The sequence below is a fragment of the Heteronotia binoei genome, chromosome 7, assembly GCF_032191835.1.
Source record: "Heteronotia binoei isolate CCM8104 ecotype False Entrance Well chromosome 7, APGP_CSIRO_Hbin_v1, whole genome shotgun sequence".
NCBI lineage: Eukaryota > Metazoa > Chordata > Lepidosauria > Squamata > Gekkonidae > Heteronotia > Heteronotia binoei.
In genome coordinates this window covers 12,897,619-12,957,390 of record NC_083229.1, presented here as the reverse complement: position 1 = coordinate 12,957,390, position 59,772 = coordinate 12,897,619, and the positions used below count along the sequence as shown (strand labels likewise).

The 59,772-nt window shown below is 45.0% G+C and overlaps 4 protein-coding genes across 4 annotated transcripts; all 4 read left to right on the top strand.

Moving 5' to 3' along the window:
• Positions 1 to 13,835: 13,835 nt before the first annotated feature.
• Positions 13,836 to 14,867, top strand: LOC132574854 (mas-related G-protein coupled receptor member H-like). The gene is made up of 2 exons (XM_060243086.1): positions 13,836 to 14,567; positions 14,643 to 14,867. The coding sequence occupies exons 1-2, from the start codon at positions 13,836 to 13,838 to the stop codon at positions 14,865 to 14,867; spliced, it is 957 nt and encodes a 318-aa protein (XP_060099069.1).
• Positions 14,868 to 17,910: 3,043 nt separating this feature from the next.
• LOC132574853 (mas-related G-protein coupled receptor member H-like) lies at positions 17,911 to 29,581 on the top strand. The gene is made up of 3 exons (XM_060243085.1): positions 17,911 to 18,171; positions 28,586 to 29,345; positions 29,382 to 29,581. Exons 1-3 carry the CDS (start codon positions 17,911 to 17,913, stop codon positions 29,579 to 29,581), a joined length of 1,221 nt encoding a protein of 406 aa, XP_060099068.1.
• Positions 29,582 to 46,459: 16,878 nt separating this feature from the next.
• LOC132574852 (proto-oncogene Mas-like) lies at positions 46,460 to 47,491 on the top strand. Its single transcript, XM_060243084.1, has 2 exons — positions 46,460 to 47,221; positions 47,288 to 47,491. Exons 1-2 carry the CDS (start codon positions 46,460 to 46,462, stop codon positions 47,489 to 47,491), a joined length of 966 nt encoding a protein of 321 aa, XP_060099067.1.
• A 7,355-nt stretch (positions 47,492 to 54,846) lies between these two features.
• LOC132574851 (mas-related G-protein coupled receptor member H-like) lies at positions 54,847 to 55,860 on the top strand. The gene has a single exon (XM_060243082.1). The coding sequence runs from the start codon at positions 54,847 to 54,849 to the stop codon at positions 55,858 to 55,860; it is 1,014 nt and encodes a 337-aa protein (XP_060099065.1).
• Positions 55,861 to 59,772: the final 3,912 nt, after the last annotated feature.

Sequence of the window (59,772 nt, the reverse complement as noted above, 5' to 3'; positions counted from 1 at the left end):
TGTAGCCGCCACCACCTCCTGTGGCAGTGAATTCCACGTTAATCACCCTTTGGGTGAAGAAGTACTTCCTTTTATCCGTTTTAACCTGACTGCTCAGCAATTTCATCAAATGCCCATGAGTTCGTGTATTGTGAGAAAGGGAGAAAAGTACTTCTTTCTCTACTTTCTCCATTCCATGCATAGTCTTGTAAACCTCTATCATGTCACCCAGCAGTCGATGTTTCTCCAAGCTAAAGAGCCCCAAACGTTTTAACCTTTCTTCATAGGGAAAGTGTTCCAAATCTTTAATCATTCTAGTTGCCCTTTTCTGTTGGTCCTGTAAGAGGAGCCCTGTCAGCTCTTGGAGGATTGGCTACATCAGGGGTGTGGCATAATATGCGAAGGAGTTCCTGCTACAAAAAAAAGCCCTGATTGGCATCAGTGAATGACTGGAGCTTTCCCAAGCCAATTTTTGGCAAGGGCAGCATTAGCCACACCGTGGCGCAGAGTGTTAAAGCTGCAGTACTGCACTCCTAAGCTCTGCTCACGATCCCCGGTGGGAGCTGGGTTTTCAGGTAGCTGGCTCGAGGTTGACTCAGCCTTCCATCCTTCTGAGGTTGGTGAAATGAGTACCCAGCTTGTTGGGGGTGGGGGGAAGCGTAGATGACTGGGGAAGGCAACAGCAAACCACCCTGTAAAAAGTCTGCCGTGAAAACGTTGCGAAAGCAACATCACCCCAGAGTCGGAAACGACTGGTGCTTGCACAGGGGACCTTTCCTTTCCTTTTCCTAATTGCTTGACTAACATGTTGGTATAAGAATGAGGCTTTGACATCTCTCAGGAGAGTTTTCGGTGCAGGTGCTGCTAAATCAAGCTAGTGGCAGCAGCGGTTAAGTTTGGAACAAGAGTTGCCCAAATGCCGGTACCCAGCACAGGCTGCCTGTGCTTAACTTACTGTAAGTGGAAGGAAGCTGTACATAGCAATGCAGGTCAGCCATAAATAAAACCGAGTTTAACTTACATTTTTGTATCTTGTGCCTTCATTCTGGGATGCAAGGGCAAATGTAGCACTATGGCATATTCCTAAAACTCATATCGTTCTAATGTTACATTGATTATGTCAGGAGGACTCTTGCCATTAACAGGGAGTGCTTTCATTTTTCAGTGCCTCTGCTTTGCACCGCCGCTATCTCTGGGTAACAAGTGAAACATTCCTTTCCTTTCTGCCTGGTGGTAGGAACGACCAAGGCTGCCTTGCTGATTAAGCTCGCACCTGCAAGGGGCTTGGAAAGAACTCTGCTTGGGAAGAACTCTTGGGGGAGGGACTGCTCACTTTCCTTTAAATGGGTAATGATCCAAGCCTGATCTATAAGAAGGGGCAGAACGCCCTCCAAAATTAGTTTTTTCGCAAAGGCCGTCTTGCCCTGACCTGTCATGTAACAATAAACAGTTATTCTTGCAACGGACTGTCTCTGGTCATTGAACTGCTGGGGAGCTGACGGATATTTAATTGGTGATTTATTGCAACTAGTGGTACATGGAAGAACCCCATGGCGCACAGTGGTAAAGCTGCAGTACTGCAGTCGGAGCCCTCTGCTCACAACCTGTTCGATCCTAGCAGAAGCTGGTTTAGGTAGCCGGCTCCAGGTTGACTCAGCCTTCCATCCTTCTGAGGTCGGTAAAATGAGTACTCAGTTTGCTGGGGGGGGGAAGTGTAGATGACTAGGGAAGGCAATGGCAAACCACCCCATAAAAAGTCTGCCGTGAAAATGTTATGAAAGCAACATCACCCCAGAGTCGAAAACGACTGGTGCTTGCACAGGGGACTACCTTTACCTTTACCTTTAGTGGCACATGGGTATGGAACAGTAGCTTTTGGAGGATGAGAACGGAGAATGGGGTTGGGCTAGATGACCCTGGAGGTCCCTTCCAACTCTATGATACTATGAACTAGGGGAAAATGCGGAAGACTCATTGCTGCTGTGCATTTCTGCCAGCCAAAGCACTAAGGGAGAAACTGAACGCAGCTGTTAAGGGCTGGATTGCAAAATTCCCAAGCCAAAACTATCCACGAAAAATAACTGGTTTTGGATTGATTTTCCACAACAGTGACACAAATCCGGAATTCATAGGCATTACATAAACCCCTCCCCTCACAATCTGAAGCGTTTTTTTTTTTTTTTTTTTAATGTTCTGATGCTTACCATTGCAGCAGTTTTTTTTTTTTTTTCCTGGTTTCCTGAGCAACAGCACTTCTCCCTTCCAATGGGATCCTTGCAAGGAATTATCAGGGCATTTCCAGTCAATCACCACTGGAGATAAACCCCAGAGATTTTTTTTTTTTAAGTGTGTCTACATTTGCAAAGATTGGAGGGGCAGGGCATGCAGGGCCAGGGTCAATTCTCTACAAATGAAAACTTCCAAAGCCATACCATTTTTTATATGGGATTTATAACCCACCCACCACTTCGAATCTCAGATTCTCAGAATGGCTCACAATCTCCTTTATCTTGTTCCCCCACAACAGACACCCTGTGAGGTGGGTGGGGCTGAGAGGGCTCTCACAGCAGCTGCCCTTTCAAGGACAACCCCTGAGAGAGCTCTGGCTGACCCATGGCCATTCCAGCAGGTGCAAGTGGAGGAGTGAAGAATCAAACCAGGTTCTGCCAGATAAGAGTCCGCACACTTAACCACTACAGGGGAAGAAGGTCTATGAGAGCTATGGCTGACCCAAGGCCATTCCAGCAGGTGCAAGTGGAGGAGTGAAGAATCAAACCAGGTTCTGCCAGATAAGAGTCCGCACACTTAACCACTACAGGGGAAGAAGGTCTATGAGAGCTATGGCTGACCCAAGGCCATTCCAGCAGCTGCAAGTGGAGGAGTGGGGAATCAAACCAGGTTCTGCCAGATAAGAGTCCGCACACTTAACCACTACAGGGGAAGAAGGTCTATGAGAGCTATGGCTGACCCAAGGCCATGCCAGCAGGTGCAAGTGGAGGAGTGAAGAATCAAACCAGGTTCTGCCAGATAAGAGTCCGCACACTTAACCACTACAGGGGAAGAAGGTCTATGAGAGCTATGGCTGACCTAAGGCCATTCCAGCAGCTGCAAGTGGAGGAGTGGGGAATCAAACCCGGTTGTCCCAGATAAGAGACTTTGCACTTAACCACTACAGGGGAAGAAGGTCTATGAGAGCTATGGCTGACCCAAGGCCATGCCAGCAGGTGCAAGTGAAGGAGTGGAGAATCAAACCCGGTTCTCCCAGATAAGAGTCTGTGCACTTACCCACTACAGGGGAAGAAGGTCTATGAGAGCTATGGCTGACCCAAGGCCATTCCAGCAGCTGCAAGGGGAGGAGTGGGGAATCAAACCCGGTTCTCCCAGATAAGAGTCTTTGCACTTAACCACTACAGGGGAAGAAGGTCTATGAGAGCTATGGCTGACCCAAGGCCACTCCAGCAGCTGCAAGTGGAGGAGTGGGAAATCAAACCAGGTTCTGCCAGATAAGAGTCCGCACACTTAACCACTACAGGGGAAGAAGGTCTATCAGAGCTATGGCTGACCCAAGGCCATTCCAGCAGCTGCAAGTGGAGGAGGGGGGAATCAAACCCGGTTCTCCCAGATAAGAGTCCGCACACTTAACCACTACAGGGGAAGAAGTTCTATCAGAGCTATGGCTGACCCAAGGCTATTCCAGCAGCTGCAAGTGGAGGAGTGGGGAATCAAACCCGGTTTTCCCAGATAAGAGTCCGCACACTTAACCACTACAGGGGAAGAAGGTCTATGGGAGCTATGGCTGACTCAAGGCCATTCCATCAGCTGCAAGTGGAGGAGAGGGGAATCAAACCCGGTTCTCCTAGATAAGAGTCTGCACACTTCACCACTACACCAAACTTGAAAAAAGCTACAACAGACCACAACGAGGAAAGATGGCAAATGCAGAGTTTTCAGTAGGAAGTTGGTTTTTTAAAAATAGTCAACAAGTCACTGAAAAATTAATTTTTAAAAGCCTCCGCTGGCATGGCAGTGCTCTCTTTCCAGACCTCTGATGCCATTTTTCCCAATGAGCATCAGAAAAGAAGAAGACTGACTGCAGATTTATACCCCACCCTTCTCTCTGAATCATCTCCTTTATCTTCTTGCCAAACAACAGACATCCTATAAGGTAGGTGGGGCTGGAGAGGGCTCTCACAGCAGCTGCCCTTTCAAGGACAACTCCTGCGAGAGCTACGGCTGACCCAAGGCCATTCCAGCAGCTGCAAGTGGAGGAGTGGGGAATCAAACCACCAATCAGGCAGAGGACTTGGATGAGATACTTCTACAGCAGATTGCAAAGTTTTCCAAGAGAAGGGATACAGTGATCATGGGAGATTTCAATTACCCAGACATCTGTTGGAAGTCCAACTTTGCTAAAACTGAAAAGTCAAATAGATTCCTGACTTGTCTTGCTGACAACTTCTTTTTCCAGAAAGTGAAGAAAGAAACAAGGGGATCTGCTATCTTGGATTTGATTCTCACCAACAAGGAAGAATTGATTGAAGTGGAAATAGTGGGTACCCTGGACAGTAGTGATCATGTGATTTTAGAATTTACAGTCTTAAGGAAGGGAAAAGCTATACATAGTCAGACTTATAGGTTGGACTTCAGAAAGGGAAACTTTGATAAGCTTAGAACTATGCTGGGTAAAATCCTATGGTCAGAGATACTTAGGAGGAAGGGGGTTCAGGAGGGGTGGGAGTTTCTTAAAAGCGAAATACTGAAAGCGCAATCACAGACGATTCCTATGAGAAGAAAAAATGGAAAAAGCCTAAAGAAGTCAAAGTAGCTCTATAAACAGCTCTCTAAAGACTTGAGAAATAAAAAAGACTCCTTTAGGAATTGGAAGGAGGGCCTTATAAACAAATCATCAGTGCTTGTAGAGAAAAAGTTAGGAAAGCTAAAGCTCAGTATGAGCTTAGGCTGGCCAAAGATGCTAAAAACAACAAAAAAGGATTCTTTTCTTATGTTCAGAGTAAGAAAAAGAGCAAGGACATGATAGGCTCATTGCGAGGGCAAGAAAGTGAAATTGTAACGGGTAATGAAGAGAGGGCGGAACTGCTCAATTCTTACTTTCCCTCAGTCTTCTCTTCTGAGGGAAACGGTGCTCAACATGGCAAAAACAGAACATATAAGGAGGATACGACGTTCCAACCTAGGATCAGCATCGGGGTGGTACATAAACACCTAGTTTCTTTAAATGAAACTAAGTCCTCAGGGCCGGATGAATTGCATCCAAGGGTTCTAAAAGAGCTTGTGCATGTAATTTCTGAGCCTCTGGCTATTATTTTTGAGAATTCCTGGAGAACAGGAGAGGTGCCAGAAGATTGGAGGCAGGCCAATGTTGTCCCCATCTTCAAGAAGGGGAAAAAAGATCCAGGTAACTACCGACCTGTCAGTTTGATGTCTATACCTGGGAAAGATTTAGAACAGGCTTCCTCAGGAGGTAGTGGGTTCTCCTTCCTTGAAGGTTTTTAAACAGAGGCTAGATGGTCATCTGACAACAATGAAGATCCTGTGAATTTATGGGGAGGTGTTTGTGAGTTTAGAGCGGTTCCTCAGTGGAACAGGCTTCCTCAGGAGGTGGCGGGCTCTCCTTCCTTGAAGGTTTTTAAACAGAGGCTAGATGGTCATCTGACAACAATGAAGATCCTGTGAATTTATGGGGAGGTGTTTGTGAGTTTCCTGCATTGTGCAGGTGGTTGAACTATAGGACCCTAGAGGTCCCTTCCAATTCTATGATTCTATGAAACCAGGTTCTCCCAGATAAGAGTCCGCAAACGTAACCACTACACCAAACTTAGAGAACTGTGACTGATCAGAGAGGCACCTACGTGGAGGGGATTGTAAAATTCAACCCCTTTGTCCATTCTGGCAGAAACATAGGGAGTCGCTAGACAGTTTGGGAGGGGACTACATGTTGTGCATATTTAAAAACAGCTTTCCCAGAGTATTGAATTGGTTCCTCATTGAAAGTGCTGAATGTCCTGATTCTTCCTCAGCTGGGCTCGGTCACATAGCTATTCCACATAGACATCTTTCTCAGGTGATGAATCTTCTTAACATTATAGAGAATGTGTTCATCAAGAGAGCTCCAATTGAGGGGGGACCCAAATTCTACATTGAATTCTAGCAGGACATGCATAGACTGATTTGGTAGAATTACTAGTTTAGTTAGTTGTAACAAATAAATGTATAACAAGTCTGTCTTATGTAATTTATTTCTGAACTGTCTTTTCGGATGTCACTGGGGACATCTATGTTTGAAACAGAGTGCCTTTTTAGTATACAGACTCTTTACGCAGCTGGAGCCTTTGCCTTCAGCTGATAAGAGAACCATTCCATATTTTGTCATATGATGTTGGCAAGCAGATCAGGAAAAATCAAAGACGGGTTGCATCTTCTATCTATCTTGGCCTCAGTTCATAGAATCATAGAGTTGGAAGGGTCCTCAGTTCCTCAGTGGAACAGGCTTCCTCAGGAGGTGGTGGGTTCTCCTTCCTTGGGGGTTTTTAAACAGAGGCTAGATGGTCATCTGACAACAATGAAGATCCTGTGAATTTATGGGGAGGCTACCCCATGCACAATGCAGCAAACTCACAAATACTGCCCCCTAAATTCACAGGATCTTCATTGCTGTCAGATGGCCATCTAGCCTCTGTTTAAAAACCTCCAAGGAAGGAGAGCCCACCACCTCCCGAGGAAGCCTGTTCCACTGAGGAACCACTCTAACGGTCAGAAAGTTCTTCCTAATGTTGAGCCAGACTCTCTGTTGATTTAATTTCAACCCATTGGTTCTGGTCCTACCTTCTGGGGCCACAAAAAACAATTCCACACCATCCTCTATATGACAGCCCTTCAAGTACTTGAAGATGGCGATCTTATCACCTCTCAGCCGCCTCCTCTCCAGGCTAAACATGCCCAGCTCCTTCAACCTTTCCTCATAGGACTTGGTCTCCAGACCCCTCACCATCTTCGTCGCCCTCCTCTGGACCCATTCCAGCTTGTCTATATCCTTCTTAAAATGTGGTGCCCAAAACTGAACACAGTACTCCAGGTGAGGCCTTAGCAGATGAGGTCAATGAGACACACTTTGTCACTGCCAACTTGTGATACTTCCTGGAAGCAGTCACCTTCTATTCCATTACCCAAGGCTGGCCCTAGACTGTCTGACACCCTAGGCAAGACTAACGTCTGCCCCCCCTGCACTGATAACATCACCGAGTTGCATGGGGGGAGGCCAATTTGGCAACCCCAGAAAGCTGGCGCCCTAGGCGATCACCTAGCTTGCCTAGTGGCCAGCCCTGTATCGCCTTTGTTATCAGCACAACATACGAGGCCAGGCTGGAACGCCATTGGCCATATCTGAAGACTTGTGATCTACGCTTGCACATAGGTATGCAACACTCTCAACTGGAATTCTTTGATGTTTTTAATGGTGAAAGGATCAATGATAGAGCAGTTGGTTACCGAAAATCTCTTGATCTGTCCCTAGCCTATCCTTCGGACTTTTCCCTGACACATCCACGACCTAACAGATCTGGGATGTCAGGGCTAAGGAAGACACTCTGTCAGACTCTGGGAAACCAGTGACAGCAAGGGGAGTGCCTTCACAATCTCCTTCTAACTCCATAATCTTTTAGCACAATAATGTTCAGCTTTCATGTATTTAAAGACAATCAGCTATATTGTCTTTCATGTATTTAAAGACAATCAGCTATATTGGAGAGCCAGTTTGGTGTAGTGGTTAAGTGTGCGGACTCTTATCTGGGAGAACCGGGTTTGATTCCCCACTCCTCCACTTGCACCTGCTAGCATGGCCTTGGGTCAGCCATAGCTCTGGCAGAAGTTGTCCTTGAAAGGGCAGCTGCTGTTGAGAGCCCTCTCCAGCCCCACCCACCTCACAGGGTGTCTGTTGTGGGGGAGGAAGGGAAAGGAGATGTGAGCCGCTCTGAGACTCTTCGGAGTGGACGGCGGGATATAAATCCAATATCTTCATCTTCCTCACAGGGTGTTTGTTGTGGGGGAGGATGGTAAAGGAGATTGTGAGCCGCTCTGAGACTCTTTGGAGTGGAGGGCGGATATAAATCCAATATCTTCTTCTTCTTCTATATTCCAAGGCAGAAAAATTATTATCCCCAATGGTTGGATCCTTTGATTTTGTTTGCTTGTTTTGCTTAATGGGACCAAATATTAGCTGGGCTGTAAACTAGGGCTGGGTGCGGAAGGCAGCTCGATGCACTGAGGAGGCAGTTCGAATTGTGCTGCCCCAAAATGGAGTGGACAAATCCTGATCACACACTCCTACGTGAAGGACCCATATATTGCATGGGGGGCACTTTGATGTGTTTACACAGTTGTTGCACGCCATCCCTTAGAACAGGGGTGGCCAACGGTAGCTCTCCAGATGTCTTTTGTCTACAACTTCCCATCAGCCCCAACCATTGGCCATGCTGACTGGGGCTGATGGGAGTTGTAGGCAAAAACATCTGGAGAGCTACCTTTGGCCACCCTTGCCTTAGAAGAAGAAAGAAAAGAAGAAGAATTGCAGATTTATATCCCGCTCTTCTCTCTGAATCAGAGACTCAGAGTGGCTTACAATCTCCTATATCTTCTTTCCCCACAACAGACACCCTGTGAGGTGGGTGGGGCTGAGCCTCTGCCAGAGCTATAACAATCAGCACAACTGGAGCTGGTGTATTGAGTAAACAATACAAGAAAACCACCAGAAACAATGTAACCTCCATGCAAACCGTGTGTGAATATATTTCGTGCAAAACTGAAAAGAACAAGAAGTACAGAACACTGAGTGTACAATATATGAAATGACCCCGCAAAGTCTTTCCACAGCCTGATCAATGGCTTCTTCGAGTAAACACAGAGGTGGGTGAAAACTTTTCAACTCAGTGTTCAACTCCAAACAGTGCAGAGAAAGGAAGGAACCGCTTATTGCAGGAGTCCTCGCGATTTCGATAGTGAAGACTTCATCAGCCTCCTTCTCCCGACTTTGTATGGAGCCTTAGCTTGATTTCTTTAACATGGATTAACGCATGCTCTCTTCAGCAGCTGCCGGCTCTCTGCCAGAGCTATGGCTGACCCAAGGCCATCCCAGCAGCTGCAAGTGGAGGAGTCGGAAATCCAATCTGGTTCTCCCAGATGAGAGTCCGCACACTTAACCTCTACACCAAAGTGGCTCTCTAGAGCAGTTTGGGTTTCTTTTTTCCCTTTACATTTTTTAGTGGCCAAGTGCTCATGCACTCATGTGCTTCATGGCTGTGATGTTTAAAAAAGAATACCGATGAGCACCTAGAATAGATTGTCGGATTCACATCGCCAATCCGCCTTGCTCATGCATTCCCGCGGTCAGACGTCAGGAAACACGGGAGGAGTGTGGCAGAAGGCTTTGCTACCACTTCCCAACTGGTAGCTATTAGATCCACCTCAGATACATCAGAGGATGAGGTGAGTGCGAGAGCGGAGCAGGCAGCAGCTGTGCCTGTCTGACCTTGACTTTTTACTTTGTCAGGGGGAATTGGAAAGGAAAGGTCCCCTGTGCAAGCACCAAGTCGTTTTCACTGCAGACTTTTTACGGGGTGGTGTGCCATTGCCGTCCCCAGTCATCTACACTTTCCCCCCAGCAAGCTGAGTCAACCTCAAGCCGGCTACCTGAAAACCCAGCTTCCGCCAGGGATCGAACTCAGATCGTGAGCAGAGCTTAGGACTGCAGTACTGCAGCTTTAACACTGCACCACGGGACTCCTTCTGGGGGAATTAGGAGTGTGCAAAAGAAAAAAAATGGGGGGGGGAATCAGATTCAGGAGCATTCGGGGCTAAAAAATTTGGAAGGCCATATATCACTGAATAGCAGATTCGGTAGTCAAATCTGATTCAGGAGATATTCAGCTGTTCCCAAATATACAGCCCCATTATACCCTGTGGGCCATTGAAGTCAAAGGCAAAATAGGGTAAAATGAATTGCAGCTGTGGGGGACTGGGTTTGAGGTAGAGACTCCAAATTTGCAGGGCACCTGCAGGAGCCTTCCCCCCACAGAACCCCCAGGGTTCAAAAAGATGGGACCAGGGGGTCCAATTCTAGGGGCACACAAAGAAGGTGCCCCCATTCCTTATGCTTTCCTATGGTGGGGGGAAAGGTGTCAATTTCCCCATGGTGGGAGAATTGACACTGGGGAGGAGGGGGTTTGAGGGAGAGGCACCAAATTTGAGGTGTAGCTGCAGGAGCATCTCTCTCAAGGAACCCCCAAGTTCCAAAAAGATTGGACCAGGGGTTCCCATTCTACGAGACCCCCAAAGTGGTCTTAAAGGTGCCATTGGACAAACTTTATCTATCCCTCCCTTCTGTTATTGCTTCACAACAGCCATATGAATTATCCAACACAGTAGAGGATTCAGTTGCTAAATGATATTATAGTTGATAGGATCTGAGTTGATGTTTCTTCCATCTACTCTTTTCAGATGGGCATTTTTCACTGCTCTGTTAAATTACAATAGTTACACGCATAACTGCTGCCAGGACAACCAATTTATGGTGACTCCAGCAAGGGGCTTTCAAGGCGAGTGAGAAGCAGAGTCTTCCTTGGTGGTCCTCCGTCCAAGTATTGGCACCACTTTGCTTCTGAGATCTAACGAAGTGGGGCTATCCCATGCCACCTTCCCTCCAAACCACTATTATTACCTCTCCAGAAAGCAAACCAAGAAATGGAAAGACAGGCAATTAGCAAAAGCAATAGTCGGTCAGCTTCCACTCCTTATCTCTTAAACATTTGTTCTTCTCGTGAGTACCATTTTAGCATATATAATCTTTTCATGGCAGGAACTTCCTCCATCTGACAGTTAACGATGACGATAAAATAACTTTCCCATCTTTTGTCCCCTCGTGCTGGCAAACTGAAGAAGCAAAAGCAACAGGCAGTTAGCCTGGTCTTCTTCTCGATCTTGCAGTGACTTTGATGAGATACCGACATTTTTCTCTGGGCCTTCAACTCCCACATTACTTGCCAGTCCGGTCCAAAACGTGGGATAGATTCATCATCCACTCACATTATCTGAAGCCCGTTGTCCACAATTACTCACTGGTAAGTGAAACTCTCGTTATGAAGTGGTTTGTTTTGAAGCAGGAAGGGAGTTAGGAGGTGGCCCAGCATAGGTGATGTCTATTTGCAAAGGAGAAGCTTAAGTCACCCAACAACAATGTGGGCATGGGATAACAGAGAGTAGGATAAAAAGGGAGGCCAGAGGGCCAGGCCAGGAAGGAATGGACAGAGGGCCTCTAGGTTGTATAGGAGGTGCCTGTGAAGAGGAGAAAGATACATGTGGTGGCAACTCCTTCTCTCCTGATTCTAATGTCTTGGGGAGGGCTGTGCGGGGCAGTAGAAGATTCTCCCCAGATCCTTTCCCCCCATAAACCTCCCCCCAGGGGAACAAGGGGCAGGAGACTTGGACATTTTCCTTTAGAGAACACCCACATTTACTCAGAATTAAACTTTATGCAAAATCTTATAATGGTCTTACACTGAGCAAAACAACTTAGAGAACTGAAATGCCTCCCTCCCTCCCTCCCTCCCTCCCTCCCTCCCTTCCTTCCTTCCTTCCTTCCTTCCTTCCTTCCTTCCTTCCTTCCTTCCTGCCTGCCTGCCTTCCTTCCTTCCTTCCTTCCTTCCTTCCTTCCTTCCTTCCTTCCTTCCTTCCTGCCTTTCCTTTCCTTTCCTTTCCTTTCCTTTCCTTTCCTTTCCTTTCCTTTCCTTTCCTTTCCTTTCCTTTCCTTTCCTTTCTTCCCTTCCTTTCCTTTCTCCACATTTATGCAATGGAAATATGAGGAAAAATAAACCTCCCCTCCACAACTAAAGTATTCAGAACAATTTGGCAAATGTATAACCTTTGACAGAAATGATTAATTGATCAAAATGAATGAGGTGATTATTGTTCTCGAAAGAAAAGAAAGAAAAAGAAGAAGAAAGGCATGGGATTCAAAGCAATCATTATGGGTGAGGAAGGGAGACTGAATGATAAACTGTCTCAGAGGGTGAACGTGTAGGTCTGCAGGGGAACAGCTAAAGTCTCGTAGCATCTTAGAGACCAACAAGATTTCTGGGTATGAGCTCTCAAGAGCCACAGCTCCCAGGGAGTTGTGGCTCTCAAAAGATCATGTCCAAAAATCTCGCTAGGTCTGAGTTGTTACTTTATCTGAAGAATTTAGATGAAGAAAAAAACCACTATCCTGCATTTCTGCTCAGTTTACGTTATCACATTTAGCTACACAACCTTTCCTTTGGATGCTCATTCGATACATTCTTTATTATGTTTTGTGCAGTATTTAAATGACAACATAGCAAACTACATATTGCTTTAGCACTTTACAACTTGGCTGGTTTTGTTGCGTGTCTTGTTCAGACTGGTTTACCTTTTCTTATCCTTTCAGGGTAGCAAAAGTGAAAGTTCCCTCCCCCTTATGGGAAATTTCAAAACCAAAATAGCTGTAGTCGCTTTATTTATTTATTTGATTTATATCTCGCCCTCCCAGCCGAGGCGGGCTCAGGGCTGCTCACGACATAAAATACCGGAACAATAAAATTAGTAAATATTAAAACACATTCAATAATTTACAATAATTAAAACTGTAAAACCAGAAAAAACAGTCTTAACAGTTTGGTGCTATTCTGACGGCCTTCCTCCACAGTTCTTAAATACCGGTCAGTTGTATGCCAGCCGGAAGAGGACAGTCTTACAGGCCTTGCGGAACTGCCCAATGATGTACATAACAGACTTTCAAATGGGTTAAGAGCAGGGGCGGCCAAACTGCAACTTGGGAGCCTTTCACATGTATTCTTTGGCTCCCAAAAACCCCAGTGCCCCATCGGCTGACTTAGAGAAGGCAGTTGTCTTCTTAAATCATTTGTTTTAGAGAGCCAGTTTGGGGTAGTGATAGTATGCAGACTATGCGGTGGTAGTATGCAGACTCTTATTTGGGAGAACTGGGTTTGATTCCCCACTCCCCCACTTGCAGCTGCTGGAATAGCCCTGAATCAGCAAGAGCTCTTGCAGGAGTTGTCTTTGAAAGGGCAGCTGCTGTAAGAACTCTCTCAGCCCCACCTACCTCATAGGGTGTCTGTTGCAGGGTGGGGGGGGGGAAGGTAAAGGAGATTGTGATGGCTCTGAGATTCAGAGTATAGGGCAGGATATAAATCCAATATATTCTTCTGGTTGTCCACACCAAGCCAGCTGACAGCTTGGAGAATGCATTTAAATTTAAAGTTGCTTTATTTCCACTTCTCCTTCCCATCTCCTTCCTACATCTATTTGCCTCCCTCCCTCCCTTCCTTCCTTCCTTCCTTCCTTCCTTCCTTCCTTCCTTCCTTCCTTCCTTCCTTCCTTCCTTCCTTCCTTCCTTCCTCCCTCCCTCCCTCCCTTCCTTTCTTCCTCCCTCCCTCCCTCCCTCCCTCCCTCCCTTCCTTCCTTCCTTCCTTCCTTCCTTCCTTCCTTCCTTCCTTCCTTCCTTCCTTCCTCCCTCCCTCCCTTCCTCCCTCCCTCCCTCCCTTCATTCCTTCTTCCCTCCCTCCCTCCCTTCCTTCCTCCCTCCCTCCCTCCCTTCTCTCAAACATCTGGCATTCATGTCTTGTTGTGCTCACATTAAGCAAGTTTGGCCACCCTGATTTAGAGCATCTCTTCAGTGAAACAAGGTTAAGAATGTCACACGCTCAGCCCTGTAGCAGAAAGTGAATTGACATTGGCCTGTTTTATCCCAGCAGCAGCGGCAGCAGAACTACAAGAGAAGGCGAGAATCCCAAAGGCAAAGCTAGAGCACCATGAACAATTCGAGCCTAATATTCTATTCCGATGAGGATGTCGACTACCTACTGAATAACTCAATGGTTTTCCCCGATCTGTTCGTCAACCTTTATTTCAATATAATTGTGATCTTTATTCTTTACAACCTCATATTTCTCATCTGCATTGTCGGGATTGTGGGGAACGGGATGGTCATCTGGCTTCTCGGCTTCTGTATGAAGAGGAATCCCTTCACGACCTACGTGCTGAACTTGGCCGCTGCCGATATCGGGGTCCTGATCGTCAGCTCTTTGGGATATATCGTTGTGATCAGATTTCTTTTGGGCGGAGGCTCTTCTGCATTGGGATTTTACACCTATGCTTGTGCATGGGCACTAATGTACCTCGCGGATCAGCTTCTCTTGACTGTCATCAGTGTTGACAGGTGTGTGGCTGTCCTCTTCCCACTTTGGCATCGATGCCACCGACCACCACGCCTGTCTGGAATGGTTTGTGCCTCCGTATGGGTCCTCTCCATAATGATTATTGGACTGGACTTCTTTCTTGCCTTTGAAAATGAATCTAATCTGCTTCAACCTACTGTGAATGTTGCCGTATGTACCCCAATCATGGCTATCTCCACAATCATCTTGTTTGTGAAAATCTGCACGAAAACTCAGCAGCGGAAGCGAGGAAAGCTTTTACCCGTCATCTCCCTGGCTCTTTTTTTGTTTCTTCTCTTTGGTTTCCCCGTGAATTACTGTTATATCGCCTTTTACGTTTTAGATGTCCTTGATGTAAGGTCTAGTAGTGCCCTTGAAAATTCACAATTAAGTTCCGAAGAGTTGCTTACTTTTTTTTCCAAACTGAACCTGATTATGCTTCTAATAATGGTTGCTTTCGTGTGTACCGTTCTAAACTGCAGCATCAACCCCTTGATCTATTTCTTAGTGGGGAGAACAAAAAGGGGCCAATCCTGGCAGTCCATGAAAGCTGCCCTCCAGAGGATCTTTAAAGAAGAGGAAAACTGCAGGGAGCAAGAGGGATCCCAATCTGAAACCCAGTTCTGATGAGTTCCTAACACAAAGTAGGAGTCAAATTGCACCTTTAAGACCAACAAAGTTGTATTCAGAACGTAAGCTTTCGTGTGCTCCAAGCACGCTTCATCAGACGAGGAATCAGGTGCAGTGAGCACAGCTACATATAGCTGGTAGGCAGTGGTTTTGAATGCGAAATATTACAAATTTAAAATCCAACGACACAATAGTAAAATTAACAAACTGAGCAAATTGAGTGTGAGAAACCAATACAACAGTAATATGTCAAAATGTGAGAAAGTTAATTATTCCATTGTTAGAAGCCTGGGCCAAAATGAGGGCATTTCCTAACACCTTCAAGTTTCAGGGTTTTTGGTTCGAGGTGTAAAGACACATGCCCTTCCTTAGCTCACTGAGTTACAGGGGTCAGAACAAAACACAACGATTGAACTTCTGCAGGGGCTTCCTGACCTTTGATTCAACAGCCAGGAATAGAGGACTGTAAATTAACTAAAGAAAACTCACAGTAGGCTTCGCCGTAAGGGAGGGAATTCTGGCACTGGATGGGAATACATGTATCACTGGATGGGAATACATGTATCATGTATCACGTTGACGCCCACTCGCCCAGCCTCAGCAGATCCCTTTGGAGTTCCTCACAATCCTCCCTGGTTCTCACCACCCTGAACAATTTCGTGTCATCTGCAAACTTGGCCACTTCGCTGCTTACTCCCAACTCCTGCTATTTATATTTATATAGCAAGTCGGGCTCAGGGATCCTTTTCTCCTATTTGGAAGCTTGTCTCTTGTTCAAGAGAAGTCCCGTTGGCTAGCGGAAGAAAGGAGGGAAGCATGGGGCTATATTCATAGAACATTTTGTTTGGACCGAAAAGGTTTTTCACTATACATGGACTGTAATTTTATCAATATTGTCTTACTGTTCGACATTGTAATATAGTGATATATATGTTTGTTGTGAATTGTATGGTCTTTTCATTGGGCTTTGTCTAGCTTTGAGGTCATGCTGCCTTGTGTTTTGTTAGTCCTTTCATGGATAGCAGAAGAGCACGTCCTATTTATGAATAGCATCAGTCAATTCTATCATCTGTAACATGTTCTTTCTCCATCAACCCCCTTGGGTGCTGTGTCTGTCCCTATTGATCCATACAGTCATATGAATGTTCTCTTTCCTTTTCTGTGAAATCAGTATCTTTCTTCATTGCACGACTAAATGCAGGTATTATTACTCCTAGCTTTACTAAATTCTGAATGCTTCATCTCCACAAAGCTCATGAATGTCTGCATTTCTGTCCTTCGTCATGAAAGTCTGCTCTAAATCAATATGGTGGAAACCTTGGTATTTGACAGCTATCTTGTTTGCACTCCTCTTCTCCAGGATATTTGCTTTGCGGTGTGGCGGTATTGCTGTTGCTAGACCTATTGGCTGCGTTCGATATGGTCAACAACCCGCTGCTGACCCACCGCCTCACCGACGCAGGGATTCAGGGGCTAGCCTTGCAGTGGCTTTCCTCTTTTCTGGAGGGTCGGGGACAAAGGGTGGCAATTGGGGGAGAGCTGTCCCAGAGACACCTACTTAATTGTGGGGTGCCTCAGGGGGCAGTTCTCTCCCCGATGTTATTTAACATCTACATGCGCCCCCTTGCCCAGATTGCCCGGAGATATGGGCTGGGTTGTCACCAGTATGCGGATGACACCCAGCTCTATCTATTGATGGGCGGCTGAGCTGCCGACGTCCCTATAAATCTGGAACAGGCGTTGCAAGTCGTGGCTGATTGGATTAAGTTGAGCGGGCTGAAATTGAATCCAGCAAAGACAGAAGTCCTTTGCCTAGGTCGCAGCAGTCCGGAAGGAGGGATCTCCCTTCCAGCTTTTGACGGGGCGCCATTGGTACCGGTGCGCGAGGTCAAGAGCTTGGGAGTGCTACTGGAGTCTTCCCTGACAACGGAGGCCCAGATAGCAGCCACTGCCAAATCTGTCTTCTTTCATCTTAGGCGGGTGAGGCAGTTGGCTCCCTTCCTGGAACGCAATGACCTGGCAACAGTGATCCATCCAACGGTCACCTCGAGGCTAGATTACTGTAATGCCCTCCACATGGGGCTGCCCCTGTGCCGAACTCGGAAACTGCAGCTAGTGCAGAATGCAGCAGCCAGACTGCTATTGGGCCTACCTCGGTGGGAACATGTGCGGCCTAGGCTGAGGGATCTGCATTGGCTGCCAATTGTATACCGAGTTCGTTACAAGGTGCTGGTTATTACCTTTAAAGCCCTATATGGCTGAGGACCTGCCTACCTTAGGGACCGCCTCTCTCCATATGTTCCACAGAGAGCACTACGATCCAGTTCACAAAACCTTCTGGAAGTACCTGGGGCAAAGGAGGCCAAATTAAAAACAACTAGAGAACAGGCCTTCTCTATAAAGGCACCACAATGGTGGAACCAGCTGCCGGAAGAGGTGCGGGCCCTAGGGGATATTAACCAATTCCGTAGGGCGTGCAAAACTGCCCTCTTCCAGCTAGCCTTCTAAAATGGAACTTGGAATAAACATCACGCCATCATTAATATAACTGAGATAGTAGCACTATTAAATTATATTCTTTTAGACTGTTTTTAGATTATTTAAATGCTTAATTGTTAATTGTACTTATCTGTATTATCTTGTTTTATTGTTTTAACATGGCTTTTGCCATGTCCTGTAAGCCGCCCTGAGCCTGCCTCGGCGGGGAAGGCGGGGTATAAATAAAAAATTTATTTATATTATATTTATTTTGAACTGGACTGAGATATACGAGGCTGAAAACCTCAGCGACCCCAGCCTGAAACTTTCAGGCATGCATTTCCCAAACAAGAGTTGAATAATTCATTGTTTACTTATTCCTATGAAAAGGAAAGGTTCCCTGTGCAAGCACCAGTCGTTCCGACGTTTTCACGGCAGACTTTTTACGGGGTAGTTTGCCATTGCCTTCCCCAGTCATCTACAATGTAAAAACAAGGCAAGATAGGTTTGAAAGAAGAAATTCAGCATCATAACAAGGGTCAATCTGACAAGCCTTTCTATTATGGATGCTGCCCTGTATTATTATGACAACCCTGATTATTCTTACTCTTCTTTCCCAAATGACAGTTTAAATTATGAGAATATTTCAGAAGATATTTCATCTCATAATGCCACAGATAATGGAAGAGAAGCGAGTATTAATGACGATGTAGTTACCTCCATATTGGTCATCAGCATTTTCGGAGTCCTGGGGAATGGAATTGTCATCCGGCTTCTTGGCTTCCATACTAAAAGGAATCCCTTCAGCACCTACATCCTGAACGTGACCATCGCTGATTAGGGGGTCCTTCTATCACTTACCTTCCATCACTTCTGTCACTTACATTTACTGTTGTTGTTTGGTGGACTGAATTTATTTATGATTTTCCAATTATGTCCCGTTTGGTGCAGTGGGTAAGTGGTTAAGTGTGTGGGGAATCAAACCGGGTTTGATTCCCCGCTCCTCCACTTGCACTTGCTGGAATGGTCTTGGGTCAGCCATAGCTCTCACAGAGTTGTCCTTGAAAGGGCAGCTTCTGGGAGAGCTCTCTCAGCTTCACTCACCTCATAGGATGTCTGTTGCGGGGCAGGGGGGAGGTAAAGGAGATTGTGACCGCTCTGAGATTCAGAGTATAGGGTGGGATATAAATCCAATATCTTCTTCTTCCTCCGTGTTCCTTTTCCTGTTCCTATCAATGTACAGCGCTAGTCAATTTCCACTAACAGCTATCAGCATTGACAGTTGTGTGACTGTCTTCTTCCCACTTTGGCCTCGATGCCACCGGCCACCACTGGCGCTTCCTCTCCTTCCTGCTTACTACAATCACTCACACACTCTTATTTCTTGATTTGAATGAAATGACTGAAGGATTCTGTTTTACCTAGTTCGCAGAATGACAGACATCTGGGAGCCTTCCTGGCCACCCCAGGCAGACCCTTCCACAATCTTGGGCCATGACACAGAATGAACATGCTCAGAGAACTCATTTGTGTACTAGGCTACACCCCTAACATCACCATTGTTTTGTACAGGGCTTTTGTTGGTAGAAAAAGCCCAGGAGGATGTCATTTACATATTGAACATATGAAGCTGCCTTCCACTGAATCAGACCCTCGGTCCATCAAAGTCAGTATTGTCTACTCAGACTGGCAGCGGCTCTCCAGAGTCACAAGCTGAGGTTTTTCACGCCTACTTGCCTGGACCTTTTTGAGTTGGAGATGCCGGGGATTGAACCTGGGACCTTCTGCTTACCAAGCGGATGCTCTACCACTGAGCCACCATCCCTCCCCTATTAGGACACACCGCCTGACACCAAGCCAGCCAGGACTGCATTCCTGTGTGTTCCTTCTAAAAAAAAAAAAAAAAAGCCCTGGATATGCTATGATCTGCTGCTGATCTTTTACACTTTTACACTGAGTGGCACACTCAGATGACCTAAGCTATTTTGGCAAAGAGAGGCCCATGGTGCATAGTGGTAAGCTGCATTACTGCAGTCCAAGCTCTCTGCTCATGACCTGAGTTTGATCCCGGAAGAAGCTGGGTTCAGGTAGCTGGCTCAAGGTTGACTCAGCCTTCCATCCTTCCGAGGCCGGTCAAATGAGCTCCCAGCTTGCTGGGGGGAAAATGTAGATGACTGGGAAAGGCAATGGCAAACCACCCCATAAAAAGTCTGCCATGAAAACGTCGTGATGTGACATCACCCCAGAGTCAGAAATGACTGGTGCTTGCACAGGAGTCTACTTCTACCTTTTTTTTACCTTTATTATGGTACAGCACAGGAGGAGAAGCAGTCCTGCAGCTATGAAGGTCCAAGACCAAGGAAGTCTTTGCATGTGATAGGAAATGCCTTGTCCTCAAGGTTTCTGAATCCTGAATCAGGATGGGCATGAACCGAACCGCGAAGCAAAATTCGTCAGGAATTTTGCCTTATTTGTGGTCTGCGAACCAAAATCTGTGACAGGTCTACCATTGCAAACGTTCATGAGCTTTTACGTCAGTTTGTGGTGGTTCACGAACAGAGAAGAAATCAGGGGTTCAAAGCAATGTTCCCTCTAAGCCGAGTTAGCATGAGCAAGCTCACAGTTTTTAAGCCTCTGACTCACATATTTTTGTCATAGCTCAGAAAGGATAGCCCTGGAGCAAACTAATGTATGCAGTAGCCAAATAGCTTACTCAACTTTAAAGCTAGTAGCTCACGAAGTAGAATTTTTGCTCACAAGACTGCACAGCTTAAAGGGGGTATTGATTCAAAGGACTCTGAGACCCTTTGATCCTCTTCTTTTTCTGTTCCCCCTGAAAGCAGAACAAACAGCTAAATCTTTGGAATCAGCTCCCAGAGGAAGTGCGGGCCCTGCGGAACTTAGACCAGTTCCGCAGGGCCTGCAAGACCACCCTCTTTAAACAGGCGTTTATCAACGACTGAATTATAGGTGCATAACAAAGGAAACGCCAAAATGGCCATTCATCATCTGACAGACATAGCGTCAAACAATAATGTTTACTGCCAGACTTAATAGTGTTAGATTTAGAAATGTTTTAATTAATTATTGATTGGTTCTAATGTGATTTCAATGCCTTATTATTGTATTGTTCACTTTTAAATGTTGTTAGCCGCCCTGAGCCTGCTTCGGCGGGGGAGGGCGGGATACAAATAAAATTTTACTTTACTTTACTTTACTTACTTACTAAATGGCTCCCCATCACTCAGCTGTTTGGGGCTTATCAAAGATTTCAGGTTTTCACGGCTGGTAACATCATTAGGGTTTGTAGAATCTTTCGGGATCAAGTGCCGTGTTCTACTGGAGAAAGTTTTCCTTCTAGACGTTTCGTTCTCAGCTGCGGAGAACATCCTCAGTGGCGTTGCAGCCGGAGCAGGCGCTCAGACCTTCTTGGCTGCTGTGCATACATTAGTTTGCTCCAGGGCTATCCTTTCTGAGCTATGACAAAAATATCAGCTATGGCTGATATCCAGCAGCCCTGGCCCCCCTCAATGCACAGCAGCCAAGAAGGTCAGAGCGCCTGCTCCGGCTGCAACGCCACTGAGGATGTTCTCCGCAGCTGAGAACGAAACGTCTGGAAGGAAAACTTTCTCCAGTAGAACACGACACTTGATCCCGAAAGATTCTACAAACCCTAATGTTTGGGGCTTGTTTGTGTTCCCAAACTCCTGGTTCAGTTTGTGGTTTGGCCACAAACTGACACCAACCACATTTTTTTTTTCTGGTTCATGCTCATCTCTTACGCAGGACTATGTATCCCCCTGTCTAAACAGAATGGCTTCATGTTGGGTCAACAATGCCTAAAAGAATCATGGAGTTTTCATCTTGGATCAGGCAAATCTAATCCATCATCACTGAATGGTAACCAGCACTTTAAAAGGTAAAGGAGGTTCCGCAGTGCCTTCATGAGGATCTCAGAAAGGGCCCATGTCCAGGGGTATTCTCTGCCCTTAAAGTTAAAACTTAAAAAAATTAAAAATATTAAATTGATATACAGCAAGTAATGCTCCCTCTAAGTTAAGCCTGCCAGGCCCAACTCAAGAAATATCTGGGGGGGTTGGGGGTGGAGCCAGGAGCAAGGGGGAGACAAGATTGACTGAGCTCCAAAAGGAGTCCTGGCAATGACATTTAAAGGGACTGTGCTCCTTTTAAGTATCTTACTTCCTTAGGAAATAATGGAGGATAGGGGCACCTTCTTTGGGGCTCATAGAATTGGACCCCCTTGTCCAATCTTTTTGAAACTTGGAGGGTGTTTTGAGGAGAGGCACCAGATGCTATTTTTGCAATTACGGTGCCTCTACCTCAAAACACAGCCCTTCTGGAGTCTCAGATACCCACAGATCAATCCTCCATTATACCCTATGGGAATTGAATATATCTCATAGTATGGCATTGTATGCCCTAGCAGCGAAGAAATTACGGGCCAAAGCTGTTTGTACTGGTGCTAATTAGCTACCGTTTTTGTGGTTATTCTGTGATTGCAATATTTGTTCTTATTTTATGGTGTATTTTGCCCTGGTTTGTTTCACATGCGGTTTTTTTAATATCTGCTTATGTTTTTTTGATGTCTTTTTCACAATTTGTCTCATTTTTTTGTCCCACCTGAACATTTCATCTGTGTGATTTTCTTTTTGTTTGTAATGGCCTATGGCTTAACACAAATAAATTATAAGACCTATGGGAATTGATCTCCATAGGGTATAATGGAGTGCCCAGCAGCAATAGCCGCCCTGAGACCGCTTGCGGAGAGGGCGGGATAGAAATTTAAAGTAATAAATAAAAAAATAATTCCCCCCCCCCCCCCGATGACCCTGAAATGGGGGGGAGGGCCTCCAAACTGAGGGATCCCTTGCCCAAACTGGGGATTGGCAATCCTACTCTAAAACTGCAGAGTCTTGCGAGCAAAACGTCTACTCTGTGAGCTACTGGCATTCAAGTGTGAGCGACTGCATCGATTAGTCTGCATCAATTAGTCTGGGGCCATTTCTCCTGAGCTGAGACAAAAATGTGTGAGCTGGAGGCTAAAAATCTGTGAGCTAGCTCACACTAACTCTGCTTAGAGGGAACACTGGGAGCAAGGCATCCATTTGAGAGCATGAAAAGAAAAATCGAGCCCCCAAGAACTCAGTCCGCAAGCTACATAAAACGGCAGGTCACCGACTTGAAGGGGGGGGGACCTTTTGAGTTTGTTTACCAATATAAAATGCTATTTTCTCTTGTAATCTAAGTTTATTAGAAGCAATTTCTGCCCCACTTAAGGGCTTTCCAGACAAAGCATCTTGGGAGAGTTGCAGAATTTCTGATTTCTAATGGATGTCAGTTTATGGGTGTGTGCTTAGTGCCTCTCGATGTAGAATTGGTGCCCCACCCTGACGAATCAAGAAAAGAATGTCTTGTTTATTGTTTGGCTGGAGTTAGATGTTCGGTACTGTGCAGACACGGTCTCTTTAATCCCAACGAGTGATCAAGACCACTGCTAAAATTCGTGAGCCAGGATTTCAATTGGAAGGAGGTAGGACATGGCAGTTTTTCTTGGTGCTGAATTCTTCTTCTCTCTCTCTCTCTCTTTCTCTTTCCCCTGTAAGTTTGTATTTACTATAAACTTAGCTTCCTGCTTTGGTTCTCATTCTGACTGAAATGAAAAGAAGCCCTTTCCAAATGCAATTACACCCATGCTTCCCTCGCTTCTTTCTGTTGTTTGGACCATTGCATTTTTTTAAAAAATGTCCCTCCACTTCTAAAATTTCAGTTGGAATTTTTGTATGCAGGCCCCTTAGTGGGAGACCAATTTCATTAAACTTAGATGCTTAACATACTGAATGTTCCTATTGGGTGCATTCACACTACACTAAATAATGTGTTTTGCAGGTGGATTTTTGCTATTCTTGTACAGTAAAAATCCAGTTGCAAAATGCATTATTTAGCGTACTGTGAATGCACCCACGGTTTATCTCTGTTGTTTTGATATACCCTCCATACCATTGAGGTAACTCAAGGGAGGGAGTGGAAAAGATATCAGAAAGGTGAAACTGACCACCAGACCACCAGAGCCAGTTTGGTGTAGTGGTTAAGTGTGCGGACTCTTATCTGGGAGAACCGGGTTTGATTCCCCATTCCTCCACTTGCACCTGCTGGAATGGCCTTGGGTCAGCCATAGCTCTCGTAGGAGTTGTCCTTGAAAGGACAGCTTCTGTGAAAGCCCTCTCAGCTCCACCCACCTCATAGGGTGTCTGTTATGGAGAAGGAAGATAAAGGAGATTGTGAGCCACTCTGAGATTTGGCGTGGAGGGGCGGAATAAAAATCCAATATCTTCTTCTGCTTTCAATCTACACCCACTGTTACAAGTGAAAGCCCTTGGATTTGAAAGCACATCAAATAACTTTAATAGCCTTAAAATGCATAACGATGTTGGTGGAAAACTGCTGTCGATTCACAGCTGATTTATGGAGGCCCCGTGGGGTTGTCAAGGGAGGAGAGAAACAGAGGTGGTTTGCCGTTGCCTGCCTCCACATCAGGACCCTGGTATGCCTTGGAGGTCTCCCATCCAAATACTAACCAGGGCAGACCCTGCTTAGCTTCTGAGATCTGATGAGATCAGGCTAGCCTGGGCTATATAGGTGAGGGCAGAACAATGGACAGATTAAACAAACCATCTGTAGACCCTAGGGATCTGAACAATTACCAGCCCTGTTTCTAGGAACAAAAAAGAGCTCCGCGGTGCAGAGTGTTAAAGCTGCAATACTGCAGTCCTAAGCTCACCTGAATTTGATCTCCAGTGGAAACTGGGTTTTCAGGTAGCCGGCTCGAAGTTGACTCAGCCTTCCATCCTTCCGAGGTTGGTAAAATGACTACCCAGCTTGTTGGGGGGGGGGGGGGAAGCGTAGATGACTGGGGAAGGCAATGGCAAATCTTCCCGTAAAAATTCTGCCGTGAAAACGTTGTGAAAGCAACGTCATCCCAGAGTCAGAAACGACTGGTGTTTGCACAGGAGACCTTTCCTTCCTTTTTCTTTCTAAGCTACCATTTTTGATGAAATGTTGAAAAGAGTGAAGGCAAAACATATCTAACCATTTTGTTTGGGTCTGGGATGTGTGTGTGTGTGTGTGTGAGAGAGAGAGAGAGAGAGAAAGAGAGAGCCACTCACCACCCAAAATCACATAAGAAGTGGAGAAAGGGTGGCGCAGGCTTCTCCAGGGGTTAATGAGGGCTGCTGGGGGTGTGGCAAAGCCCCTGGTGGCTGGCTGGCTGCCCGCTCTCCTAATCCAGGGATTGTTATGCAACTGCACCTACTATTCAGTGGACAAGGTAGGTGGGGAGGAGGAGGGGGAACCCTCAGAAAGGTTCAGGGGCTGGGCTCCTGTGAACTCCTGCTGAATTCAAGGCCTGGTTAGACTGAATGTGGCACTTCCAAGAAGGAGGAAATTTCCCTAACAGAGAGACAGACAAGGAATGACTCTTAACACGAGAGAAGATGTTGACCTCACTACCTTTTTTTTTTTTTGCTGCCCATGGCAGGGTATTCCTGTGAGAGGGTCTGGAAACAGTTACTACAATAGAGGTGGTTGGGAACTCCCATCCAGACATTGGTTTCTAGAAACTACTTTGACTGCCCTGTCGTTCTAATGATGATAGTGTATGTATCCTCTTGTTGGTTCTCCTGGACCTCAGAAGCATCTGCTCCTAGGAACCAAGGCACATCTCCTGACTGTCTGGCAGTTAGGAGCTTAACTATCACTAACGTATATGAAGAAGTGAAAGGCAGGGCTTTTTTGAGCAGGAACGCACAGGAACACAGTTCTATAGGATTGCCAAGCCCCCGGGCCAGTCAGAGGCTCTCCCGCCCTGGAGGTTCCCAGCCCAATGCCAACTCTAGGTGTTTCCGGGAAAACTCCATGGTTTTCCTGGACACTCTAGCAATTTGGAAGGGAAAAACTCTATGGTACAAAAACTCTATGGTATGGAGGCCATGAGGGACTTGGCAACCCTACAGTTCTGGCTGGCTAGGTGTCAAGGGGTGTGGCCTAGTATGCAAATGAGTTCCTGCTGTGCTTTTAAAAAAACAATGTGGAATAATGGTGATGTCAGGGGGTGTGGCCGAAGATGCTAATGAGTTCCTGCTGGGCTTTTCTACAAAAAAAGGACCTGGTAAAAGGGCTCATCTTGATACAAGATTCTCCCAGTTCCACTGAGGATAAAACTGAGTCCCTGTTAAATAACATCTCCTCCATACAATCCATAAATCAGTACTCCTTACTAATAACCTTCTCTCACCTTGTTACCTGTTGAGTGCAGCACTGCTGCCTCCATGCTCCTACTCTGTCACAAAGTTTCTTAATCATTAAGGTACTACTGGATCTCTTGCTCTTTTCTGCTGCTAAAGACAGACTAGTATGTGTACTGATCTTCACTTATATTGTGTGGCTCTTTATGAGCTGCCTTGGTGGCCCTTGTTGGGTCAAATAGACTGGTTCCACACCGTCGGCTCAGGGCAGCAATCAATGTTCCCTCTAAGCTGTTGAGTCTTGTGAGCAAAAATTCTACTTTGTGAGCTACCGGCATTAAAGTAGCGAGCTACAGCATGAATTAGTTTGCTCTGGGGCCATTTTTCCTGAGCTGAGACAAAAATGTGTGAGCTGGAGGCTAAAAAATTGTGAGCTACCTCACACTAACTCAGCTTAGAGGGAACACTGATGGCAATGTACAGACCCAGAAGTGAGCCGGCAGAAACTGGAGCACCCCGGAGCATACAGATGGTCCGCTGAACAGAGACAGAGCGCCAGTGCCCCAGGAGAGCATCAAGAGCACTCATGCACCCCATAAACGACTCCCCAGGTGCTTTCTGGGTTCTTCACGGCCATCCTGGATTGCATGGAAAGGAAGTTGGAAGGAGGCAGCAATGGCTGCTTGCTTGTCCAGTGGCCCACTCATCCTTCCTGCCACCACCACCACCCCTGCGCTGATCACGAGTGCGCCCGAGGGCCAGCATAGGAGCTACCAGACTCTGACATGAATTTTCCCACCTATCAACTGATTACTGTGGGGGTGTCCTTTAAAGAGCCTGGGCAGTACAGTCCAGATCGTCACAGTCTATAACAGTTTAGTGTGGTTGGAGAGGGGGTCCACAATTAACAATGGTGATCATATCACCTCTCATCCACCTTCTTTCCAGGCTAAACATCCCCTTTCCTCATGGCCTCCAGACCCCTCACCATCTTTCCCTCCCTCCTCTGGACCCTTTCCAGCTTGTCTCTATCCTTCTTAAAATATGGTGCCCAAAACGGAACACGATACTCCAGGTGAGGTTTTATCAGAACAGAGTAAAGCAATACCATATACTTCTGTTAATACAGCCCAAAATTGTATTTGGCTTTTTAGCCACCGCATCACACTGTTGATTCATGTTCAGAATATGGTCCACTAAGACTCCTAGATCCTTTTTGCACATACTACTGCCGAGACAAGTCTCCCTCATCCTATAATGATGCATGGGATTTATCTTATCTAAATGGAAAACGTTACATTTATCCATGTTGAAAATCATTTCATTTGTTTTAGCTCATTTTTCCAGCATGTCAAAATCACCCTGTATGTTGTTTCTGTCTTCTACTGTATTTGTAACCCCTCCCAATTAAGTATCATCTGCAAATTTAATAAGCATTCCCTCTATTCCTTAATCTAAATCATTTATAAAGGTGTTGAGCAAAACAAGCCCCTGGACAGATCCTTGAGGCACTCCACTTGTCACTTCTCTCCAGAGGATGAGGAAACATTCACAAGCACTCTTTGGGTACGATCTGTCAACCAGTTACAGATCCAGCTAATTGTAACAGGATCCAAACCACATTTTACCAACTTGTCAACAAGGATAGTACGTGGAACCTTATCAAAAGCTTACTGAAATCAAGATAAACGATGTCTAGAGCATTTACCTGATTCAGCAAGGTAGTCACTTTCTCAAAAAAAGAGATCAGGCTAGCCTGACATGACTTGTTCTTGAGAAATCCATGCTGACTCTTAGTAATCACAGCCATCCTTTCTAAATCTTTCAGGACTGACTGTTTGATGATTTGTTCTAAAACTTTTCCAGGGATAGATGTCAAGCTGATGGGTTGGTAGTTACCCGGTTCCTCCTTTTTCCCCTTCTTGAAGATGGGGACAATATTATTGTTCTAAAAAAAAGAAAAAAAAGAATGGGATAGGTTTCAAAACAGTCATTATGGGTGGGGAAGGGAGACTGACTGAGAAATAGTCTCAGAGGGTAAACATGTGGGTCTGTGGGAAACTGCTAGATTAAAGTCTAATAGCATTTTAGAGACAACAATATGAGCTATCAAGAGGCAAACTTCCAAAAAACTTGTTGAGGATCTAAGGTCCTACTGGTCTCATATTTATCTGAAGAAAAAAATAACATCATACATTTCTGCTCACTTCTAAATCTTGTTACATTTAGCTACACAACTTTCCCTTTAGATGTTTGTTGGATACATTAATTCTTTAATATGTGCATGTTTCATGTGATATTTTAATGATACTATCGCAAACTACATATTAGTTTAGCGCTTTATACTTTGCTTGTGTTTTTTATCTGTCTCCTTTGGACTGGTTTACCTTTTCTTTTCCTTTCAGGGTTTTGGAAGTGAAAGTTCCATCCACCTGATGGGAAATCTCTATACAGAAATAACCGTAGTCATTTTATACTAAAGTATATGCACAACAGACTTTCAAGTGGATTTAGAGTGGTACAAGATTAAGAACGTCACACGTTTAGTCCAGTAGCAGAAAGTGAATGGGCATTGGCCTGTTTTATCCCAGCAGCAACAGCAGATATACAAGAGAAGAAGAAGAAGACTACAGATTCATACTTTGCCCTTCCCTCTGAATCAGAGACTCAGAGTCGCTTACAATCTTCTATATCTTCTTCCACCCAGAACAGATACCCTGTGAGGTAGGTGGAGCTGAGAGAGCTCACCCAGAAGCTGCATTTCAAGGACAACTCCTCTGAGAGCTATGGCTGACCCAAGGCCATTACAGCAGCTGCAATTGGAGGAGTGGGAAATCAAACCCAGTTCTCCCAGATAAGAGTCCACACACTTAACCACTACACCAAACTGGCTCTCAAGAAGGCAAGCATTCCAAAGGGAAAGATAGAAGATAGAGCATAATGAACAATTCCAGCCGAATATTCCATTCCTTTGAGGACACTGAATTAGGAACTCATGAATACACATTAAATAACTCAACGAACATCCCAGATTTTATCGTCACCTCTCATTTCAGTCTAATTACCTGTATCCTCGTATTTCCAATCTGCATAGCTGGAATTGTGGGGAATGGTATTGTCATTTGGCTTCTAGGCTTCTGTATGAAGAGGAATCCCTTCACAACCTACGTGTTGAACTTGGCTATTGCCGATACTGGGGTCCTTATAACCAGCATTTTGGGATATATAGTTGTAACATTAATTTTGTGTGCAGCCTTTCCTCTATTGGGATTTTACATCTATTTTTGGACATGGTCCTTTATGTACAGCACTGATCAGCTTCTCCTGACCATCATCAGTGTCGATAGGTGTGTGGCTGTCCTCTTCCCACTTTGGCATCGATGCCACCGGCCGCCACACCTGTCCAGACTGGTTTGTGTCTCCATATGGGTCCTCTCCTTCCTGATTGCTGTATTGGACCTCTTTCTCGCTTTTGTAAATGATTTCATTTTGCTCCAATTTATTCTGAACGTTGCAATATGTACCCCAATCATGGCTATCTCCACGATCATTTTGTTTGTGAAAATCCGTACTCAGCAGCGTAAGCAAGGAAGGCTTTTACCAGTCATTTCCTTGGCTCTCTTTTTGTTTCTTCTCTTCGGTTTCCCTGTGAATTACGGTACTATTGTCTTATACCTTTTGGATGAACTTGAGATAAACTCAATGTTCAGTGATGCCTTTGGTTACACAAAATTAAGTTTCCAAGAGTTTCTTACTCTTGCTTTCAGGACAGATCAGGTTATGATCGCTTGGATGGTTGCTTTTGCGTGTGCAATTCTCAGTTGCAGTGTCAACCCTTTGATCTATTTCTTAATGGGGAGAAAGAAGACGGGCCAACTTAGGAAGTCCATGAAAGGTATCCTCCAGAGTATCTTTAAAGATGAGGAAAACAGCAGAGGTCAAGAAGGACCCCACTCTGAAACCCAATTCTGACAAAGTCCTAACACCTTCAAGTTTCAGGGCTTTTGATTTTGTGTGTAACGACATATGCCCTTCTTTAGCTCATTGAGTTTCAGGGGTCAGGAAAAAACACAATGATTTAATTTTTCAAGGACTTCTTTTTTTTCTGTTTAAACAATTTTTATTTGGTAATATATGGTAATTATATCCAATACTAATAAGATATTAATAAACACTTATTACCTTCCCCATGCATTACTCTTTTTCCTCCTCCCTCCCCACAAATCTTAACCCCCGCCAGTGTCAAAATACTAGTATCAAAAGGTATCCTTAACTTTAAAAGAATCTTAATAATAAAAAAGAAAAAAAACTATATATCATTTTGCAAAAAGGCACATATATTTTATATTCTTATATAAACCCCACTTAGTTATTAAAGTCCATCTTCGTTCTTCTTCTAACACTTAATTGGTATTCTCAAAAATTGCCCAATGTCCTTTTACTTTCCATACTTTTCCTATATATCTTCTGAATTTATCCAACTTTTGCAAGGACTTCTTGACCATTGATTCCATGAACAGAGGACTGTAAATTATTCCCCATATGTGATGCTTTCAGGAAACTCACAGTAGTGCAGGGTTATCAAACATGAGGCCCGGGGCCCAGATCAGACCCTCAGAGGGGTCCCATCAGGCCTGCAGGCAAATCAAAAGCAGGTTTGCATCTTACAGATCCACACTTGAACAACACCTGAACAGCACACTCTGGATTGCTATAGCACAGACACTGTCTGCAGTTATTGATGCAGTAATTCAGAGCAAGAGGTGTCAGTTATCAGAGACTGTTATATAAACAAAATATTGCAAGAATGCTAATGTTTTAAGCATGTTTTATTTTAAGTTTTTTTTTAAAAAAAATTAATTGTGCATGTCTGTGTCTGCTACTTGGCATTACATTTTTTGACATATATGACCCGACCCAACAAGGTCTCATTTATGTCAGATCCGGCTCTCATAACAGATGAGTTTGACACACCCTGCAGTAGTGCTTCACTATAAGGGAGGGAATATTGACACTGGACAGGAATACATATAGCCTGGCATGTGCATTCACACTGCAATTCTAAAAAGAGTTACATATGTCAGTGCCTTCTGATCACAACTGACTTATGGCAACCCCAGCAAGGGGCTTTCAAGGGAAGTGAGAAGCAGAGGCAGTCTGCCACTGCCCTCCTCTGCAGAGTCTTCCTTGGTGGTTTCCCATCCAAAATTTACGGTGACCCCTACAAGGGGCTTTTAAGGCTAGTGAGAAGCAGAGGTGGTTGGCAATCACCATCCTCTGCAGAGACTTGCCTGGTGGTGGTTTCTCATCCATGTACTGACCCTTCATAGTCCATATTATTCCTCATGCCAAGTAGAATTACAGATGCCCCCTGAACTGACTGGGTTTAAAATAGTATATGTCCAGGAGGTCGTTATGTTCAGCCTCCCAACATCTGTTGGCCGTCCCCGGCCCAAGAGACAAACGCCTTCCCTCAACTAGGGCCAGGGCTTTTTCACTCCTGGCCCCGACCTGGTGGAATCAGCTCCCTATTGAGATCCGGACCCTACCTGGCTTATTAGCCTTCTGTAGGGCCTGTAAGACAGAGCCGTTCCGCCAGGCTTTTAGCTGAGGCTGCGGGCGTCTATTCTTGATCTGTTTGGCCTCCCCAGCCAGCAATGTCATCTGTGCTAGGAAATGGAATAAAAACTGCCATCTCTATGAGATATCATGATGTGAGACGGCTAGGCTGGGCAATATGTGATGTCATGATAATCTGAGTGCTGTTGAGTTGTCTGTTTATAGAATGTTTTTATTGTATTTTATTTGTTGTACTCCACCCTGTGTCCTACAAGGAATGGGCAGAATAAAAATATACTTAAATAAATAAATAAACCTCCAGAGAATGGCAATGTGAACCGGGTTGCTTTTGAGGAACCTGCCCCATTGATGTTCGTCCTTGAATGAAATTATTGCACCCCTTCGAATCTCCCCTCCAGGTTTGCATGGATCCACCCAGGTTACTATTTGATACAGTGATGCTAGGAGAAACCCAGTTGCAAGCTGCCAGAAGAAATAACTTTCTGTCCAGGCGATGCTCAACATTTCTCATAGTCTTCACTCTCTATGACTATGACTGTGTGTGAAATATATCGATATATGAATAAATATTTCACAATGTTCGGGTTGTCTTTTAGATTAATCTCATTAAGTGTTCTCGTACTCTCCAGTCAACTGAGTTTTGTTAACTCATCATCATCTTTTCTTGTGTCATACAGACATGAAAGCTAGGGGTGTGCACTGAGAAAAGAATAGTTGTAAATTTGATCTGCCATAGCTCTGGCAGAGGTTATCCTTGAAAGGGCAGTTGCTGTGAAAGCCCTCTCCAGCCCCACCCACCTCACAGGGTGTCTGTTGTGGGGGAGGAAGGTAAAGGAGATTGTGAGCCGCTCTGAGACTTTTCAGAGTGGAGGGTGGGATATAAATCCAATATCTTATCTACCTCACAGGGTGTCTGTTGTAGGGAGGGGGGAGGTAAAGGAGATTGTGAGCTGCTCTGAGACTCTTCAGAGTGGAGGGCGAGATGTAAATCCAATATCTTCTTCTAATTCTTCTAATCAGAGCCTTGTTATGGTGGTGATTTTTACCATAATTGCTAATTCAGGAGTACAACATTTCTGTTGGTCTGAGTAGACAATATTGACCTTGATGGACCAAGGGTCTGATTCAGTATAAAGTAACTTCATATCTTCATATGAGACCTTTGTTGGAAGGCTATACCATAAGGTGGGAGCCACAACAGAGCAACCAGAACCCATGTCAATTAACTCATTGTGATTGTTTTATGGTACTGATTAGGTCTGAATGATACAAATTTTTGGCAAATTAATTTGAGTGTGGTTTATTAGGGAGGGATTTATAGTTAATTATTGCCATTTGATTTAACTTACGTGCTTTACCAATTAATGTACAAAGGTAGATTGTGGGTTGGGCTTGATTAGGTTGATTTGAAATTGGGAGCTAGCGGGTGGAGTGGATTGGAAAGTTATTTGAGGGTGGTGCTAGTCGGCATTGGAGACGGTGGCTACAACAACAGTTCCACTAGCGGGGATGATTGGCCCAGGGATTCCAGTGCTCCTGGGGAGGGGGAGGTATGGCGATGGGAACAGGCAACGATATAGGGGAAGGGGGCCGAGACCAGCCAGTGCTCGACCACCTTCCAGTCTGTGTCCCATCCCAACGGTGACAGGTAGTAGGGCAAGATTGGATGACCCGCCTCCGTATTGGTGTTATGCAATGCCAGGTCCATTAATAATAAGACCTCTGTCCTTCGAAATTTTTTACTCGAGCAGAACATGGACCTGGCTTGCGTGACTGAGACCTGGGTTCGAGAGGGAGATACGGTGGCCCTCTCACAAACAGCTCCCCCGGGTTACTCAGTCTTTCACCAATCGCGGAATAGCGAGCGGGGGGGAGGAGTGGTGTTGTTCATACAAGAGGCTTACTCCTTTAGGGCGCTCCTGGACCCAAAGATCGAAGGTATTGGATGTGCCGGTCTGGCATGGGAATTTGGAGAGCGGTTGGCGATTTGGCTGGTGTACCGTTCGCCTAGCGCACCAGCCAACGCCTTACCGTCCTTGCTTGAGGCTGTGGCAGGCTAGGTGTTGGAGCACCCAAGGCTGGTGATCCTGGGTGACTTCAACGTCCATGCTGATGACCCGGCCTCCAGTTTGGCGACCGACCTAGTGTCATCCATGGCGACGCTAGGGCTCTCTCAATTTGTTACATCTCTCACTCACCAGGCCAGGCACATGTTAGACCTGATCTTTGCGAACGGGGTTTTGGTGGACGATATAATCGCAGAAGCAGTGCTATGGTCGGACCACCTCGCCCTCAGGGCTCGTGTGGATGCTCCACGCCAAACCTGTCTAGGTGATGAGCACATTATGGCTTGCCCGCAGAACCAGATGGATCCGGAATGGTTCCAAATGGCTCTGCGGGATCCCTGACCCTCTGGTGCTTCCCTCGATGACCTGGTTGAGACCTGGCATAGCTGGCTCTCCAGGGCCATTGATGAGATCGCACCTCGACGCCCTTTGCGACCTCGGATTAGGCTGGTGCCGTGGTATACCCCGGAACTACGCCAGCTGAAACAAGGCCTCAGACGGCTAAAGAGGCAATGGCAACGTACTCGTGACGAAATGACTAGAGCATCTTATAGGGAGTTTATGAGGTCCTATGAGATGTCAGTCAAGGCCACAAAGAAAACATAATTTGCGGCTAAGATTGCGTCTGCAAATTTGTGCCCGGCACAATTGTTTAGGACAATTCGGAACCTTACTACCAGCCGGTCTCAAACTTGCCCTTTTTGGGCAAAGTCATAGAGAGGGCTGTGGCGTTGCAGCTACAGAGTTTCCTGAATGACGCTTCCACTTTAGATCCATTCCAGTCCGGCTTCCGCCCGGGCCATGGGACAGAGACAGTATTGGTCGCCCTCATGGATGATCTCCAGTGACATCTGGACTGAGGCGGTGTGGTGGTATTGCTGTTGTTAGACCTATCGGCTGCCTTCAATATGGTCAACCACTGGCTGCTGACCCGCCGCCTCGCCAATGCAGGGATTCAGGGGCTAGCCTTGCAGTGGCTTTCCTCTTTCCTGGAGGGTCGGGGACAAAGGGTGGCGATTGGGGGAGAGCTGTCCCGGAGACATCTACTTAATTGTGGGGTGCCTCAGGGGGCATTTCTCTCCCCGATGTTATTTAACATCTACATGCGCCCCCTTGCCCAGATTGCCCGGAGATATGGGCTGGGTTGTCACCAGTATGCGGATGACACCCAGTTCTATCTATTGATGGGTGGCCGAGCTGCCAATGTCCCTACAAATTTGGACCAGGTGTTGCAAGCTGTGGCAGATTGGATTAGGTTGAGTGGGCTGAAATTGAATCCAGCAAAGACAGAGGTCCTTTGCCTAGGGCGCAGTGGTCCGGAGGGAGGGATCTCCCTTCCAGCTTTTGACGGTGGTACCAGTGCTCAGGGTCAGGAGCTTGGGAGTGCTACTGGAGTCTTCCTTGACAATGGAGGCCCAAATACTCACAGTATTTTAGCACCCATTTATATTTTATCTATTTTAAATTAATTCATTATATAATTGATATATTAAAATTGTTTACATTGTTTTATATGAATCATGGGATTTCCATGTCTGTTAGCCGCCCTGAGCCCGCTTCGGCGGGGGGGGGGGCGGGATATAAAAATAAAGTTATTATTATTATTATTATTATTATTATTATTATTATTATTATTATTATTATTATTATTATTATTATTATTATTATTATTATTATTATTATAGCAGCCACTGCCAAATCTACCTTCTTTCATCTTCGGCAGGCGAGGCAGTTGGCTCCCTTCCTGGAACGCAATGACCTAGCAACAGTGATCCATGCAATCATCACCTCGAGGCTAGATTACTGTAATGCCCTCTACATGGGGCTTCCCCTTTGCTGAACTCGGAAACTGCAGCTAGTGCAGAATGCAGCAGCCAGACTGCTATTGGGCCTACCTCAGTGGAAACATGTGCGCCCTAAGCTGCGGGAGCTGCATTGGCTGCCAATTGTATACCGAGTTTGTTACAAGGTGCTGGTTATTACCTTTAAAGCCCTATATGTCCGAGGACCTGCCTACCTTAGGGACCGCCTCTCTCCATATGCTCCCCAGAGAGCACTACGATCCAGTTCACAAAACCTTCTGGAAATACCTGGGCCAAAGGAGGCCAAATTAAAAACAACTTGAGAACAGGTCTTCTCTATAAAAGCATCCCAATGGTGGATCCAGCTGCCGGAAGAGGTGCGAGCCCTAGGGGATATTAACCAATTCCGTAGGGTGTGCAAAACCGCCCTCTTCCGGCTAGCCTTCTAAGATGGAACTTAGAATACGCCATCACGCCATCATTAATATAACTGAGGTAGTAGCACTATTAAATTGTATTCTTTTAGACTGTTTTTAGATTATTTAAATGTTTAATTGTTAATTGTACTTAACTGTATTATCTTGTTTTATTGTTTTAACATGGCTTTTGCCATGTCCTGTAAGCCGCCCTGAGCCTGCCTCGGCGGGAACGGCGGGGTATAAATAAAAAAATTATTTATATTATATTTATTTTGAACTGGACTGAGATATACGAGGCTGAAAACCTCAGCGACCCCAGCCTGAAACTTTCAGACGTGCATTTCCCAAACAAGAGTTGAATAATTCATTGTTTACTTATTCCTATGAAAAGGAAAGGTCCCCTGTGCAAGCACCAGTCGTTCCGACGTTTTCACGGCAGACTTTTTACGGGGTGGTTTGCCATTGCCTTCCCCAGTCATCTACAATGTAAAAACAAGGCAAGATAAGTCTGAAAGAAGAAATTCAGCATCATAACAAGGGTCAATCTGACGAGCCTTTCTATTATGGATGCTGCCCTGTATTATTATGATAACCCTTATTATTCTTACTCTTCTTTCCCAAATGACAGTTTAAATTGTGAGAATATTTCAGAAGATATTTCATCTCATAATGCCACAGATAATGGAAGAGAAGCGAGTATTAATGACGATGTAGTTACCTCCATATGGGTCATCAGCATTTTTGAACATAAGAACATAAGAGAAGCCATGTTAGATCAGGCCAATGGCCCATCCAGTCCAACATTCTGTGTCACACAGCGGCCAAATATATATATATATATATATATATATATATATATATATATATATATATATATACACACACACACACACTGTGGCTAATAGCCACTGATGGACCTCTGCTCCATATTTTTATCTAACCCCTTCTTGAAGGTGGCTATGCTTGTGGACGCCACCACCTCCTGTGGCAGTGAATTCCACATGTTAATCACCCTTTGGGTGAAGAAGTACTTCCTTTTATCCGTTTTAACCTGTCTGCTCAGCAATTTCATCGAATGCCCACGAGTTCTCGTATTGTGAGAAAGGGAGAAAAGTACTTCTTTCTCTACTTTCTCCATCCCATGCATTATCTTGTAAACTTCTATCATGTCACCCCTCAGTCGACGTTTCTCCAAGCTAAAGAGCCCTAAGCGTTTCAACCTTTCTTCATAGGGAAGGTGTTCCAGCCCTTTAATCATTTTAGTTGCCCTTTTCTGAACTTTCTCCAATGCTATAATATCCTTTTTGAGGTGCGGCGACCAGAACTGCACACAGTACTCCAAATGAGACCGCACCATCGATTTATACAGAGGCATTATGATACTGGCTGATTTGTTTTCAATTCCCTTCCTAATAATTCCCAGCATGGCGTTGGCCTTTTTTATTGCAAACGCACACTGTCTTGACATTTTCAGTGAATTATCTACCATGACCCCAAGATCTCTCTCTTGGTCTGTCTCTGCCAGTTCACACCCCATCAACTTGTATTTGTAGCTGGGATTCTTGGCCCCAATGTGCATTACTTTGCACTTGGCCACATTGAACCGCATCTGCCACATTGACGCCCACTCACCCAGCCTCAACAGATCCCTTTGGAGTTCCTCACAATGCTCTCTGGTTCTCACCACCCTGAACAATTTAGTGTCATCCGCAAATTTGGCCACTTCACTGCTCACTCCCAACTCTAAATCATTTATGAACAAGTTAAAGAGGATGGGACCCAGTACCGAGCCCTGCGGCACTTTTGGAGTCCTGCGGCACTTTTGGAGTCCTGGGGAATGGAATTGTCATCAGGCTTGTTGGCTTCCATACTAAAAGGAATCCCTTCAGCACCTACATCCTGAACGTGACCATTGCTGATTATGGTGTCCTTCTATCACTTACCTTTCATCACTTCTGTCACATACATTTACTGTTGTTATTTGGTGGACTGAATTTATTTATGATTTTCCAATTATGTCCCATTTGGTGCAATGGTTAAGTGCGTGGACTCTTATCTGGGAGAACCGGGTTTGACTCCCTGCTCCTCCACTTGCACTTGCTGGAATTGTCTTGGGTCAGCCATAGCTTTCACAGAGTTGTCCTTGAAAGGGCAGCTTCTGGGAGAGCTCTCTCAGCTTCACTCTGTTGTGGGGCGGGGGGGTGGGGAGGTAAAGGAGATTGTGACCGCTCTGAGATTCAGAGTATAGGGTGGGATATAAATCCAATATCTTCTTCTTCTTCCTCAGTGTTCCTTTTCCTGTTCCTATCAATGTACAGTGCTAGTCAATTTCCACTAACAGCTCTCAGCATTGACAAGTGTGTGACTGTCTTCTTCCCACTTTGGCCTCGATGCCACCGGCCACCACTGGTGCTTCCTCTCCTTCCTGCTTACTACAATCACTCACGCTCTCTTATTTCTTGATCTAAATCAAATGACTGAAGGATTCTGTTTTACCTAGTTTGCAGAATGACAAACATCTGGGAGCCTTCCTGGCCACCCCAGGCAGACCCTTCAACAATCTTGGGGCCATGACACAAAATGGACATGCTCAGAGAACTCATTTGTGTACTAGGCTACACCCCTAACATCACCATTGTTTTGTACAGGGCTTTTGTTGGTAGAAAAAGCCCAGGAGGATGTCATTTACATATTGAACATATGAAGCTGCCTTCTACTGAATCAGACCCTCGGTCCATCAAAGTCAGTATTGTCTACTCAGACTGGCAGCGGCTCTCCAGGGTCACAAGCTGAGGTTTTTCACGCCTACTTGCCTGGACCTTTTTGAGTTGGGGCTGCCGGGGATTGAACCTGGGACCTTCTGCTTACCAAGCGGATGCTCTACCACTGAGCCACCATCCCTCCCCTATTAGGACACACCGCCTGACACCAAGCCAGCCAGAACTGCATTCCTGTGTGTTCCTTCTAAAAAAAAAAAAAAGCCCTGGATATGCTATGATCTGCTGCTGATCTTTTACACTTTTACACTGAGTGGCACACTCAGATGACCCAAGCTATTTTGGTAGAGAGAGGCCCATGGTGCAGAGTGGTAAGCTGCATTACTGCAGTCCAAGCTCTCTGCTCATGACCTGAGTTCGATCCCAGAAGAAGCTGGGTTCAGGTAGCTGGCTCAAGGTTGACTCAGCCTTCCATCCTTCCGAGGCCGGTCAAATGAGCTCCCATCTTCCTGGGGGGGAAATGTGGTTGACTGGGAAAGGCAATGGCAAATCACCCCATAAAAAGTCTGCCATGAAAACGTCGTGATGTGACATCACCCCAGAGTCGGAAATGACTGGTGCTTGCACAGGAGTCTACTTCAACCTTTTTTACCTTTATTATGTTACAGCACAGGAGGAGAAGCAGTCCTGCAGCAATGAAGGTCCAATACCAAGGAAGTCTTTGCATGTGATAGGAAATGCCTTGTCCTCAAGGTTTCTGAATCCTGAATCAGGATGGGCATGAACCGAACCACGAAGCAAAATTCGTCAGGAATTTTGCCTTATTTGTGGTCTGCGAACCAAAATCTGTGACAGGTCTACATTGCAAACTTTCATGAGCTTTTACGTCAGTTTGTGGTGGTTCACGAACAGAGAAGAAATCAGGGGTTCAAAGCAATGTTCCCTCTAAGCCGAGTTAGCATGAGCAAGCTCACAGTTTTTAAGCCTCTGACTCACATATTTTTGTCATAGCTCAGAAAGGATAGCCCCGGAGCAAACTAATGTATGCAGTAGCCAAATAGCTTACTCAACTTTAAAGCTAGTAGCTCACAAAGTAGAATTTTTGCTCACAAGACTGCACAGCTTAAAGGGGGTATTGATTCAAAGGACTCTGAGACCCTTTGATCCTCTTCTTTTTCTGTTCCCCATGAAAGACGAACAAACAGCTAAATGGCTCCCCATCACTCAGCTGTTTGGGGCTTGTTCGTGCTCCCAAACTCCTGGTTCAGTTTGTGGTTTGGCCACAAACTGACACCAACCACATTTTTTTTTCTGGTTCATACTCATCTCTTACGCAGGACTATTTATCCCCCTGTCTAAACAGAATGGCTTCATGTTGGGTCAACAATGCCTGAAAGAATCGTGGGGTTTTCATCTTGGATCAGGCAAATCTAATCCATCATCACCGAATGGGTAACCAGCACTTTAAAAGGTAAAGGAGGTTCCCCAGTGCCTTCATGAGGATCTCAGATAGGGCCCATGTCCAGGGGTATTCTCTGCCCTTAAAGTTAAAACTTAAAAAATTAAAAATATTATATTGATATACAGCAAGTAATGCTCCCTCTAAGTTAGGGTTGCCAGGCCCAACTCAAGAAATATCTGGGGAGTTTGTGGGGTGGAGTCAGGAGCAAGGGGGAGACAAGCATGACTGAGCTCCAAAAGGAGTCCTGGCGATCACATTTAAAGGGACCGTGCTCCTTTTAAGTATCTTTCTTCCATAGGAAATTATGGAGGATAGGGGCGCCTCCTTTGGGACTCATAGAATTGGACCCCCTTGTCCAATCTTTTTGAAACTTGGAGGGTGTTTTGAGGAGAGGCACCAGATGCTATTTTTGCAATTACGGTGCCTCTACCTCAAAACACAGCCCTTCTGGAGTCTCAGATACCCACAGATCAATCCTCCATTATACCCTATGGGAATTGAATATATCTAATAGCATGGCATTGTATGCCCTTGCAGTGAAGAAATTACGATCCAAAGCTGTTTGTACTGGTGCTAATTAACTACTGTTTTGTGGTTATTCTGTGATTGCAATATTTGTTCTTATTTTATGGTGTAATTTGCCCTGGTTTGTTTCACATGCGGTTTTTTGGTATCCGCTTATGTTTTTTGATGTATTTTTCACAATTTGTCTCATGTTTTTGTCCCACCTGAACATTTCATCAGTGTGATTTTCTTTTTGTTTGTAATGGCCTATGGCTTAACACAAATAATTATAAGACCTATGGGAGTGCCCAGCAGCAATAGCCACCCTGAGTCCGCTTGCGGAGAGGGCGGGATAGAAATTTAAAGTAATAAATAAAAAAATAAATAAATAAATCCCCCCCCCACTTTCTGATGACCCTGAAATGGGGGGGAGGGCCTCCAAACTGAGGGATCCCTTGCCCCAAACTGGGGATTGGCAATCCTACTCTAAATTGCAGAGTCTTGCGAGCAAAAATTCTACTCTGTGAGCTACTGGCATTCAAGTTGTGAGTGACTGCATCGATTAGTCTGCATCAATTAGTCTGGGGCCATTTCTCCTGAGCTGAGACAAAAATGTGTGAGCTGGAGGCTAAAAATCTGTGAGCTAGCTCACACTAACTCTGCTTAGAGGGAACATTGCGAGCAAGGCATCCATTTGAGAGCATGAAAAGAAAAATCGAGACCCAAGAACTCAGTCCGCAAGCTACATAAAACGGCAGGTCACCGACTTGAAGGGGGGGGGGACATTTTGAGTTGTTTACCAATATAAAATGCTATTTTCTCTTGTAATCTAAATTATTAGAAGCAATTTCTGCCCCACTTAAGGGCTTTCCAGACAAAGCATCTTGGGAGAGTTGCAGAATTTCCGATTTCTAATGGATGTCAGTTTATGGGTGTGTGCTGAGTGCCTCTCGATGTAGAATTGGTGCCCCACCCTGACGAATCAAGAAAAGAATATCTTGTTTATTCTTTGGCTGGAGTTAGATGTTCGGTACTGTGCAGACACGGTCTCTTTAATCTCGACAAGTGATCAAGACCACTGCTAAAATTCGTGAGCCAGGATTTCAATTGGAAGGAGGTAGGACATGGCAGTTTTTCTTGATGCTGAATTCTTCTTCTTCTCTCTCTCTCTTTCTCTTTCCCCTGTAAGTTTGTATTTACTGTAAACTTAGCTTCCTGCTTTGGTTCTCATTCTAACTGAAATGAAAAGAAGCCCTTTCCAAATTCATTCACACCCATGCTTCCCTCGCTTCTTTCTGTTATTTGGACCTTTGCCTCTCTCTTTCATTGCATTTTTTTTAAATGTCCAGACATTGAATCTGGTTTCTAGAAATTACTTTGACTGCCCTGCCGTTCTAATGATGATAGTGTATGTATCCTCTTGTTGGTTCTCCTGGACCTCAGAAGCATCTGCTCCTAGGAACCAAGGCACATCTCCTGGCTGTCTGGCGGTTAGGTGCTTAACTATCACTAACGTATATGAAGAAGTGAAAGGCAGGGCTTTTTTGAGCAGGAACGCACAGGAACACAGTTCTATAGGATTGCCAAGCCCCCGGGCCAGTCAGAGGCTCTCCCGCCCTGGAGGTTCCCAGCCCGATGGCCACTCTAGGTTTTTCCGGGAAAACTCTATGGTTTTCCTGGACACTCTAGCAATTTGAAAGGGAAAACTCTATAGTACAAAAACTCTATGGTATGGAGGCCATGGGGGACTTGGCAACCCTACAGTTCTGGCTGGCTAGGTGTCAAGGGGTGTGGCCTAGTATTCAAATGAGTTCCTGCTGCGCTTTTTAAAACAAAAAAGCAATGTGCAAAACAATGGTGATGTCAGGGGGTGTGGCCTAAGATGCTGATGAGTTCCTGCTGGGCTTTTCTATAGAAAAGGACCTGGTAAAAGGGCTCATCCTGATACAAGGTTCTCCCAGTTCCACTGAGGATAAAACTGAGTGCCTGTTAAATAACATCTCCTCCAGACAATCCACAAATCAGTATTTCTTACTAATAACCTTCTCTCACCTTGTTACCTGTTGAGTGCAGCACTGCTGCCACCATGCTCCTACTCTGTCACAAAGTTTGTTAATCATTAAGGTACTACTAGATCTCTTGCTCTTTTCTGCTGCTAAAGACAGACTAGTATGTGTACTCATCTTCACTTATATTGTGTGACTCTTTATGAGCTGCCTTGGTGGCCCTTGTTGGGTCAAATAGACTGGTTCCACACCGTCAGCTCAGGGCAGCAATCAATGTTCCCTCGAAGCTTTTGAGTCTTGTGAGCAAAAATTCTACTTTGTGAGCTACCGGCATTCATTACTACAGCATGAATTAGTTTGCTCCGGGGCCATTTTTCCTGAGCTGAGACAAAAATGTGTGAGCTGGAGGCTAAAAAATTGTGAGCTACCTCACACTAACTCAGCTTAGAGGGAACACTGGTGGCAATGTACAGACCAAGAAGTGAGCCGGCAGAAACTGGAGCACCCTGGAGCATACAGATGGTCTGCTGAACAGGGACAGAGTGCCAGTGCCCCAGGGGAGCATCAAGAGCACTCATGCACCCCATACACCACTCCCCAGGTGCTTTCTGGGTTCTTCCCGGCCATCCTGGATTGCGTTGAAAGGAAGTGGGGAGGAGGCAGCAGCAGCAGCTTGCTTGTCCAGTGGCCCACTCATCCTTCCTGCCACCACCACCCCTGCGCTAATCACGAGTGTGCCCGAGGGCCAGCATAGGAGCCACCAGCCTCTGACACGAATTTTCCCACCTATCAACTGATCACTGTGGGGGTGTCCTTTAAAGAGCCTGGGCAGTACAGTCCAGATCGTCACAGTCTATAACAGTTTAGTGTGGTTGGAGAGGGGGTCCACAATTAACAATGGTGATCATATCACCTCTCATCCACCTTCTTTCCAGGCTAAACATCCCCTTTCCTCGTGGCCTCCAGACCCCTCATCATCTTTCCCTCCCTCCTCTGGACCCTTTCCAGCTTGTCTCTATCCTTCTTAAAATATGGTGCCCAAAACGGAACACAATACTCCAGGTGAGGTTTTATCAGAACAGAGTAAAGCAATACCATATACTTCTGTTCATACAGCCCAAAATTGTATTTGGCTTTTTAGCCACCGCATCACACTGTTGATTCATGTTCAGAATATGGTCCACTAAGACCCCTAGATCCTTTTTGCACATACTACTGCCGAGACAAGTCTCCCTCATCCTATAATGATGCATGGGATTTTTCTTATCTAAATGGAGAACGTTACATTTATCCATATTGAAAGTCATTTCATTTGTTTTAGCTCAGTTTTCCAGCATGTCAAAATCACCCTGTATGTTGTTTCTGTCTTCTACTGTATTTGCAACCCCTCCCAATTTAGTATCATCTGCAAATTTAATAAGCATTCCCTCTATTCCTTAATCTAAATCATTTATAAAGATGTTGAACAAAACAGGCCCCTGGACAGATCCTTGAGGCACTCCATTTGTCAGTTCACTCCAGAGGATGAGGAAACATTCACAAGCACTCTTTGGGTACTTACTTTCTTTCTTTCTTTCTTTCTTTCTTTCTTTCTTTCTTTCTTTCTTTCTTTCTTTCTTTCTTTCTTTCTTTCTTTCTTTCTTTATTACTTTCCATTTATATCCCGCCCTTTCCACAAGCGGACTCAGGGCAGCTTACAACATTATAAAAACAATCAATCCAATAAAACATATAAAACCATAATTTACATATCAACTTTAAAACCATTCTATAGCGCTATTTCAGTCCAGTATAGGCAGTATTGACTTCCCGACTATGATCGCCAGCATTCTGTAGGATGTCCGGTGGCAGCCCTTTTTCAATCAGACCACAAAAGCCTGTTTAAACAATTTGGTCTTACAGGCCCTGCGGAACGCAGACAAATCCTGAAGGGCCCTTATAGCTTCTGGGAGGGTGTTCCATAGTTCTGGTGCTGCCACCAAAAAAGCCTTGGATCTCATTATACATAGCCTGGCTTCTTTTGGGCCAGGGGCAGACAACAGATTTTTTGTCCCTGATCGCAGTGCTCTCTGGGGGATATATGGGGAAAGGCGGTCCCGTAGATAGGCAGGTCCCTGACCATAGAGGGCTTTTAAGGTTAATACCAACACCTTGAAGCGAACTCGGAACACAACAGTCAACCAGTGCAGCTCTCTCAGCACTGGCTGAATGTGCTCCCGTCGCGGCAGCCCCATTAACAGCCATGCCGCAGCATTCTGCACTAGTTGTAGTCTCCGGGTTAGCGTCAAGGGTAGCCCCATGTAGAGAGCATTACAGTGATCTATTCTTGAGGTGACCGTAGCATGGATTACCGTTGCTAAGTCATTGCGCTCCAGGTACGGGGCCAGCTGCCGTGCTTGCCGAAGATGAAAAAAGGCAGATCTAACAGTGGCTGCCACCTGAGCCTCCATTGTAAGGGAGGACTCGAGAAGCACGCCTAAGCTCTTGACCTTAGGGACCGGTATCAGTGGGACCCTGTCAAGGGCCGGCAGCTGGATCTCTCTCCCCGGACCACCCCGACCCAGGTAGAGAACCTCTGTCTTCGTCGGATTCAATTTCAGCCGACTCAGTCTGAGCCAAGAAGCCACGGCTTGTAATGCCAGGTCTAGATTTTCCAGGGTACAGTCAGACTGGCCACCCATCAATAGATAGAGCTGGGTGTCATCCGCATATTGATGGCAACCCAGTCCGTACCTCCTGACAATCTGGGCAAGGGGGCGCATATAGATATTAAATAGCATCGGGGATAGGGCCGCTCCCTGTGGCACCCCACAACTAAGAGAGTGCCTCTGGGATGCTTCCTCCCCTATCACCACCCTTTGTCCCCGATCTTGGAGAAAGAAGGTCAGCCATTGTAAGGCAGATCCCTGAATCCCCACATCGGCAACCAGTTACAGATCCACCTAATGGTAACAGGATCCAAACCACATTTCACCAACTTGTCAACAAGGATAGTATGTGGAACCTTATCAAAAGCTTACTGAAATCAAGATAAACGATGTCTAGAGCATTTCCCTGATCCAGCAAGGTAGTCACTTTCTCAAAAAAAGAGATCAGGTTAGCCTGACATGACTTGTTCTTGAGAAATCCATGCTGGCTCCTAGTAATCACAGCCATCCTTTCTAAATGTTTCAGGACTGACTGTTTGATGATTTGTTCTAAAACTTTTCCAGGGATAGACGTCAAGCTGATGGGTTGGTAGTTACCCGGATCCTTCTTTTTCCCCTTCTTGAAGATGGGGACAATATTATTGTTTTAAAAAAAAAGAAAAAAAGAATGGGATAGGTTTCAAAACAGTCATTATGGGTGGGGAAGGGAGAATGAATGAGAAATAGTCTCAGAGGGTAAACATGTGGGTCCGTGGGAAACTGCTAGATTAAAGTCTAATAGCATTTTAGACGCAACAATATGAGCTATCAAGAGGCAAACTTCCAAAAATCTTGTTGAGGATCTAAGGTCCTACTGGTCTCAAATTTATCTGAAGAAAAATATAACATCATACATTTCTGCTCACTTCTAAATCTTATTACATTTAGCTACACAACCTTCCCTTTAGATGTTTGTTGGATACATTAATTCTTTAAAATGTGCATGTTTCATGTGATATTTTAATGATACTATAGCAAACGACACATTAGTTTAGCGCTTTATACTTTGCTTGTGTTTTTTATCTGTCTCCTTTGGACTGGTTTACCTTTTCTTTTCCTTTCAGGGTTTTGGAAGTGAAAGTTCCATCCACCTGATGGGAAACCTCTATACAGAAATAACCGTAATTTTATACTAAAGTATATGCACAGCAGACTTTCAAGTGGATTTAGAGCATCACTTCAGTGGTACAAGATTAAGAACGTCACACGTTTAGTCCAGTAGCAGAAAGTGAATGGGCATTGGCCTGTTTTATCCCAGCAGCAACAGCAGATATACAAGAGAAGAAGAAGAAGACTGCAGATTCATACTTTGCCCTTCTCTCTGAATCAGAGACTCAGAGCGGCTTACAATCTCCTATATCTTCTTCCACCCAGAACAGACACCCTGTGAGGTAGGTGGAGCTGAGAGAGCTCGCCCAGAAGCTGCATTTCAAGGACAACTCCTCTGAGAGCTATGGCTGACCCAAGGCCATTACAGCAGCTGCAATTGGAGGAGTGGGAAATCAAACCCAGTTCTCCCAGGTAAGAGTCCGCACACTTAACCACTACACCAAACTGGCTCTCAAGAAGGCAAGCATTCCAAAGGGAAAGATAGAAGATAGAGCATAATGAACAATTCCAGCCGAATATTCCATTCCTTTGAGGACACTGAATTAGGAACTCATGAATACACATTAAATAACTCAACGAACATCCCAGATTTTATCGTCACCTCTCATTTCAGTCTAATTACCTGTATCCTCGTATTTCCAATCTGCATAGCTGGAATTGTGGGGAATGGTATTGTCATTTGGCTTCTAGGCTTCTGTATGAAGAGGAATCCCTTCACAACCTACGTGTTGAACTTGGCTATTGCCGATACTGGGGTCCTTATAGCCAGCATTTTGGGATATATAGTTTTAACATTAATTTTGAGTGCAGCCTATTCTCTATTGGGATTTTACATCTATTTTTGGGCATGGTCCTTTATGTACATCACTGATCAGCTTCTCCTGACCATCATCAGTGTCGATAGGTGCGTGGCTGTCCTCTTCCCACTTTGGCATCGATGCCACCGGCCGCCACACCTGTCCAGAATGGTTTGTGTCTCCGTATGGGTCCTCTCCTTCCTGATTGCTGTATTGGACTTCTTTCTCTCTTTTGTAAATGAATTCATCTTGCTCCAATTTATTCTGAACATTGCAATATGTACCCCAATCATGGCTATCTCCACAATCATTTTGTTTGTGAAAATCCGTACTCAGCAGCATAAGCAAGGAAGGCTTTTACCAGTCATTTCCCTGGCTCTCTTTTTGTTTCTTCTCTTTGGTTTCCCTGTGAATTACAGTACTATTGTCTTTTACCTTTTGGATGACCTCGAGATAAAGTCAGTGTTCAGTAATGCCTTTGGTTACTCAAAATTAAGTTTCCAAGAGTTTCTTACTCTTGCTTTCAAGACAGATCGGGTTATGATCGCTTGGATGGTTGCTTTTGTGTGTGCAATTCTAAATTGCAGTGTCAACCCTTTGATCTATTTCTTAATGGGGAGAAAGAAGACCGGCCAACTCAGGCAGTCCATGAAAGGTATCCTCCAGAGTATCTTTAAAGATGAGGAAAACAGCAGAGGTCAAGAAGGACCCCACTCTGAAACCCAATTCTGACAAATTCCTAACACCTTCAAGTTTCAGGGCTTTTGATTTTGGGTGTAACGACATATGCCCTTCTTTAGCTCATTGAGTTACAGGCGTCAGGACAAAACACAATGATTTAAGTTTTTCAAGGACTTCTTTTTTCCATTAAAACAATTTTTATTTGGTAATATATGATAATTATATCCAATACTAATAAGATATTAATAAACACTTATTACCTTCCCCATACATTACTCTTTTTCCTCCTCCTTTTTCCTCCTCCCCTCCCCACAAATCTTGACCCCCGCCAGTGTCAATTACTTAAAATACTAGTATCAAAAGGTATCCTGAACTCTAAAAGAATCTTAATAATAAAAAAGAAAAAAAACTATATATCATTTTGCAAAAAGACACATATATCTTATATTCTTATATAAACCCCACTTACTTATTAAAGTTCACCAGTTGCCTCTTCGGCTTCTGAGTGTGGAAGAGTGCAAGCAAGGCAGATTGGTTCTGTGAACCCACCAACTCATTCTAGGCACTCACCGGTATTCTTTTTTAAAAACAAAATGGAAATGGTGTGCTACAGCCGTCTGACTGCACAAAAACCCCTACTGGGTGGGATACAGGCACTTTTGAGGGGAGCATGTGGACAGTCTTCTGCTGCTCAATTTTGAGCCAGCCCGATTTGGGACACCTCCCATGCACCCCAAGCTGCTGGTCTGGACTCAGCCATGGTGACCCTTAGAATTAGGACTACGGTGGTACACAACAAAATTCCCAAAGATATACATGGAAATTACTGGTTTGGGTCATTACCATGATTTTTTCTGGAATGATAATAGCCCAAAGATTCTTTGATAACTAAAAAAAAACCCCTTCTGAAACAAGCATTGCTGTTTTTCATCTTTTAGTGCTACTGCCCAGCTGCAGCATGCATGTGTTTTTCTTTGATTCTACTGATTTCCAGAAAAAATGGCATTTTTCCCTTTCAATCAGGTACTTTCAAGGGAGGAGCACAAAGCACTTCCAGTGAATCATCTTTGGAGACAAGCCACAGAGAGCCATAGTTCTTTTTCCCACCCTCCTTTGTAAGGGGAATCCCTTTTAGTTATTTACAAAGCTGGAGAAATAGAGAACTGGAGACATGTTGTTCAGGGACTTGTAGAATTTATCACCATGGTCCAATTTGCTTGAAACTGGGAGGTTCTTTAGAGGACAGCCAGCACATACAAGTCTTCACTTTTGGTGTTACTTGCTTAAAAAACGGCCACTCCAGACTTTCTGAAAAATCCCTAATAGGGAATAATGAATGTGCAGTTATGATGGCTGGGGGCACCTTCTTCAGGGATTTGTTGAATATGTCCCCTTGGCCCAATTTGTTTGAAGCTTGGCAGTTTATAAGACAATGCACAGCTCTCTGGTGCAGTTTTAGTGTCATTGGATCGAAACAAGCCATTTTGTACCTTTATTCTAGCAGGAAAATCGACATAAGCTGTAGAGACAAGATACCTTATATAATCCTGAGCATGTTGACCTATTTTAGCCTAACAAATCAGACCATTTGCAGCTGGTGATTCAGATTATTCTGACTACAATAGAAATATAATATTGGACCAGTTATTCTATTAGTGTCAAACAGAGAATTCTCACTGACCGATTTCGTACTATACTTGTTCCAGGGTGGAGAGCTCTTTTGCTACCGGGGCTACTCTCCATTTTCGCACAAGTTGCCCCAGAACTGCAAGTGGGCGTGCTGCTATTCCTTAGCAACCAAGATCCTCTGAAACCAAGTGGTTTCCACTTGCTGCTGAATAGTGGCACACTAACTCGCAGCTCCGGGGCAAATTGTGTGAAAATTGTGTTTATCTGCGGGACCGCCTTTTCCCATATATCCCCCAGAGAGCACTGCTTTCAGGGACAAAAAATCTGCTGTCCACCCCTGAACCAAAGGAGGCCAGGTTGCATTTGACATGAGCCAGAGCCTTCTCGGTGGCAGCACCAGAGTTATGGAATGCTCTCCCGGAGGCCATAAGGGCCCTGCGGAACCTTCCTACGTTCCGCAGGGCCTGCAAGACCAAACTGTTTCGACAGGCCTTTGATGCTTAAACCGAGAGAGAGCTGCCACCTGACATCAGTTTGAGTATCCGGTGTCCAACCGTCTGAAAAGCAGAACCGCCAACATAGTAATGGTACAGCGCTGTGGAATAGTTTTAAATTTTAATTATATTAATGTTTTATAGATTTTATTGACTTACTGTTTTTTAAACAAATGTTGTGAGTCTGCTTGCGGAGAGGGCGGAATGGAAGTGTAATGTAAATAAAATAAATAAATAAAATGGAGAGAAGGCCCGGTAGCCAAAGGGCTCTTCACCCTGGAACAAGCATAGTGCGAAATTGGTCACTGTCTTTTTAAAATTTTTGCCAGGGTTTTTTTTTTTTTTTGTAATTAACATTTTTATTGAAAGTTTATGAGGAGATACAGACAGTATCGATAGTCATATAGATACAGTTCAAATTACTTGATATTAGTAAAAAACACCCAGCAAACAAATATAAAGCCATTTTTCTTAATATCTGGGGAATGGACTTGTCCTCTGGCTTTTTGGCTTCCACGTGAGGAGGAATTCTTTCACCATCTCCATCCTGGACATGGCTATGGCTCACATAAGAGTCTTCATATCTTTGGCTGCATTTGCTGCTGTAGGAAATTCCCCTTCTGGGTTGATATATGTAGATCTCATCATATTAATACAGAGCCCCGTGGCGCAGAGTGTTAAAGCTGCAGTACTGCAGTCCTAAGCTCTGCTCATGACCTGAGTTCGAACCCCAGCAGAAGCTGGGTTTTCAGGTAGCTGGTTCAAGGTTGACTCAGCCTTCCATCCTTTCGAGGTCGGTAAAATGAGTACCCAGCTTGCTGGGGGGAAAGTGTAGATGACTGGGGAAGGCAATGGCAAACCACCCCATAAAAAAAAAAGTCTGCCATGAAAACATTGTGAGAGCAACGTCACACCAGAGTCGGAAATGACTGGTGTTTGCACAGGGGACCTTTCCTTTCCATCATATTAACATGCAACTAATACTCCCTTGAAGCTGTGGAGTCTTGTGAGCAAAAACTCTATTTTGTGAGCTACTGGCATTCAAGTTGTGAGCTACTGCATCAATTAGTTTGCTCTGGGGCCATTTTTTCTGAGCTAAGACAAAAATGTGAGAGCCAGAGGCTAAAAATCCGTGAGCCAGTTCACACTAATTCAGCTTAGAGGAAACACTGCATGCAACACCAACCAATTTCTATTGATGGGTATCACCATTAACCAGTGTGCTTGTGTGCCCTCTTCCCAACCTGGCATTGATTTCACAGGCCATTTCAGTTGCCCAGCATTCCGCATCTGGGTCCTCTCCTTCTTGCTTAATGGAATCCACAACATGCTCCAGTTTGGTGTAGTGGAGCATGTAGTAGCTAAAATGAAACAGATTTTAAGGTTGAATAGATGCAATGAGGAATATCAAATCACCCCTATAGAATTATTTTTAAAATTTGCCATCTTCAGGAAAATCACCAGTGAGGGGAGAAGTGGAGTTTCACGTACAGGAAATTCCAGTGTCTGGGGCCATCACCAAAAATGTCCCACTCTTTGGACCAGCCTGTAACACATAGTCTTTTGAAGTTATTGCCACCAATTCAGGTTTCTTTTCCTTTACTCCAGCAGTAAAATATACCTTGGAAGATAATATGGCATAGAGTTAAGCAGTTAATCTTTCTTTCTTTCTTTCTTTCTTTCTTTCTTTCTTTCTTTCTTTCTTTCTTTCTTTCTTTCTTTCTTTCTTTCTTTCTTTCTTTCTTTCTTTCTTTCTTTCTCAAAATTTCTGCAATGCTAAAAGGGCTGGCTCACCCACTAGGTAAAATAGGCATTTGCCTAGGGCGGATTAGTCGAAGAAATGTATTTATTAAGATTTTGATAATAGGACACATTTCAATTGCAAGAACACTGAGCAGAGAAAAATATTGTGATACAAAATGGAATACAGCAAAGACATCTTCAGAAGGAGAAGAAGGAGATTGTCAAGTATTGACCCTGCTTTGTTTCTGAGATCTAATGGGGTGAGGTGGGGGGCTATACCATACCACCTTCCCTCCATACCACTATTATTACCCCCCAGGGATCATTTTGTAAAAAAATAGGTGGTGGAGCTCATCCAGGGATTGTTATGCAGCTGCTGCACATACTATTCAATGAACAAGGAGGTGGAACTCTCAGAAGGAGGTGGAACTCTCAGAAAGGTTCAGGAGCTGAGCTCCTGTAAGTTCCCACTGAATCTGAAGCCTGATTACCCCTCCAGAAAGCGAACTGAGAAATTGAAAGACAATGAATCGAACAAACAGAATAGTTTTCACTTGGCGATGACGCTTTCCATTCCTTATCACTTACAAATGTTCTGCTCACCAGTGTCATTTTAGCACATATAATCTTTTCATGGCAGAAGCTTCCTCCATCTGATAGTTAACTTGATGGCCGATAAAAGAACGGTTCCATCTTTTGTCCCCTCATGCTGGCAAACTGAAGAAGAAAAAGCAACAGGTAGCTAGCCTGGACTTACTTCTTCTCAAATCTCACAGTGACTTCGATGAGACACCAACGTTTTTCTCTGGGCTTTCCAAGTTTCCTTCAACTCCTCAGTCGCCTGCCAGTCCAACACAAGATGTGGGGCTCTTTCATCATTCGCTCACTTTATCTGAACGCTGTTGTCCACAGTTAAAGGTACGTGAAACTCTCAGACTGACATAATTCATTTTGAAGCGGGAGGGAAATTAGGGAGTGGCCAAGCATAGGTGAGGTCCGTTTGCAGAGGAGAAGGTTGAGCCATCCACAACGTGGACGTGACCTAACAGAGAATGGGATAAAAGGAAGGTCAGAGGACCAGGTCAGAAAGGAATGGACGGGGGACTGTGTGGGGCACTAGAAGGTCCTCCCCAGATCCAGTAGGGGGGAACCTTTTTCTCCCCTGTAAGCTAAGGGAACAAGGGGCAGGAGACTTGCACATTTTCTTTTATAGAAAACGCACATTTACTCAGAATTCAACTTTATGCAAAATCTTGAAACCGTTTCAGGCTGAGCAGAACAACTTGGAGAACTGCAAATCTTTCTCTCTTTCTTTCTTTCTTTCTTTCTTTCTTTCTTTCTTTCTTTCTTTCTTTCTTTCTTTCTTTCTTTCTTTCTTTCTTTCTTTCTTTCTTTCTCAAAATTTCTGCTATGCTAACAGGGCCGGCTCACCCACTAGGTAAAATACGCATTTGCCTAGGGTGGCAGAAGGGGGGGGTGCTGAATTGGGCTCCCCCCACTCCCCACACCCAAGACAAATACCTAGTTTGCCTTCCCCCCCATGCCACCATCTCCGTGCCGCCACCTTCCTCCCCTTTTTCTTCTGCAACCCCATGTGCACACCGCCGCCGCACCCAGCGTGCTCAGAGAAGTGCCACTAGAATTGCCCCTACCCTTTTAAACATGGTCCGGACATCTCTGCACTCTCTCTTGAGTGAACGCTTGAAAAGGGTTCACTCTTAGAGCTCAAAGAGGCTTCACTCCCCTCTGCGAAGCCTCATCGAGTGTTCACTCAAGAGAGAGCACGGAGATGCCCGGGCCATGTCTAAAAGGGTAGGGCCAATTCTAACTGCACTTCTCTGAGCACGCTGGGGGGTGGACGTTGGAGTGCAGAACAGCAGAAGGAAAGGGAGGGGATGGTGACAGCCCAGCCTGGGGTGGGGGGCATGCCTAGGGCCCCCGGGGTAGGGGGTGGCAAACAATGTCTGCCTCAAGCGCCACGTGCCCTTCGGTCGTCCCTGAATGCTAATATGAGAGAAAATAAGCCCTGCTGCAACTAAGGTATTCAGATCGTTTCTACAAATTTCTAACCCTTGACAGAAAGGATTAGTTTCTAACCCTTGACAGAAAATGAATGAGATGATTATTGTTCTCAAAAAAAAAAAAAACCCGCAAACAAAAAGAAGAATGGCATAGGATTCAGAATAGTCATTATGGATGAGGAAGGGAGATTGGAAGAAGAAGAAGAAGAAGAAGAAGAAGAAGAAGAAGAAGAAGAAGAAGATGATGATGATGATGATGATGATGATGATGATATTGGATTTATATCCTGCCCTCTACTCTGAATCTCAGAGTCTCAGAATGGCCTACAATCTCCTTTACCTCCCCCTCCACACACAACAGACACCCTGTGAGGTAGGTGGGGCTGAGCGAGTTATCACAGAAGCTGCCCTTTCAAGGACAACTCCTACAAGAGCTATGGCTGACCCAAGGCCATTCCAGCAGATGCAAGTGGAGGAGTGGGGAATCAAACCAGTTCCCCCAGATAAGAGTCCGCACACTTAACCACTACACCAAACTGACTCTCAAAAACAGTCTCAGAGGGTAAACATGTGTGTGTGCAGTGAAACTGCTAGATTAAAGTCTAGTAGCATCCTAGAGACCAATGAGATTTCTGGATGTGAGCTTTCAAGAGTCATGGCTCCAAAGATATTATCCAAAGTTTTTGTTGTGGTCTAATTTAGCTGAAGAAAAAATAATATAATGCATTTCTGCTCAATTTAAATTGTTGCGTTTAGCTACACAACCTTTCCTTTAGATACTTGTTTGATACACTAATTCTTTATTGTGCATATGTTCCATGCTGTATTTAAATGATACCATACCAAGCAACGTAGAAGAAGAAGAAGATATCGGATTTGTATCCCGCCCTATACTCGGAATCTCAGAGTCTCAGAACGGTCACAATCTCCTTTACCTTCTCCCCCACCACCCTGTGAAGTGGATGGGGCTGAAAGAGTTCTCACAGCAGCTGCCCTTTCAGGGATAACTCCTGTGAGAGCTATGGCTGACCCAAGGCCATTCCAGCAGCTGCAAGTGGAGGAGTGGGGAATCAAACCCAGTTCTCCCAGATAAGAGTCCACACACTTAACCACTACATCAAACTGGCTCTCCATTGCTTTAGTGTTTTCTACTTTGGTTGGTTTTGTCATCTGCCTTGTTTGGACTGGCTTATCTTTTCTTTTCCTTTCAGGGTCTTCTAAGTGAAAGTTCCATCCACCTTATGAGAAACATCGATATTGAAACAGCTGTAGTCCATTTATACTGACATATACGCACAACAGACTTTCAAGTGGACTTAGAGCATCACTTCAGGGGCACAAGGTTAAGAATATCACAAGTTCAGTCTGGTAGCAGAAATTGAATTGACATTGGGCAGTTTTATCCCAGCAGCAGCTGATCTAAAAGAGAAGGCGAGAATTCTAAAGGCAAAAATCAAGCATAAAGAACAGTTCAAGCCTAAAAGATTATTCCTATGAGGATGTTAATACATATTTAACAATGAACTATTCTTATGAGGATGCTGCATACATATCTAATAACTCAATGAACATCCCAGATCTGATCTTCAATCTTCCTTTCAATCTAAATGTTGTCTTTATTACCTTTATCCTCGTATTTCTAATCTGCATTGCTGGAATTGTGGGGAATTCGATGGTCATCTGGCTTCTAGGCTTCCGTATGAAAAGGAATCCCTTCACAACCTACGTGCTGAACTTGGCTGCTGCTGATATGGGGGTCCTCGTAGCCAGCATTTTGGGATATATAACTGCTACCATATTTGTTTTGAGTGGAAACTTTGCTCTAATGGGATTCTACATATACGCTTATGTATGGGCATCGATGTACATCACCGATCAGTTTCTCCTAACTGTCATCAGTGTTGATAGGTGCGTGGCTGTCCTCTTCCCACTTTGGCATCGATGCCACCGACCACCACGCCTGTCCGGAACGGTCTGTGTTTCTGTATGGGTCCTCTCCTTCCTGATTGCTGTATTGGACTTCTTTCTCTCTTTTGCAAACGAATTCACGCTGCTCCAATTTACTGTGAATGTCGCCATCTGCACCCCAGTCATGGCTATCTCCACGGTCATCTTGTCTGCGAAAATCTGCACTAAATCCCAGCAGCGAAAGCGAGGAAAGCTCTTACCCGTCATTTTACTGGCTCTCTTTTGCTTTCTTCTCTTTGGTCTTCCTGTGAATTACTTTTATATTGTCAGTTATACTTTGGATGACCTTGATGTCGAGTCATGGGCTGGTCGTGCCTCTGATGACTCAGCATCAAGTTTCCATGAGCTTCTTGCTTCCAAGGTGGATCTGATCATGATTCCTACCTTGGTTGCTTTCATGTGTACCATTCTAAACTGCAGCATCAACCCCTTGATCTATTTCTTAGTGGGGAGAAAGAAGAAGGGCCGATCCAGGCAATCCATGAAAGCTGCCCTCCAGAGGATCTTTAAAGATGATGAAAACTGCAGAGGGCAAGAGGGACCCCGATCTGAAACCCAGTTGTGACAAGTTCCTAATGCCTTTAAGCTTCTAGGCCAGGGGTGTCAAGCATGTGGACCGGGGGCCGAATCAGGCCCCCGAAGGGCTCCTATCAGGTCCCCGAGCAACTGGCTCTTGTCTGCTCCTTCTGCATCTCAGCTTGCTTTGCGAGGCTTGCTCAATCGCACAGGAGGTATGGAGCAAAGCCTCTAGTTTCTCCATTGGTTGAGGCTCCTCCCCTTCCTGGTCCCCTGGGGAGGGAGGGAAAGGGCCAGAGCTTCCTTTCCCCGTTCTCTGGATCCCATGGGCGAGATACAAAGAAAGCACCTTTAAGACCAACACGTGCTAATGTGTTTTTTTTTTAATGTAGTCGTGTTTGTCTGTGTCGTTTAAAAAGTTTATATCTCTGCTACCTAATTTTAAATAGGAACACATCTGGCCTGGCATGGCCCAGCCTGGCCCAACAAGGTCTCATTTATGTCAGATCCAGCCCTCATAACAAATAAGTTTGATGCCCCTGTCCTAGGCTTTTGATTTGGGGTGTAAGGACACATGCCCTTCCTTAGCTCATTGAGCTACAGGGGTCAGAACAAAACAGAATGGTTGAACTTCTGCAGGGGTTTCCTGGCCATGGATTCGACGGCCAGGAATAAAGGACTTGTAAATTAACTTATTTCCTCTAACTGGGAGAGCCAGTTTGGTGTAGTGGTTAAGTGTGCGGACTCTTATCTGGGAGAACCTGCTTTGATTCCCCACTCCTCCACTTGCACCTGCTAGCATGGCCTTGGGTCAGCCAAAGCTCTGGCAGAGGTTGTCCTTGAAAGGGCAGCTGCTGTGAGAGCCCTCTCAGCCCCACCCACCTCACAGGGTGTCTGTTGTGGGGGAGGAAGGTAAAGGAGATTGTGAGCCGCTCTGAGACTCTTCGGAGTGGAGGGCGGGATATAAATCCAATATCTTCTTCTTCTTCTCTATGTGATAACTTTCAGGGAATCTCACAGTAGGATTTCACCATAAGTTAGAGACAGTGGCAGACTGGGTCTAACAATATTGGTTGCCAGGCGACATAGGAGGGCCACCCACAACTCTAAGGCTATCATTTAATCTTTGTAAGAAATAAATAAAATTTTCAAAAACAACGTAAGTGGGGAAAAGGTACAATTAAAACTTTTGTGAAATAGATATATATATTCTTGTCTGCTCCTTCTGCATCTCAGCTTCCTTTGCAAGGCTTGCTCAATCGCACAGCTTCCTTTACAAGGCTTGCTCAATCGCACAGGAGGTATATATTAGTAATCACAGTGTACATACATTGTGCATATTACTGGCAGTAGATACTAAACGTACATATTACTGGCAGGAGATATTAAATGTAAGTACAAGTTGCATTTTCTCCAGGAGAGCTGATCTCTGCCAGCTGGAGATCAGTTGGAAAAGCGGGAGATCCCCAGGCCCCACTTGGAGGCTGGCAACCCTAAATACAATGCGAATTTTAGTTGCATTACAGTAATGACACTGGAACTTCTATAATATTTTCAAGCTACTAAAAGGTCATTAACAGTTTTAACATATTGCCTAATGTTTAAGGGAGCCCACTTCATCAGGGGCCCACAGTGCCCACTTGTCATCGGGCAAGCTGACACCCCGGCCAGTCCGCCACTTGTTAGAGAATGCTATTACTGGGAAGGGGATATGTTTATTATGGTGTATGCATTCACACTGCCATTCTAAGAAGAACAAAATAGGAGTCACCTTTACGACCAACTTAGTTTTATTCAGAACGTAAGCTTACGTGCGCTCTCTAAGCACACTTCATCAGACGAGGAATCAGGTACAGTGAGCAAAGCCGCACATAGCTGGTAGTCAGTGGCTCAGAATGCAAACTGGTACACTTCCTACCAGCTATGCGTGGCTTTGCTCACTGTACTGGATTCCTCGTCTGATGAAGTGTGCTTGCAGAGCACACAAGAGCTTACGTTCTGAATAAAACTAAGTAGGTCTTAAAGGTGCAGACTCCTATTTTGTTCTACTACTTCAGACCAACACGGCTGACTACTTGGATCGTTCTAAGGAGAGTTACAAATATCAGTGTCTTCAGTTGACAACTGACTGATGAAGCAAGGAGCCTTCAAGGGAAGTGAGAAGCAGAGGTGGTTGGTCATCGCCTTCCTCTGCAGACTTCCCTGGTGGTCTCCTATCCGTGTATTGACTCTTCGCAGTCCATATCATTCCTCATCCCAAGCAGATGATGTCAGCAGAGTTGACATCCCAAGCGCCAGAGTTACAGATCTCCATTGAACTGAGTGGGTATAGAAGAGTATAAACCTCCCGAGAATGGCTGTGCCAGTCACGCGGCTTTTGAGGAACCGTCCCCACTGATGTACCTCCTTGAATGAATTGTGTTGCACTCCTTTTTCATTCCTTTTATTGTCTATTGGATTTATTTACCAATCAACAATTGGTAACTGGCTGTATTCACCAATGATTTCATTTTATTTACGCACGGATAAACTTTCTGTTGTTGTAAGCGTGTCATGTCCTTCTGATACTTAGATATTGTTTGATTCCCCGCGCCTCCAAACGCAGCTGCCGGTGTGACCTTGGTTCAGTCACAGTTCTTGAAAGAGCAGCACTGCTGTCGTGATGCTGATGTGACCGTCTAGGATTCAGGCAAAACTCTATGGTTTTACGGTATAGTTTTGAAGAAGTCCTAGCATGTTGTATTAATAATAATAATAATAAGTTTTATTTATACCCCGCCCACCCCGCCGAGGCAGGCTCAGGGCGGCTTACAGGACATGATGCAGTATCATGATATAACAATGACAGATAAAATCAATCAACAATATAAATACAAATATAAATTAATTTAAAAAGCTAAAACAATACAGTGGTGCTACAGTCTCTATTTATCCAGGCAGCGTAATATTAGTTTCACGCCAATGATACGATGCCACTTCTGAATATTCACTAGAAGTGATGAATCACCAGAGAGCCAGTTTGGTGTTGTGGTTAAGTGCATAGACAGGGTATCTGTTGTGGGGTGGGGAAGTAAAGGAGATTGTGACCGCTCTGAGAGTCAGATTATAGGGCAGGATATAAATCCAATATCTTCTTCTTCATCATCATTGCTGCAATGTCTTCCTCCCATCCACACCCACTCCCCTCTCCCTTGGAAGGAAGATTGAATGTTGCTGTTCCGGAAATGATGCAGCATTGATTTCACTAGTTTTCTGGGAGAACCGGCTTTGATTCCCCAGTTCTCTACTTGCAGCTGCTGGAATGGCCTTGGGTCACCCATAGCTCTGGCAGAGGTTGTCCTTGAAAGGGTAGCTGCTGTGAGAGCCCTCTCCAGCCCCACCCACCTCACAGGGTGTCTGTTGTGGGGGGAGAAGATATTGGAGATTGTAAGCCAGTCTGAGTCTCTGATTCAGGAGAAGGGTGAGGTATAAATCTGCAGTTCTTCTGCAGTTCTTCTTAATTAATTAGGGTAGCCAGTCTCCAGTTTGGTGTAGTGGTTAAGTGTGTGGACTCTTATCTGGGAGAATCAGGTTTGATTCCCCACTCCTCCACTTGCACCTGCTGGAATGGCCTTGGGTCAGCCATAGCTCTCACAGAGTTGTCCTTGAAAGGGCAGCTACTGTCAGAGTCCTCTCAGCCCCACCCGCCTCACAGGGTATCTGTTGTGGGGTGGAGAAGTAAAGGAGATTGTGACCGCTCTGAGATTCGGATTATAGGGCGGGATATAAATCCAATATCTTCTTTTTCATCATCATTGCTGCAATGTCTTCCTCCCATCCCCACCCACTCCCCTCTCCCTTGGAAGGATGATTGAATGTTGCTGTTCCGGAAATGATGCAGCATTGATTTCACTAGTTTTTAAGTTTCCTCAAACATTGTTTTCAGTTTAAAAAAAATGAGTTTTTTTTGTTGTTGTTGTTT

What these genes read in the sequence shown, in the direction of transcription:
- LOC132574854 (XM_060243086.1), top strand. Translation starts at nt 13,836, where the DNA reads ATGAACAATTCGAGCCTAATATTCTATTCCGATGAGGATGTCGACTAC. An exon ending in CCGTGAATTACTGTTATATC is followed by an intron (nt 14,568 to 14,642) that starts GCCTTTTACGTT and finishes AGTTCCGAAGAG; the next exon opens with TTGCTTACTTTTTTTTCCAA.
- LOC132574853 (XM_060243085.1), top strand. Translation starts at nt 17,911, where the DNA reads ATGGATGCTGCCCTGTATTATTATGACAACCCTGATTATTCTTACTCT. An exon ending in TCAGCACCTACATCCTGAAC is followed by an intron (nt 18,172 to 28,585) that starts GTGACCATCGCT and finishes CATTCCTTTGAG; the next exon opens with GACACTGAATTAGGAACTCA. An exon ending in CTTTGGTTACACAAAATTAA is followed by an intron (nt 29,346 to 29,381) that starts GTTTCCAAGAGT and finishes CTTTCAGGACAG; the next exon opens with ATCAGGTTATGATCGCTTGG.
- LOC132574852 (XM_060243084.1), top strand. Translation starts at nt 46,460, where the DNA reads ATGAACAATTCCAGCCGAATATTCCATTCCTTTGAGGACACTGAATTA. An exon ending in ATGACCTCGAGATAAAGTCA is followed by an intron (nt 47,222 to 47,287) that starts GTGTTCAGTAAT and finishes CTTGCTTTCAAG; the next exon opens with ACAGATCGGGTTATGATCGC.
- LOC132574851 (XM_060243082.1), top strand. Translation starts at nt 54,847, where the DNA reads ATGAACTATTCTTATGAGGATGCTGCATACATATCTAATAACTCAATG.